General features: G+C 43.0%; 2 protein-coding genes across 2 annotated transcripts in view; both read left to right on the forward strand.

The window, feature by feature from the left end:
- The first annotated feature begins 7015 nt into the window (after nucleotides 1-7015).
- On the forward strand, nucleotides 7016-57232 carry VAT1L (vesicle amine transport 1 like). The gene is made up of 9 exons (XM_068161616.1): nucleotides 7016-7314; nucleotides 12027-12156; nucleotides 15729-15944; nucleotides 25787-25929; nucleotides 27967-28070; nucleotides 29291-29346; nucleotides 30996-31190; nucleotides 52577-52660; nucleotides 54225-57232. Exons 1-9 carry the CDS (start codon nucleotides 7085-7087, stop codon nucleotides 54321-54323), a joined length of 1257 nt encoding a protein of 418 aa, XP_068017717.1. The 5' UTR covers nucleotides 7016-7084; the 3' UTR covers nucleotides 54324-57232.
- Nucleotides 57233-69843: 12611 nt separating this feature from the next.
- The window catches only part of CLEC3A (C-type lectin domain family 3 member A), a 7033-nt gene continuing 5133 nt past the window's right edge, over nucleotides 69844-71743 (forward strand). Inside the window, exon 1 of the mRNA XM_068161601.1 lies at nucleotides 69844-69994. Coding sequence (XP_068017702.1) covers nucleotides 69880-69994 — 115 coding nt within the window. The 5' untranslated portion in view covers nucleotides 69844-69879. The remainder of the gene's footprint in view (nucleotides 69995-71743) is intronic.

Raw genomic sequence — 71743 nt, forward strand, 5'->3', positions numbered from 1 at the left:
AATCAGTGAAGCAAAGCTTTGGGTGCCAGCAAAGCAAAATAAGGAATGTATCCCAAAATTCCCAGGCAGGCAGATGTTTAGCTTCCAAGAAAGCAGGGCCTCAGTTGTAATCATGAATGTGTCCCTCCCCTCCTGCGTTTCCCCAGCTTTTATTGCTCAGCACTATGTCATATGATAAAGAATACTCCTTCCATCAGATGGGGTCAGCTGTCCCAGCTGTGCTCTCACCCCCAACTTCTTGGTCAGCCTACCTGCTGCTAAGCCAGCAGGAAAACAAAGGAGGCCTTGACGCGGTGCAAGCAGTGTTCAGCAATAGCTAAAACATTGCTGTGTTATCAGCACTGTTGTGGTCACAAATCCAAAACACAGCATCATATGAGCTGCTGTGAAGAAAGTGAACTCCATCCTGGCAAAGAAGAAAACAAGGATCTAAGCCTTGCCTGCAAACTCATCTGGTTTGATTCAGTGAAAATCCCTGTTTCTGCCAGCCCGGGTGAAATCCAACCTAGCAGCTTTGTAATGAACAGCTCCATTAGCATCTGAAGAGCGCTCAGGGTAAAACAATCTCCTAATAAGCTGGAGTTTATGGGGCTTGGGTTTGTTTGGTTGGGGGTGGGTGGGTAATTTTTGTCCAGAGAGAGAAGAGAATACAGCAGCACACTTGGTTGGCTTATTAAAACCAGTAAGTTAGAAAGCAGTAACTAGCTATGGAAGTGAGACCATTAATAGGCCATGATAAAACATAAAACACTCTGTAGAAAACACTATTAAGCTAAAAAGCTTCCTGTTCCTTTCTTCAAAAGGCCCATCACAGAGGGCACAACCACAGTGCTACCAAAAGCTGTATCACGGGTTTGGGGGGGGAAAGGCCATACTGTGCTGTGACAGAGCTCTCTCTTCTTCTTCTCTCTCTTCAAATTAATAGAATACCATCAAGTTTCAGTTCATGCTAGAAGCATCACTGCTTCCAGAGCAGCAACCTTTATGTCACATGCTCTCAAAATGCATCTTCAGAAATAAGCACAACAGAGCTTCTGTACAGACAGCAGGCAAAGATAGTGGACAGTATTTTATAGCATGGATTCAGATAGCCAAAAAAAGGCTCAGAAAGTAAATGCACAAATGAAGCTTTGTTAAAAGGGCTGACTTTGGTCTGTGTTTATTGATGACTCTCGTCACCATGATGCAAAGATTCCACAAGCTATTTCAGTTTTCCTAAATTGCATTATTTCTTGATCAACAACAATGTGATCCATGTATGTAATTTCTGTTGTACCCACCATTGGATTATCTGAACACAATTTCTGTGCAAGACAAATGGCCAAGTGCTGAAGGAATACAATAACTGAGCAGTCACCAAGACGAGTCGTATTGCCATACATTGGCCCTGCCAAATCCTGCGTGAAGGCTTTGATTTCTTTTCCTCTTTAATTTAAAACACAACGCATTTTCATTACTCCTGATGAATCAGAGGAGCTTTAAACTGTGTCTGTCTACTGAAGGAAAATGTACAGTTCTTTTTTCTGTGACTATAGAGAATTTTGTCATTGCTTCTGTGATTCATATATAGCTCCACCAGTAAGAGAAAGCCCTTAGCTAAGATAAAATAAAATAAACCAAACTAATTATCTCAGTGTGAATTAACCTCAGGAAATAGAGGTCTCCTTTGTTTCTAAAAAGCCCAAAAAATAAATCTAGCCTCTTATGCTCTTAGAGATTCCTTTGGAAAAGTCTGTCTTTGTTAATACATTCTACACAGGGATACTAAAACCATTTTCCTATTGATAAGGGTTGTTGTAGACTATAGGCTATAACCACAGTTGAAATAAGTATTCTGTTCATGCTCTCAAAGCCTCATGCAAAAGATGTATTTGCTGTCAAGCAATATGGATGCTTTAGAGCACACAAAGCTGCAGGGGGAAGATGTTGAATAAGATTAAAACTTAAGGGAGTCTTGAGGATTTGTTTTCCATCCCTGCACTGAACAGAATTTTGCAACAGTAGGCTGCGATGAAAATAATGGATTTGGAACTCAGTGCATTAAAAGGTGCCTTGTTTATGCATTCTAGCAGCCAGAATATACATCAATATCATTTTACTAATGCAATTGGTATCTATTTTTAAAACACATAATTTAGCTTAAAAGTAAATGATTTTTGTCTAAGACAAAATGTGATTTATGCCTCAGGTAAAATTGCTGAGATTCAAGAAATGCAATATTATCCAATTTAACTGAGGGCTTTGTTTTGCCATTTCTATGTCACTTCCTTTGAGCAAAGGGATTGGCCATTACTGGGGATCTTAAATGTTCCTGCTAAGAAGGGGAACTGGTAGAACAACATCAAATTCTTCTTGAATGCAAACCTCATTGCTCTTCCAAAAAACACCTGTGCATAAAAAAGTACATAGGAAGTATCTGAGATAGGATGGTCCTTTCTCACAAAGGTCCAAGGGTTGTTTGGTTTGTTGCTTTTCTCCCATCTCCACACAGAACCTAATCTAGCATTTAACTCATCTACCTTAGTTTTTGATTGACCTTCCATATGGTCTGTATTTCCAGTAACAACTTAGATTTCTTCAGCTATCTCACTCCAAAAGCATGCTGATAACCACAATTATTAGATTTATCCTGAGTGGCTGCTCCCCTCCATGATATTCAGTCATGAACCCTCAAAACAGTGTCTGTGAAGAAGACTGTTTTGTCCCTGATACAGTCACACATAGGTTCTTGAAAATAGAGGATTTGAATCAGGAAGAGCTGTGGAGTGTAACTGCCAGCATTTATCCACATGTATGCAAAGAACAGATGTCACCAGGCTGACCAGCAGCTAAAAATGGTGACCAAAAAACTCCTAATTGCTTTTTGCTCATGTTCTCACATTAAGATTGTCACTACTCAACTACACCAATCAAATCAAGTCTTCTCACCTTTACATGTCTAATCCACTGGCCACTGAAGTCCATGGAAAGCCACCATGAGAATGTTTTTATTGCAGGCTTAAGTGATATGGTCATCCTACAGCCCGTTTCTAGAGTGGTTAGACTGACAGCCAACTGTCAGAATAATTGCTGCTTTTACATCTTAGTGTAAGCTTCCACACTGCATCATCCAATATTCTTGAAGAAGTGCTTATCAATTAAATCAAAACAATGGAATCAGGATTTATGTCACGATATCTGCTACATGTTGCCTCAGTTGCCACAACTGGTGTGTGCAGGCACTGCTTCTGCCATAAGCAGAACATTTGGTTTCTACAAAATGGCCATCCTTAAATCTTTTTTTTCTTGATAGATCACTTCAGATAAGTAACTTTTGGCTCAGGACAAAGGAGGGGCAGAGATAGCTTCAAATCATTATGGATAGGGTCAGCCAGAAAACCCCCAAATCACCAATGCAGAACAGGACTACAGTAGCAGACAAACCAATGCAAAACAAACACAATCTAGAGGTCCAGACTCACTTCTTTGATGATTCAGATCACTGAAGTGATGTGAGCAAGCTGCCCCGTGGCCTCTGCGTTACTCTAGATGTCACTTAGATGACATATGCTATCTGCTCTGCTTTCCCCAGTCATTCTGCACTTTGCCATTCATTGGAGTTAGACCTGTAATTAGATGCCAGCTGAGTGAATCATTTGGAGTCAAACACGTTATTCTTTATTCAGCTGCTGCTCGCCTGGTCTTGCATTCAGATGGCCAGATCTAGAGTGACAGGACTTTGTATTCCCTACCACAGCACTGAATTACCCAAGTACAGGAAACAGGGAAGGGAATATTCACAGTGCTACCAGGGGAGCAAGGGAGGAAAAAAATCTTCCTGACCTTTAAACTGCCTAGATCCCTCCACAAGCTGTTACTCAGAATGGATAGCATCGCTTCAGTGCATCACATAGAACATTCTCGGTGGCATTAATGAGCTGGTTTTGAATCTTTGTCCAAAACATATCTTAAGGGCAATGTAAGAGATGTTTGTGGCATTCGACCTCACTTCTGATAAAACCTGTTTGAACTTCTTGAGATAAAGAAGCTACTGAAGCTTCCCTGTGGCTTGTGGTACTCCTCCCTTGTTCCCAACATGTATTTGTTTACTGCTTCACTTTTGACAGGCTTAGATGATAAATTCTCTAAAATGGGCTTTAAAAAATACTTTGTCTGCAAAACTTCTTACAGACTAGACAGGGAAAGCTCCAAAGTGGTACATACCAAGTACAAAGAAATATGAAAACTCCATCCATTCCTCCACTCCCTCACTTAGGTAATGTCAATGAAAATGTTTTACCCCATTACTCATGATAGCTAAGGCACTTCCAAGTGTTTTGCTTCCTCTAAGTACACTGAATACATAACTCAAGAGTCAATAAATGTATATTGTAAAATTTTGATTTAGATGAACTCAGACTGCAACACATTCATAGCCCAAAGAGATTCAGAGATTCATAGAAGGGTTTAGGTTGGAAAGGACCTTAAAGGTCATCTAGTTCCAACCCCCCTGCCATGGACAGGGACACCCTCCACTAGACGTACCTGAAGAAATCCTTATTCCCCTTTATGTCCCTAGACAAGTTTCATTCTCTCTGTACTTTTGCCTTCCTGACCCAATCCCTGTCTGCTTGGACAGCATCTTTGTAGTCCTCCCATGTGGCCCATTCCTATTTCCATTGCTTATAGACCCTTCTTTTTTTGCCCAGGTAACTCAAGGAGCACCTTGTTCATCCACACCAGTGTCCTTGCACTCTCACCTGCCTTCTCCATTCCTGGAATGCACTGCTCCTGGGCTTGGAGGAGATAGTATGGAATACTGACCAGCTTTCTTGGGCCCCTCTTCCCTCCAGGGCTTTATTGCATGACACTGTCAAGCAGATTCCTGAAGAGGATGAAGTCTGCTCCCTTGATATCCAGAATAGTGAGCTTGCTTTGCACTGTCTTTGATGCCTTGAGACGGTGGTGATGGTAGTGATGATGGTGGTAGGTGGCCAAGGTCAAGGGCATCCTGGCCTGCATCAAGAATAGTGTGGCCAGTAAGAGCAGGGAAGTCATTGTGCCCCTGTACTCAGCAGTGGTTAGGCCACACCTTGAGTCCAGTTCTGGGCCACTCAGTTTAAGAAGGACATTGAGACACTTGAACATGTCCAGAGAAGGGCAACAAGGCCGGGGAGAGGCCTCAAGCACAAGCCCTATGAGGAGAGACTGAGGGAGCTGGGGCTGTTCAGCCTGGAGAAGGGGAGGCTTAGGGGAGACCTTATTGATGTCTACAACTACCTGAAGGGTGGTTGTAGCCAGGAGGGGCTTGGTCTCTTCTCCCAGGCAACCAGCACCAGAACAAGAGGACACAGTCTCAAGCTCCACCAGGGGAAGTTTAGGCTTGAGGTGAGGAGAAAGTTCTTCACTGAGAGAGTTGTTAGGCGCTGAAATGGGCTGCCCAGGGAGGTGGTGGAGTCACCATCCCTGGAGGTGTTCAAGAGGGAATTGGATGTGGCACTTGAAGCCATGGTTTTAGTAGTCATGAGGTCTCGGGTGACAGGTTGGACTTGATGAAAGGTCTCTTCCAACCTTATTGATTCTATTCTATTCTATTCTATTCTATTCTATTCTATTCTATTCTATTCTATTCTATTCTATTCTATTCTATTCTACTATTCCATTCCATTCCATTCCATTCCATTCCATTCCATTCCATTCCATTCCATTCCATTCCATTCCATTCTATTCCTGTCTATTTCTATTCTATTCTATTCCTGTCTATTTCTATTCTATTCTCCCTAGCATGAGTCAGAAAGGTCCTGAAACTTCTTAAGAACTGTTGCCACAGGGGTGTTGATGGAAGAACTGTATCCACAAAGAGGTCTGCAGAATTGCTTGCTACACACAGAGCATGCTGCAATCAATGCTGAAACTCCTGAAAGTACATGCAGAATTTTAGGCATGTAAGAAGTGAGTTTATTCAGACTGAGGAGCATCTAATGAAGTCAAGAAACAAACTTTAAACATCCATGGAACCACAGCTAATGATGTCCCCAAATCCATGTTTGGCCGTCATAGGTGAGACTGCAGGTACCCATCCTTACTAGCACCCAGGTGTCTGATGCCTGAGCTTCCTTAGGGCCCCCAAACCAGGCCAGCACAGAAAGCTTCAGCTGGGGGATGTCTTGCATTGAAAGATGAGCTCCCTGCAAGAACCAGCAAACACCGGCATCGATGACTGGGAAGAGACCTCCTGTATAGAGGATTGGATGTGCATGACAGTGCTTTCAAACTTGGGTTTCTTGCATGTGTGTGTGTCCTTGTGAGGCACCTGCCTGCCTGCCTGTAACACTCCCCTGGTGCCAAGTGTTCACTTGGTTGGCCCTGAACATAGCTTCAGGGCAAAGAATAGGTGAGGAGTGGACGCACCTGGCTCCCCAGCAATGATCCAGACCTGGGCACTTTAAGTGGAGGCTGAAGGCATGATGCCCTTAGGTGCGGGGCACGGAGGAAATGGCGTCAGGCCACTGCTTAGCCTTCGAACTGGCCCCACCTTACACACTAAGCTCCTCGGGGGCTCTGGCTGGGCCCAGGCATAAGATGGAAGTGCCAGGCTTTGCCTCGCAGGGGTGTGGAAGCACTTCCAGCACCGGCCCGTAGGGCCGTGGTTACGGGCTCCTACCTGCGGCTCCCGGTGGGGGCTAAACTGGTGAGGACAGGACAGGACCCAGGCCTCCTCCGTCCCGTCAGGCCGTCAAACTGGGACAGGCGCGGTCCCACCGCGGCCTCCCAAGGGCATCGCCCGTCCCGCCCGGCCGCCAGGTGTGATTTTCGTCGCGGCCGAGGCTCCGGGCGCTCCCCTCACGACGCCGGCTGTTCTGTCCTCCCGCTCCGGCGGCCGAGCAAGGGCAGGGGACCTGCGCGGGAGGGGGCAGCGGGGGCAGCGGGGCCGCCTCCCGTCGCACCGCGGCGGCGGATGGCGCTGCGCAGCTAGTCGGTGCATTGCGGCGCCGGGCGGACCGAGCGCCGTGCCGCTCCGCGCCGCGCCCGCGGCCATTCCACACGGTGGCACCGCGCCTCGCACAGGAGCAGCCGGCGGGAGCCGTGCCGCCGCAGCCCCGCCATGGCCAAGGAGGGAGCGCAGCGAGCGGAGGAGACGGAGCAGATGATTGAGAAGGAGGGCGGCAAGGAAGCCGCTGAAGGCAGCGGCGCTGGCAGCCTGCGGGCTGGGGACACGAAGGAGATGAGGGCCGTGGTGCTGTCCGCCTTCGGGGGGCTCAACAAGCTCCGCGTGTCCAAGAAAGCGATGCCGGAGCCGCAGGAGGGGGAGCTGAAGATCCGCGTCAAAGCCTGGTCCAGTATCACCTCTCTCCCTCTCCTGCTTTCTGGGCCGGTCCAGGATTGCCCCGCGGGGTCGGGCGGGATGCGGCCACCCTTGGGCGGGCGCAGGGCCGGGAGGCTCCCCCATGCACACCCGCGTCTCCCCGTGCGGGGCTCTCCCCTGCGGCGGGGCTTTCCTGGCCTCGGAGGGAGCCGGCATGCGGTTCGAGCCCCGCAGCCTCCCCTGCCGCTGCCCGGGGCAGACGGGAGGCTGTTGGAGTAACTTCCCTCACTTGTAGCTTCCCCCTGCGGTGGGGAGCCCCGCTCCGAGCGGCCGCTTCCTGCGCCACAGCCGCCGGCTGTTCCCCGCGGCAGCAGCGGGAAACCCAGCCCTGGCTCAGGCTGAGCTCTGGGTCACTCGGTACCGGGCAGACGTGGAGCAGAGCCGGGGTTCACTGTGCTGTCAGCGGGGAAAAAAAACCAAACCAAAACCAAAAACCAACCTGTCATCGATTTTCACGGTAGAAATGGGGAGGGAAAACTGGGCAACTGCGTTGTGTTGTTTTCTTTTGAGAAATGTGGGTGCCAGCTTGTGTGTGTTGCTCAGCACCTGTCCTTTTCCCTCCCTGTACTTGGTGTTATTTTTCTCTGGGAATCGCTTACTTCAGTCATCACAATTTTTCTTGGGAGTTGGTGTGACAGCAGAGCTGGAGCCAGCGATGGCTTTGCAGTGCTCAGTTCCTGTGCCCAGCTGACAAGTGGCTGTCCATCTCTAGCATCCGGAAAGGAGCGTTCCTGGAAGGCTAATTCTTTTCACAGACAACTGGAGCAGATTGTTCTTCCTAGATAGCTGGTTCTCAGTGCACATGTTCTCTCAGGAAAACAGACTTATTTAAGTGACAGAGTAACACTAGGATCTTAACACGCAACTTGATGTGTACCAAAGACTAAATTAATTTCTCCTAGGCAGGAGTGAATCTGTTGTTGTCCTCTTCTATTATGTGAAAACAGACCTTCCAGAAGATAAATTCCAAGGTGAAGGCCAAGTTGTCTATTTTAGAAGTAACTTGCATTAGAAGTTAAAGAGGTATGGGGCAGTGAGCTTGTTTTGAATGGTGTATCTGCTGGATATGCCTCAGATCTTGGACAATCCTGGTAGGCTTGGTGTGTTCAGATACTGGGCTTTCCACCCTGTGCTTAATGGAGATCATAAGGTTAGTGACCTGTGTATTTGCCCCTCCCCCAAGATACTGCCCATGAAAAATGTCAATACCCACCAGTCTGAATGAGGAGTAATAAAGGAAAGGCTGAGATATTTTTTCCCATTCTCATTTATTTACTGATTTTTTTCCTCTCTACTATCCACAAGAGGAAATGCAAGAAATTCCCTGCTAGGTGAAATAGAAGAAACACTGGTAGCATAGTGGCTGCTGGGTAGTTCATTTTGCTATGAAGCAGGGCTGTCAGTCCATTTGAGAAGAGGCTCTGTTGTTTCCTGACTGATTTTTTTTTCCCAACCATTGAGTTAACAAAAGTTAACATGCAAAACTGAAAATGTTGTGAGCATGTGGACAGGATCTTTTAAATGCCTGAGGGCTTCACGGCACTCTTCAGTACCTGTACGAATTCCACTTTCCTTAAAGCAGTAAATATGTATCATAAAGAACAAAGAGAGAGAACACTTGGCTGATACATAGAAATATTCAGCTCTGGTACAGTTACTGTTTCTTTCCAGGGTTGCATTATCACTAGTGAGCTGTGTGAGTTGCATGATTGCTGGTGTGACATCTGTAGACCTGCTCAACTGCTGGGTAGTTACCGCAGGTTGCACAACACCCTGTGTGTTTTGGAAGCTTCCCTTCATGCCAGAGGAGCCTGTGGGCTGTGGAGCATCTCTGCTTGTCATTCCTGGCTGTAAATGGCTGTGGGGCTGAGATGTGATCAGGTCACCTAACTGTGCTTCCAAACAAGGCAAAATCAATTTGCCAATCTTCTTGACCCAAGTCTGCAAACACAGAGGATTGAGCAGGATGATGATGGACTTGTGGTCTGCTCTGGGGGAAGAATGTCTGTTGGCTTTGCCCGGTGCAGTGTGCAAGTGTTGATGTTGATGAACATACCGAAGATGGGCTGCTCTGCAGAGATGTGTTGATAACAAATGGTGGGTTTTGTTGAATCAGTTCTGCAGATGACCACCATTACAGATGATTATTTTTTTCATCAACTGGTGGAGAAAAGTCATTTTTATTTTAAGAAGAAGGTGTGCATGCAGGATGAATAGTATCTGTCAGTGAAAAATGCAAGTTCTATGTGGTCTCCATGTTCACTGGGGAATTAAACCAGTGGAATCAGATGTATGCACCAGTTAAATCACATGTATACATTTCGTAGTACAGGACTATAAATAGAGGAGGTGATGGAGGAGATCTTGCTATTAGCACAAAGCCAGATGAATAATTCTTTTGAAGGTCTGGAATATCAATGATCCAATTGAAAATGTGTCAGCTGAGATGAGTCATGTGTTAGCCTCATTCAGTGACTAAGAAATGGAACAGCCATCGATGTCCAAGCTGAGTCACAGCTTCTACATGTTTCCTGAAGTGACTGCTGATTGATAATGATGGAGCAGTTGAAATGGCTGTATTTGCGTTGCAGTTGGTAGTCTGCAGAATGCATATTGTTGGGAAGATTAGACAAGGAGCTGAAACAAACCAGAGCAGTATTTCAGATAGGGGGTGTGAAGAAGGAATGGTGTCCTGTAATTACCTCCCTTTATTTTACTTCTCTCTCTTAAAATTATTCTTGCACTACCATACATGTGCGTCACGAGGAGCAGGGCAGAAGTGACCCTTCTGACTCTGTGACTGTGAGATAACAGCACTTGGAAAAACTGCTAGCAAATAAAAGACATCCTAAGTGCAGCAGAGCAATGGAGAGTGTATCAGTTTTGTTCCTGAAGACAGTCTTCTTCATAAACCATGAGTGTTTCTGGATAAAAAGTATGAGATCTGATAGTTTTAAACCTTCCCACCATTTTTGTTTAAAGATTGCCAGGCAGTTTGCTGGCCAGGGGTAAGAGGAAAAGATGTATTTGTGTCATCTCTGAGGTTAATGCACACACAAAATGGTTGCCACCACGTATATTGTGGGCCTTTTGGTTATGTGATGGGGTTTTGGGGATATTTTGGGGGTTTATTCCCCAAATGATGACTACCTTGCAGGCATTTTGTTACTTGGCAGTTCTCATTCATTATCAACATTGCAGTGGCAATATAGGAGCTGTTTTTTAGCCACTGGATAAGAAGTGGCCTTTCCAAAATCCTTTCAAAGCTCCCAGTTTAATTGTGCCAAGCCCCTCCTAACCTTCTGTATGGTTAATGTTCTGAGCTTTGTGTGTGAGCATGTTGTGGGGCTTTTGTATTTGCCTTTCTCTTGAGTTTCTCAAGCTAGATTGTCAGAGTCATGCTTCTCCAAAACTAATCTGCAATCTTGCTTTTACAGAGCTAAAAGTTGTGGGCTCAGGTGGCTTTGAAACCCTCCACCCCAATTACAAATGTGTACATTTAGTGGAATTTCTTCCCCCCCGCCACCCAGTGACCTACATCTCATGAATGCTGTCTTGTCTTCATGCTTATGCTGTGTGCCTACCCTGTCTTTTTTTTCATTGGGTCTGTTTAATCTGTTTGTATCTTGATTAGCATCTTGACTAAAGCTGCATCCTATAAATACTTGTGTGCATCAGTGTTCTTATGTATACAAGCAGTTGCTGGTGTCGTATGCATGAGTAGGACTGGCTGTGTGCATAGCTTCATGGAGCTGGGGGAGTTAGTGTGCAGCAGTTTTGGCTTACAATAAATACAGAGCTGTGTTTTGGAACAATGGATTAATACTGAAGTGTATTTTAGCTAGTGGGAAGGTTTAGAAGCTTTAACTATGCATGGCATTTGTGCCAGTAATCAGTGTATGCACACAGTAGATAAACAGTACCGTTTGTTTGGGGTTTATTTGTGGCTGCCTAGAAAACCACAAACTTAATAAAATGGCATAGCATATAAAAGAAAAAATAAAGATGCCCCAAGATTTTTACCAAACTGAGTGTATAGGGGAAGACCTGTGCTTTTTTCTGAGCAGCAGCCCTGAGGGCTCCCAAGACCTAAAGAAGCTTTTCAAAACTGTCCAAAAGTGGTCCAGGAGGAACAGTTTTAAAACAACAGCGTGTCTGATGCTTAATAAGGTCAGAAGTTTGGACTTTTGCCTGGGATGGGGTGAACACAAGATTCATTCCTGGAGTCGTATCAGAGGTTAAAACAGTTCCATCAGGTTGCTCTTGGCTCAAAACATCTCTAATGTGTGAGCTTTGGGACTTTCTTCTGCAGTTGAACTGGGGCTTACTTGCCAGTTGGAAATGCATTTGTAGAAGTCTTAAGGTTACAACTGAATTTCTAACTCCCCTTTGTGAGTCTCCACATGTGATTCCTAAACAGTCTTGGAAGCTCTGGGGCTAATGACAGATGTGGTTGTCTCGCATGTGTACTCTTCTACCCAAGGCCTGTACAGTACAGTGTAAAGTCATTCTGCTCCTTGCATGAAGAATGTGAACGCCTGCTGGGTGCCTCTTATGCTGTGGAGACCAGCTTTTAAATGCTGCCCTGAAGCTTTCCCATCACTCAGGTCAAGTTTTCCTCTGGTCTGTGGTAATAGTCTTGACTTTATGTTCTTTTAAATTCTTTTCCTGTATTTTACAGTGGTTTGAACTTTATTGATTTGATGGTGCGACAGGGGAACATTGACAACCCTCCTAAGACGCCACTTGTTCCTGGGTTTGAATGCTCTGGAATTGTAGAAGCTCTTGGAGATAGCGTGAAAGGATTTGAGGTAATATTCTCTTTATTTTCAGAGCAAGAGTAAGTAATTACCATTTCACTGACTATATTGTTGTTAATTCCTTGTGGTGCACCAGAGACAGCTGCCTTCACCACCCTGATGAAATGATTAGGGTCATTTTTCTCAAGCATGAGAACGACCTCTTGAATTGGTTTCTAAAGCCACCATTGTTATCACCTTCAAATATTTCCTGAAATGTCACTTGTACCATGTACATACCCCGATGGCTAAATAGGAACTGGGAGTCAAGACTGATGTCTTCTAAGAAAGTACAAGAAACTGAGGTAACTTATTAAGTTCCTTTTCTTGGCCATGTTTGCTTTCAGAATAGAATAGAATAGACCAGGTTGGAAGAGACCTTCAAGATCATCATTACTCTGTTCCTCAACAGAGCCCATGTACTACTGATTCTAGTTCCAACTTCTGATCTTGAGTTAATGAGACCCCCCATATACAGTAAGCATTGTTTCTTGCAACTGTACATTCATGAAGTGTGGATAAAATTGGGATCCTGACTGTGGGTATTTGACCTACTCTCATCACTGAGGAAGAGAATCTGTTTCACCTCACAGAACAGCAATAAATGACAAATAGCTAATACATGCATAATAAAGCTTTTATAACTAATATAGGTAATAAAGCTTTCATAATAAAGTTTTCATAACCAGTTATGTACTCTTCAGTATCTTATGTTAGATATAAACAGCATTCTGTCCTACCTTCTATTCCATTATTGATGTTAAACATCTTTAATCCCTCCAGCCTTGCACTTTATTCCCTAAGTAGTTAAAAGAAAAGAAAATAAAACCTGAGTTACTGCATATCAATCCCACCTTAGTTATTTGCTGAGTAGCTATGTCACCAAGCAATTGCATTTTCTGAATCCTTATTGTATCTTGATCTTAAGAGGACAATTAATACAGTTTTTATTTAAAGGTAACATTTTTGCTCTTCTAACAGAGCTGTAAAGATTTCTTAGTTGAGTGAAGAAAATGACTGATTTAGTTTATAGCAGGGTCTTAATGATGAGCTCTTCGTAGGACATTTCTCTACCTTCCCCTACCCTGCCCCATCTCTACCTTGAGACAAGTCATAATCTTCCAATGTTTTTGTGTGATAGGCAATAACTGAACAGTAACTTTGCTGCTTCAGTTCTGCCCCATTGTCTGTGCTTTATAGTTACTCTCCACATTGAAGAACATCCTGTGAAAGGAGTGTAGGGAGTCTCTGCTCTAGATCAGCATTCTCAATTTTAAAGTTCTTGCTATTTTTGAAGGGCATCATGAGGCTGCAGCAGATGGTGCTTGTTTGAATAACATTGCACCTGACTGAATACACTGGGCCTCTTTTAAACTTGTATCTTTGTTTTGACTATAGCAAGTCTTTGTACTCTGGTGTAACCCCTTGCAAGTGAAACAAGCCCTGGGATTTTAGGTCTTTTTGCACATGATCTGCATAACCATGGCAATGTTTGAGTGATGAAGAAGGGCTGACCCTCAGAATAGCTGCTGTTGCACAGGTATGGGCCCATCAACAGGAGAATGTACCGTGAGGAAGGTGCAAGAGCATTCTGCTGCTTTCTTTATAGATTCCTTGCACAAAAGAGGAGCCTGCTTGTTGTCTCTGACACATGCTGTTACCACTGTCCACAGGAATGGCAAGGATTGCACCCTACATCTTCTGGCCTTCTTTCCATTTATAGGTCTCTTCAAGTTTAAGTCAGATGAAAGTTGTGGGCACTTCATGGTCTGGGAAAATGTGTCTTACTGGCCCTAACTACCTGAGATAATGCCAGAATTTATTGCCTTGCTGGGGTTGCATTATCACCTGAGCATCAAATGGCAGTCCATTTTGACAGCAATGTGTGAGAACATTTACATTGAAAGAAAGATTTTCTTGTGGAATAATGATATAATTTCTTCTATTTCTTCTCCCATTACAACAAAAAGATGATTCCTACTGAGCATTAAAGCATGGAGCCTGCTCTCTAGTTGTGGGGATGATTCTCAGGAGCTAAGGCCTAAGCTCTGTCTTGTCTTGTGGTGAAATATGGTATTTATTATTGCTAAGAAATCCCTTGGGAATCTCTGAGGGGGACTTCTCTGCATTCTTTTGGGGAATGATTTGTGTTTGGTCACAGGGATGTAAGACACAGGACTAATAAATCCAAACAGACTTTAGAGTTTCGATGATTCTCTAACAGCAAAAGGGACCCACAGAGTGGTTACGACTGAGGCATTGCTAGTTTGAATGCTTTTCAAAAGGAGGAGGCATTTCGATGATATTGAAATGACAGTTTTGTTTCAGCATTCTCATTCTAAGAGACAAACCCTTCAGAACTGTCACCAGCACCTTATCTTTCAGCAAACCTGCAATATCCCAAAGGCAAAGTGATGACAGGTGCTTGGGAGACCAAAATGTGCTCGTGCTATAAACATTTGCCCGACGGTAAAAGTGTTGTGCTTTACTCCACTGCTGTGGAATATAGTTTAAACAGTCCATGAACCTGTAGTGTGTTTAAAATATTCATGGCTGGTAGTAGAATGTAAGATCAAGAATGTGAGGCAGGTGAGCAAAGAGATTTTAGAGGGACAGCTGCTGTTGGTTTTGGTTGAAAGACAAAGTCCTGAAGTTTGATGCTGTTCCTGCCTGATTGCTTATATTGTGGCTCCACTGAAGAGCACCTTTCATGGTTAAGGATGCTCTTGTGTTGGTGTATTACAGAATAGCAAAGAGGTCTAAGACAAGGAAAAAGATGCATAGGGGCTGCTTCTGACAAGCCATTACCTAGAGTTTGTAACAGCTGTGCCTGTGAATGTTTTGGTATAGGCTGGCCAAGTGTTTGCTCACTGCTGCTCTCCCTAGTAGCCCCATCAGGGCAGTTTCTACTCCTAGGCCGTGTTGCTTTCCAAACGTGGTGGTAACCCTGCAGAGGCCTCAGGGCTCCAGTTACCTTGCTATACTTGCCCATCAGTGGGGAGACACTGTCTCCATTTTCAAACCCTGAAGCTGCAATGGAGATCATTATACAAATGTATCAGTTTAAGATGCCTGGACCTCTGAAAGGTTCCTAGAAGCAATTGAGTGTCTCAAATACTAACAATAAAATCTTTATTTCCATGTATGGAGTACCCCTTCACTACTATATGGATTCCAAATAAATTGAGTAGAGAAATGTTGCATTCAAAAAGAACATTTCATTGGTCCTTTCTGGGTCTTAATAAGAATGCTATTTTTGCTTACAGGCTTGTTTGTTATTTAAGAGTGCTACTAGCAAAAGTTGATCTCTGTTGGTGGTGATGGAAGACTGCTCCATCCCAGAAGCAGCCTACCAAAAAAGAAATGGCTTTAACTGTGGATATTTGTATTACATTCAACTTTTTAAATAAATACAAATTCAAAATGATAAAAGCCCAAAGCCAAACACCCTAGCTACTATTTTGCCAAAGATGTGGAGCATCATTATCTTCACAGCTTGAACAGGAGAGCTGCAGGTCTTACAAGCTGCTCTCTTGTCTTGGTTGCAGCCATATCCTGAGCATTGTTCTCTTCCATGTTTGCAGATTGGAGACAGAGTCATGGCTTTTGTAAACTACAATGCATGGGCTGAAGTAGTCTGCACCCCAGTGGAATTTGTCTACAAGATCCCAGATGACATGAGTTTCTCTGAAGCTGCTGCATTTCCCATGAACTTTGTAACTGCCTACATGATGCTTTTTGAAGTTGCTAACCTCAGAGAAGGCATGTCTGTGTTGGTTCACTCGGCAGGAGGTGGGGTGGTAAGTTGGAACTTCTCTTACTTTCCTGTCACCATGTAACTGAAGCTGTCTGATGCATCTCGATTTCTGAACTGGGCCAGACCCTGCAGGTTGCTTTGGTATCAGACTTCCCTATGTGAAGGATTGTGATGGGAGGGACTGAATCTGTTTTCCCATCTAAAGGCTGTGAATGGTTGTCAGGAGCTTTTGGTGAACTAAAAATGTTCTGAGAGTAATCTCTACACAAACCCCTCTCCCAAATCCTTTAACTGGTTGTCAGAGATTAAGGAGCACAAGTGCTGTCCCAAATGTTGCATCCTGAACTTAAACACTTTGTACTACTCTTATGTGAAAGAAGGCTGTAATGAAAAGAATAAACAAATAAACTCCCTGCACAAAGTGTTTGTAGGTGACCATAACTCTCCATGCAGTAAACAGCCTTCTTGCAGTGCTCCTGCAAACACCACGTGTGAGGGTGTGTGATGCTTTCTTTTTCTGTTGTTGTTGGAGAGGGATTGAAAGTACTGAAAAAACCAACCTTCAGGAAAAGACAGAAAAGCTGAAGTTCAGTCAGTGATGGCTGCTGTCTGCCATAGCTTTGGTCATTAGTAATGAAGCGTTATGTTGTGAGGGCAAAACAGCATCAGGCTGAATTCTGAGGCATGCCAGGGCACATAATGAAACAAGGCAGCATTTTGTGTTACCAGTTCCTTGAACTACCTTTTAGGGAAATCTCTCTTCTTTGGAAAATGGTAAGATAGTGTCAGGGGAGTTTGCTTACATTTGAAATTGTGTAGCTCTTTTCCATAAGGCAGATTTTACAACCCAAGAACAGGTCTCAGCTTTCAGACTGGGGTACCTCTTCCGCTAAATGAATATTCTGTTGTCTCCTGAAGTCCTGAAGGTGGGCAGCCCCAGACACCTTATCCCTACTTCTGTGTCCTTAGACTTTCCTTTAGGTTCTCATATAAAAGAAGGCTGTAATCAAAGGAATAAATTCATGAGTTCCCTTTACAAAGTATTTTTATCTAACAATAATCCTACTTGCAGTAAATGGTCCTCTTGGAATCCTTCTGTAAATGAATGGAATTTATAATCGTATTATGCTTTGGCACAGTGCAACCTGCAGCCTTATGGCAGACTTTTTTGTTCTTTAATATTAAACCTTTTCATGTGGAATTCAGGACTGTTACAGCAATGTCAGGCCACAGGTTCAGGAGAACTTTGAAGTCCTGGCTTTAGCTGCAAGGCCTTTTGCCCAGCTGACACTGTGTAAGCTGAGGATACAGAATTGGCAAAGGCCCCCAAAGCAGTCCCTGCCCATACACATGCATCTAGACAGAATGGACTTCATGTAAAGACAGGGTGTCCTTGCTATAAATGTCTTTAATTCTTTCTAACCTCACTTGCCTCTATTATTTCTTCCTTCTCTTCCTGAAGCACTGTGAATGCTCTGCCAACTCTAACATAGTCTTCTTCATTAGTGCCCAGCCTCTGTGCCTCTATGCTGGGCTGTGCCTGTAAGGAGCTGCTGGCATCCTCTCTTTTACTACAGATGCTCAATGAGCAGCTTTTGACTGGTCCTCTGCTGCGGCTGTTTGTGGACCTTCTGGAGAAAGTAGATCCATCATCTGCTAGGTAGTTAAATAATACAGAGTTTTGAAGGGAAAGACCAGAGATGTTGGTGGGAAGAATGAGTAAGTTGGCCAGTAGCTGATAAAAGTCTGTGTATGATCTGGGAGGGATGGTGCACAAGAGGGAGTCAGGGCTGGCCAGCAAGACAGGGTGCTGATGACTGTCACAGGAAGGAGTGCCTCATGCAGCCTATTGATCCTTGTAAAGGAAGGGCAGGTGTAACTAAGACTGGAAAAGAAAGGTTTTTGCTGTAGGTTGATAGGTCTTAGAGGTCAAATCCCACTCTGGAGATGCATGGAAATTTTTCAGGTCTGTTAAGGAGACAGCAAGATTTCAGAGGTGTCTGTGTAACTCTTTAAACCACTCTAATAACCTGTCAGTCCTTTGAAATGTTAACAGCCTCAATGAATCAAATCATTCTCACAAAGTTCTTAGTTGATAAATCAGAAAGCTGGCACTAAAAGTGCTATGGGAAAAGGCATTTCTTGTGTTCTTGCTTTAATAGATAGAAAGTCCATTCCCACTTCCAGCAAGTGGGAAACGTGTCATTTGCTCCGAAATGTCATAGAAATTCCAGAAAGCTTTAATGAGACAATAGGCTCCCTGTGGGACTAGGAGTTTGTAATTGTTTCTTTCTCATTATGCAAGATCATTATTTTAGCTGCTTCAGACAATTTATGAAAAAGCACTTGTTGCTTCAAAACTGTTTGTGAGGTTCTTTGTTCTGGCTCCCAGTCCCCTTTTGAAGGATCCTGCAGCTTCCCCAATAAATAGAGAATTTTCCCTCACTCAAGGACCTTTATGTATTGCCTCAGCTTGTTTTGGCCTTGTTTTGTTTATAGATATTTTTGTTAGTGAGGTAACTATAGCATTTGTCTTCCCATCTGTGCCTAGGATATGATTAGTGTGTGATAGCCTTCTGAGGCCCCCTTAAACTTCTGGAAATAAGTAAACTAACTTATCTGAAGCCATTTGGATCTTACAAAAGCTAAAATTAAGCTGTCTTTCATGCAGGAGCATTGGTTGCTATCCTGAAGCTGTGATCTGACCTTCCCTTTCAGGCTCAGCAGCAGAGGAAGTGCAAGCAGAACATGTTACAGATGCAGCTCTGCTGTTTGAATTTGAAGGGTAAATCTGTCTTGGCACCAGATTTAGGTCATCCTGGCAGGATTGGTTACTGCTTGGCAGGAGCCCTCTTTTTTTAGTGTGTCTCCCCTGCATAAATTGCAACTATTTGAGGATGTGTTCCAAACTGAATCACTGAAGTGGTGATATTTTATCTGACAATGAACTGGCACTGCGTAGTAGATCTGGCCACCCGCTACCACGGGCAGCAGATAGAAACCCCTTCAACCCCTTGCAGAACGACCTGTATGCTTATCCCTCCAGACTCTCTGTCTTCCATGGTGAGAAATCTTTCTCAATGTCCAGACTTTATTTGTAGCTAGTTAATAGATCTTTGTTCTTCTTCTAGTGTTGTTAAAATTAGCTATTTTTCACTCTTGGGGCACTTTTCACATGTTTTTGGTAGGATGTGTCTGTGTTTATGGCTAGAGCGAGCTCAGAATCAAGTCTCTCCTCCACCTGTACTTTTCATGCTGAAAGCAGGTTTATTTGGTCATACCCCTGTTCTTTGTCATGTGAAGTGTCTGTTTCCTTGGTCATCCTACAGACAGTGGTGCAGCCAGATGCATAGACTCTGAGCTGATTGGCAGCAAAGCAGCAGCTAGCTAGTGTGAAAGCCACAGCCTTTTGAAACAGGCCTTACAGCATCCCTGATCATTTTAAACATTGCATGGGTGGACTGAATTTAGCTCTGTCTGCACCTAGCAGGTAGGAGCACATTAAATTCACTCATGTTTGAGTCAGTCCTTCTTTTTTTGATGATCCTGGGCAGCATAGTGTACAATGGCATGAATGTTTCCCACTTTGCTATAATCTTTCCCTGCTCCCTCTCAGGACTGTGTTTGCTGTTTTCATATTAGCAGTTTCTAGCCCTTCTGCATTTGATGAAGTGCTTTCTTCTTATTTCATCTCCAGCAGTCAAGAAAGGGAATAAATCATCTCTTACAGAGCTCTGTGTAACCAAGTTTAGGCTGCTTTAAGTACCCAAGTTATCTCACTTAAAGCCAGACAGGGCATCTCAAAGCTGAGCTGTCCTGTGCTGTGGAATGCTTCTAAAGCAATGGAGGTGCTCCCTCAGCAGCTCAGGAGAGTCCCAGTGCCATGCCTGAGTCTATTTCCAGACGCTGCCTCAGAGCATAATCTGTTAATCAAACACAAAAGCCTGGCGAGCCATACACAAAAAGCAATTTCCCTGACCAAAGCAGGCTCCAGTCTCTGAAGGCCTTTCTGCCTCCCAAGCCCTGCACAGTCCCCAGAGGACATGTCCTTTCCCTGAATCCCCTGCTGAGTCATGCCACAGGCAGGCAGTTCTTAACTCTTCCTTGGCTGCTCTACCTTTTTTTGGATAGCTTATATCCTCTGGGCAATGATCTGAGGTATGTTGTAGCTCCATTGAACTGGAAAGGATTTTACCAGATGGGGGTTCAGCTCTGAATTTTAGATTCACCTGAAGCTGCACAGTTTTGCAAAGGGGAAGGAAAAAACACACCCTGCTAGTTGTTGTAGGAAATAAGAGATTTTTTTTTGAGGGTAACAGATACCATTACTTCCTGGTGACTCTGTCTTCTCCTACCCCTACTCCAAAATTTATCTGTAGTGCACTGAGTGCAGCAGATGCTGCCTTACGCTTGTTGAAGAATCACACTTCAGTTTGTCCGCTCTGTGATGTTCACCTTACTGCTTGGTTTCCAATTTCCTCTGCTGTAATTGGGGAAAAAACCAAACCCAAACACCTCCAGGAGATGGAATGTTGTGCATCTTACTTCTAACAGCAAGGAAAAGCTTTCCTTGCTGCCAGCAGTACAGTAGATGTCTTCTTTTACAGATTCCTTACTATGTTTGTGTACTTTGTACCATCTTCAGGTACATGGCAACAAAGCATTTTGGAAATGTGGATTCTCCTCACATTTGGTTCCAGACAGAAGATTAAAGCTGAATGGTTTGGGTTTTTGTAAAATGCTGTAGCACCTTTGGACTGTGAAAATATGGCCTAGAAATTGCATTTTCAGTGATGCTGTTGAATGTTCAGGTAGAGTTTTGCAGGGTGGTGTCTTCCAGATGGTTTGTTCTCTCCTGCTTTGCAGCTGACCTCAATTTACATAACAGCAAAAGAAGATGCCTCCTTTGAAGTATACTGATCTTTAACTGCTCTCTTTGAGTGCACAGCTTACACATCAAGCTTAGGGTCTGGCTTGTGCCATTAGGTCAGACCCTTTTGGAAATCCACTACCTTCTACCTCTTAATCATGTTTTGTCCAGTGTTAACTTAGCATTAATAAGCTGCTGAGATTAGTAAGTTTTCTATGCATACTTTCTACATTGACTTTTTAATGTCAGTGACATTTTTGTGCTTTGAAATTGTTTAAATCCACAGAATAATCTATTTCACTTTTACTTCTTAGAAATCTACTTTTCTGTTCTTTTATGTGATTATCTCCCTATGGGAAGTTTCCATCCTGCAGGTTTTAAGTTGGGATTTAAAGGAGTGTAAAGAAATCTGAGGCTTTTGACTGGATCTCAAACTGCTCTAAGGATGTCCATTTATAAGAAATTCTATAATCATCATATGTGTAAATTAGGTTCAACATACTGGGTTTATAAATGGACAGGCTGCCTTGAAAAGGAATATATCAAACAGACTTTGAAGCTGGAGAGACACAAGGCTCCCATGCCAAATGCAGCGTTAGAAGACACGCTTCATTTCCAGAGAATGCTTTATTCTCAGAGTCAGAGTGGCTAGAGAGCAGCCAGGCAGAGAGGGACCTGGGGGTACTTGTTGACAGTAAGCTGAACATGAGCCAGCAGTGTGCCCAGGCAGCCAAGAGGGCCAATGGCATCCTGGCCTGCATTAAGAACAGTGTGGCCAGCAGGAGCAGGGAGGTCATTCTGCCCCTGTACACTGCACTGGTTAGGCCACACCTCGAGTCCTGTGTCCAGTTCTGGGCCCCTCAGTTTAGGAAGGATGTTGACTTGCTGGAGTGAGTCCAGAGAAGGGCAACGAAGTTAGTGAGGGGCTTGGAACACAGCCCAGTGAGGAGAGACTGAGGGAGCTGGGGTTGCTTAGCCTGGAGAGGAGGAGACTCAGGGGTGACCTTATTGCTCTCTACAACTACCTGAAGGGGGGTTGTAAACAGGCAGAGGTTGGTCTCTTCTCCCAGGCAGCCAGCACCAGAACAAGAGGACACAGTCTCAGGCTGCGCCAGGGGAAGTTCAGGCTGGAGGTCAGGAGGAAGTTTTACACAGAGAGAGTGATTGCCCATTGGAATGGACTGCCTGGGGAGGTGGTGGAGTCGCCGTCACTGGAGGTGTTCAGGAGGAGACTTGACAGGGTGCTTGGTTACATGGGTTAGTTGATTGGGTGGTGTTGGGTGATAGGTTGGACGTGATGATCTTGAAGGTCTCTTCCAACCTGGTTTATTCTATTCTATTCTATTCTATTCCAAGTTAGTAATTTCTTTAAGGACTCACTCTGAGGAGTTCTGCATGATAAGTAGCATGTAAAAGACATATATTGTAAAGGACATTCATTCCATTCTAAGGAAACATTTTGCAACTGTGTCTATCTTTTCAGTGTAGCAATTGACCATTTTATGCAGGCTGCTAAATCCTGTTGAAGGTGAAATTAATTGTCCAGGTGAGAATTATTTTTTGCCACTTAGTAATTTCCCCATGGGAAGCAGAATCTAGCCAGCAGCTATATGTGGGAATTTGCATCATATGTCAACAATTAGGTGTATGAAGAGTTTTGTTTTCTGTTTTCAGATCATGCCTATCTAATTAGGCACCATCTTGGAAGGCTTTGTTGTTCATAGGCTGTTTCTGAAAATGTGCTGCATGCTTCCATATCCATGTGGTCTCCATGGTGAAGGCTGGTAGGAGAGACGATGTGGTTTTGTCTGGGCGGGGAGAAAGCCCTCCTCTGGCTGCCACAAAGCAGTTTTTAGGAATGGCTTTGGAATGTAGAAGACAGGACAGGGCTCCTATGCCCCTGTGATCAAAGGCTGCTTCCTGGTGTGAGTGTGCAGGGGGACAGGAGCTGAATGCCTCACCTGTTCCTCCATGGTCCTAGGAGGAGGATGTTCTTCCTTCCAGCTGCACAACCCTCTGTGCTACTTCATTTGTGAACCATGAACATTCTGAACCCCAGAGCCTCACATACTTTCTATTCAAATGTATAGAGACCTCTAAACACTAGCTGCTAATCCAGAGGTAGCTAGACGATTTAAGGGATTAGAAAAGAGACCTCAGAGTGACTTGCATAGCCATAGTGCTGTTCAGTAGCTTAGTCAAATTCCACAGAAATTAGTGAAGTGGTGGAGTTCAGAGGTTGAGTTCAATTCTCCTGTTTTGGAGGGGAAACCTGCAGAAGTCCAATATCAGCCTTTATTCCTGGATTTTTGAGATACAAACACTGAGGGCTCTTTGCACAAAAATAAGTTTGAGTCAACGTCAGATCAAGATCTTCAGCAAGCTGTAGAAGAAAGGAATTGCTTCCAAATGCTTCAGTGATATTGTTCAGCCAATTATAAAAGTGCTGGTCATGTGAATCAGTTTTAAGGCTTTAAGTATCTGCAGAAAGCTGCAAAGCATTCTGATCTGGGATTTGAGATGGGCTTATCTCTGCTGGGGGAGGGAGGGGAGTACTAAGGAGTTTGAGTCAGGAGGAAAATAGGTTATGCACATCCTGGGGTGTTCTGTGCATTTCTCCTGTTCATCTGACTGTCAGTTCCTTATATGTTAATCACCTTCTGCAGGATAAAAATCATCATGTTTTCTATTCTAATATTTGACCTTTTAAACATTCAGAGGTTTTGATTCAGGATATACTCATTATCCCTCCTCTTCCAAAGTTAGACTGAAAATGCAGAGAACTAATTAGAGACTAGATCAATAATGTCAGAGTGTCGCTCAGCTAGCACACATCTTAAAGGACTGACTTGTCTGCACTGTGGGTGATGGTTTTCTGGGAGGCTCAGCAAGTGAGAAAAGAGGATTGCTAGTGACAATGGCTATGAAAGTGAGAGAGAGAAACTCCAGATATTTTTTGTTCTTATAATTTTATTACAATATTTTTGGAGAGTAAAACCTGAGCTCCAGAATGAGTAAGTAGTAGGGAAGTGAAGCTTAAGAAGAAGGAAATGTTTTGTGCTCCTGGAAGACATTACCTCTTGTGAGATGAGGACCTCCAGGAATGGATGTTCCTGTGATTTCTAGGAGATTAGGGATTCCAGCCTGGGGAAATGGTGGATGATATTAAAAATAAAAGGTTGTTTGTCTTTTGAATTGAGTTCCCATGCTACGAATCAGAGTTCATACCTGGGTCCTGCTGGAAGTTTCTCTGAGCTCTTGAGCAGGTTGTTCAATTTGCTGTGCTATTCTGTTTCTCATCTGTATGAATGAGAATGCAACTCTTCTCCTGCTTTTTTCTCTCTGTCTGTTGGTACCTGTCCAAAGGGTCCTATACCCCATGCCTTGCTGTGTAGCTGTTATCTGACTAATCCAGTAGGAAACCAACCTGAAACTCCTGGATGCCACCGTATTTAAAGAACAATAGTGTCCTCTCTTGCCATGTTCCACTCAGAGGATTGTCACTAACAATTATGTTCAGCATTACATGGGAGCATGCCAAGACCTCCAGGGTATGCAGGGCTATCTAATTATTCTACTGTAAATAAAACCCAAGCACTGGTTAGTGGTATTCAGAGACAATCAAGTTTCTGGTTGGAAAGAGCAGAAATGTGTTTATCCCTGGATGATTTTACTGCTCGTGCATAGGGCTTACAAATGGCAATCTTTTGGCTGTGAACATAACCGGTCTGCTGAATTCCATCAGATGTTGTTTTTAGAATGACAGTGCCATTTCTTGCTTCTGGGCATGTCTGTGTAACCGTGGCAGATCCAGTGGCATAATGTGGGTACAAAAGGCAGGAGGTGGCTACCAAAAATCTTGTCTTCCATTTGTTAGTATGTTAAGAGTAACCCAAAACCTAGGGTTGTAAAAAGATGACCTGTTAGGGTGTTTATTGAAGTCTGGCTGGCTCAGCATGTATGCAATGCTTCCCTTCTTCTCTCAGCCTCATGAAATTAGAGTTTGAAACTCAGGAAGTTGAAGCCTTCTGGGGCCCAAAGCTGGAAAGTTGAAGTACAGGCATTTGAATACACAAGTTCTCCAGCACTCCGAGTCCTACATAAACACTGCCATAGCATCTGATTGGCTTCACTGGATTCCTGCCCAGGTGCAGCATGGATATACTAGGAAAACTTTTCATATATGTCCTCTAGGCCATTTTAGCCCCTTTGCTGTTGATCAGTTTTGAGGTTGAGGACTGGCCTAAGCAAACCTGCTAGGGTGAGTTAAAGGTTATTCCTGCATTTTGAATAATCAGATTTGCTTTGCTGTGCAGCATCTTTCACACCAAATTTCTGCCTCTGATTGAAACCATAAGAAAGTGTGACTTCTTAGGAATGGTAGACTACCAGCTGTCCTGGGACTGACTACACTAGACCTTCTGGATTAGGACTGCAAAACTGTGAAGCATAAAAGTTGTATCTGAGCACCAGAGCAGCCAAGCACTTACATGATCTGTCAGAAATCCTGTTCTGGCAGCAGGTGCTGCAGGGTCTTCCCCTTGAGCAGACAGGAATCGTGTGTGGAAGCACTCACTGATCCAGGGTATGAAGTGCAAAGAAGACTGCTGACACTACCCAAGGAACTCTGGGGAAGATACACATAGGACACAAGCAGCAAATGAGAAATGTTTCTCTAGCACTCTGAGTAAACATGTTTGGAGATCCTTGTAAATTGATGCCATTTCCCTTCAATTGCATTGCCTCTGTTAAAAGATGAAGAAGAACTCCTTTCCAGTACATTTTTGGGTACATTAAATTACTTCTATCCCTGCAGTTGCTTTGTGTTCAGAACACACTTTTGATTTGTGTGTATTTGTCCTGTGGCTGAACTGCATTGCACTGTCAAGAATTAGTTTGGGAAGCCCTTGCACATGTTTGGTCTTGGATTTTGCTGTGTCATGAGTGAATTGGCAGCTGCAGAGTCCATCAACCAATTTCCATGCCAGTGAACTAACATAATAATGTGTTTGCAGGGTCAAGCTGTTGCTCAGCTCTGTTCAACTATTCCCAATGTTACTGTTTTTGGAACAGCTTCATCTTTCAAACATGAAGCAATCAAAGATTCGGTAACTCACCTGTTTGACAGAAATGCAGACTATGTCCAAGAAGTAAAGAGGTAATCTTTTCTTTTCCTGAGTATAATATCTGCCAAAATGCTATGAAAGACACCAGGCTGATCGTGTTTATGTGAAGAAATTGTGTTTGTGAGTTTGGGAGCTGCAATTTATTCCAGATACTCCATCTGTCCACTATATTGGACATGATAGCAAGAATCTTCTTTTTTCTTTGCAAGTGCCATTAGCTTTGCTGGTCCATGTTCATACTTGAAGGTCTGTTGTGAGCAAAGTAACCTAAGGGAAAAGAATGAAGGCCTTAACAGAAGGATACACTTTGCTGTTACCTGCACGTGATGTAGCTCACGGTAATCCACTTCTGTGGATCTGTAAGTTATCCAGGTTTTGGAATTCTCTAGTGTGTTTCTGTCTGTCTGGGTTTTTATCCTCTGCCAAGGATTGATGTCAGAGCACATGATGCCTGTTTTAACACCAGATCCTTAGATTTTGTTTGTTTGCATTCAGATTAGAATCATCCTGCTGCTGTTTGAAGTCATGGCGTGTGTTCCGATTTACATGCTGTCAAATCCTTTGTTTTCCAGTCTGTTTATAGATATTGAGGTTAGCACAGGTAATAAGAAAAATCTTGGGAAAAAAATGTCTTTTTAATTTTACAGCTGACAGGCTTCCTGTCAAACCTACAAATGCCTCAGAGTGACGTGCAAAGTCTCAGCAGGTCTCAGTAGGAAGGTCGCTAGCTCTGAAAGAGGGCCTGAGCTGTTAGCAACCCAGACTGGCTTTGGAGGAGAATGCAAGGTGCCTTGCTACTGTTTCCAGAGCACTCCTGAGGACTTAAGAGAACATTTGAAATGGTCCATCACAAAGGATGTTTTATAGCAAAGGAAACTTTTTCTGTATGGGAATTGTCACCAAAAATAGGACTTGTCCAGCAGATGATAACCCCTGCTGTTTTCTTACAGCTCAGAAGAATTGCAGCACATTTCTTCAGCCTTTTGATAGCCTTTTTCTTGGGCAAGTATACATCCCAAAGTGTTCTGCTGCTCCTGGAAAATTGCTGTAGTGAGATGAGGATTGAATTCTAGTAATTCCCACTATATAAACATTGATTCAGCGAGAAACAACACTTGAAAACATTAATCAGAGTTCAGCACCAACCTTAATACCTCACTCTTGGCAGGGGTGTCTGGTCTGAGTGGGTATGTGATGTGGGAGCAGATACAACACAAATTAGTGCTTGGAAAAAGAAAAGGAAAAAGGGAATAAATACTTCTAATAACTTTATGATTGCAGGTAACAGTGCCTGCTTTTGCCCTTTATCAGGACAGCTCTTTTGGGGATAGCTCCTTGACACCACCCCCCTAACTGTGAAAAAACCCTTAAGTACTGAAAGCAGAAGGATACCTGGTCAAGAAAGGGAGGACTTCTGCTCTAAGTCTGTTAAAATCCTGCCAATTTCACATGCTTCTTCACCTGGCAATTTCACAGGCTTCTTCACCTGGCAATAGGCCAATGAGGCAGAAAACCAGTGGGTATAACAAATGTAGATGCAACAAACTAGTTTGTGCTTCTTTCCTGGTGTAAAGGTGCGTAGGATTGGCACAACTGATTACTGGCACCCTGTAGAACATGTCAGTACTCTCTGGTGCTGCTCAGGTGTAGATATTTTCATTTTGCATTGAAAAAAGAAAAAAAAGAAAAAGAAAAAGTGGTAATTCTAGGAATGCTATAGAGACATTGGGGAGAATGGTGTAGAGAAGAGGTGTCATCAGGGCACAAAGTCTCCCAGAAAAACCACCCACCCCAGAACAAATGAAAAAGCCCAAAAACCCCAAACCAAAACCAACCCAGGGGTTACAGAAGTGTGGAAATGTTCCTAGGGGATGAGGAAGCAATTCAACCATGGAAGCCACTGAAAGCTGTTTGATTGCAAAGTGAAAGTTCATCCAGTGGCCTGTCTTAGAGTCCTTTCTCAAGTACCTGGAAAATGGCAGTGCTACTCTGCCAATCAGCCTGTATTGTGCTGGCTGACCAGTCCTATGGATTTGATTGCAAAGTGAGATTTCTTTCTTGCTTTTTAGGATCTCAACAGATGGAGTAGATATTGTTTTGGACTGTCTTTGTGGAGAAAATACTGGGAAAGGCCTCAGTCTCCTCAAACCACTTGGTACTTACATTTTATATGGTAAGTGGAAAAGTCCAGTTATGTATTTCAAAACCAAAGCTTTGCAAAGCTTGAAATCTCCTAAATCACACATGCTACTCCTCCCAGAACTGGAGGCCACCATATTGTACTTTCTCCATTTGACCATTTCCAGTCAAAGATTTTAGTGAAGCTGAATGTGGAGTAAATTATTGAGAAATAATAGGCAATGCAAAGAAACTCTGTAACAAAATTAATTTAAGTCCAGCAGTGAAACTGGGCAGATGTTCAGATTGATCAGTATTGTTGGGTCCTGCAGGAGAAGTGCTCAAGAGACATGTGGACTTGGCACTTCAGGACGTGGTTTAGTGGCCACGGTGGTGTTAGGTTGATGGTTGGACCCAGTGATCTTAGAAGTCTTTTCCAGCCAAAACAATTCTATGATTCTAATCCTAAGAGAAAGTTTGGATCTCTCCCTCTACACACCAGACAGTGTGGCCAAGGAAACTGTAATAGAGTTCTTGTGGAAGTGAATCTTGGAGGAAGAATGCTACTATTTTTATTTGATGTGACTTGAGGAATTCAAGCCCAGGCTTCTGCTCACAAATTGCCTGTACGTGGGCTGCTCCAAATACCAAATAAACATGTCTGCCCTGCACTTCTGCCAGCTTCTGAGTGGGACAGCTGATTGATTCCTAAAGTCTTGAAATTGGGAGTAGATCTGTGTCACAGTGGAAGGTACAGTGGCATCATGGATAAGCATAGCTGCTTCCTTGAGCTTGTGCAAGCCAGCCTGGTTCCTGTTTGTAATGAAGCCCCTGTCAGTGAGTCATCACTCTGTTTGTTACCTGATTGAGGTGTAGTTTCACACATGTAGTGGCCAGATCCATTTATCCTTACAGAGGAGGGACACCTGTGTGGTGACTGCTACTAAATAGCAGTATGTCAGAGACAACTGTCATTTTACTGCAGAGATGGAGAGCTCTAGGGAGTTGTGGTGTCAAGACACTGCAGGCACTTGACTTGTTGCTGATTTTGGAGGATTTGATAGATTGCTTTTGGTATCAGAATTCCTATGAACTTGTAGGGCTCAGTCCCTTGGCCTCTTTGTTATTGTTTGCCAAAGTATAAGGATGTCTACTAATCCCTTTTAAACCTGGGGAAGCTAGGTATTTTTCTGAAATATGAATCCTGGAAGTGATTTTACATGCCTGCTGGTCAGCATGTAATAAGCTGTGCCTGAACGTGCTCATCTTTTACAGGTTCGTCTAACATGGTTACTGGAGAGACAAAAAGCTTCTTCAGTTTTGCAAAATCAGTAAGTGTCCCAGTGCTGTCATTCTGCTCTTTCCTCTAACCAGGCTTTTCTGCAACAGGTTCATCTTTACCATTCCAGCTTTCCCCTACTAAGTTGTTCCTTCTGATGTTGCTAAAGAGAGCATTTTTCTGACTGCAGTGTTGTCTGACATATTTTGTTCTGATATGACAGCTCGACAGGAATGAGATCTGTGTGCAGTGCATGTTTCAATTGGTAGCTATCAGACATAGATCTCTTGTACAGCCAAGTTTAAAGTTAGACTGCATTATTTGTTTACTTATGACAGAATATTTTATCCATGGGTATGGAAAACTGTACCCTGTAGGTTACTCATCTGAAATCAGTCAGGCAGTGAATAAAGGAGGTATTAAAGGAGAGAGATCTGAACTTGTGTCCAGCCATTCCCAGCTTTTCAGAAGTTAGTTCCATACAGAATGGTGGTTTTCATTTCTCCATATTCATCTCAAGTGATGTCAAAGATGATGATATTCCATTTGTTTCCTAAGTGATGATGTTAACAAATTCAAAATTCAAGTGTTACATTTTTTTCCCTCAGCTTACTACAACCAAAATCTGCTCAGAAATCCTAGGGAGTGCAAAGGGGGCAAACATATCAAATCACCTGCCACGAGAACCAGGAGTGAAAGTGATTCCTTCAGACACGAAGAACAGAGGGAGAAGTCTTGACTGAAGATCTGTCATACAATCTCTCTGCTAGGAAATCATTTAGAGCTTCCAGTAACAACCACTTCCCAGGAGAAATTAGCTTCGAATTTCGGTGTAGTTGAAAGGAAAATAAATCAAAGACAGTAGCAAGAAGCTGTTCTTTGACTCCTACGCTTTCCTGCTGGCTGTAGTGGCACAATCTCTGTTACTGTCTTGTGTCTGTGACCTAAAACAAGAGAATCTTTACTTGCAGCCTTTGTACTGTTAATATAAACATATCCAGACACATGTCATTCGTAGGGTAGGTTGGCCTAATGAAACCAGTTTCAACTGCCCTGTTTTTCAGGCAGGACTGGTAGTTATTGACTGAATAAGCACTACATAGCATTTTGCATGAATGTATAACTGTTTATGTAGTTATACTGCAAAATGAACTCATCAAAATTGTGTGAAAACTTGAATTAAATTGACCCATTCAAATAAAACTTGCTAGCAAGTGGGTTCTCAGTCTCAAGGATGCTCTTGGGCTAAATAAGATAAAATAATTTCATTAGATGTTAGGAGGCTTGCTCAAATATCACAGACATAATAATGGGTGTAAAGGAAATGGAAGCTGATAAGCAGTGCATGGTTTCCTTGGTTGTGAGAGAAGAAGCTTGCATGGTTCTCTTGAGATAAGAAGGAGAGCAGAAGTACAAAGGGAGGTCCAAATTCCTTACTTCTAGAGCCATGTTCTAACCCCAAATCTGTTCACCATTTCTTCTCACACCCTCATCTCACACAGCACATGTCTGTGTTTTATTTCCACATCAGTCACCTGTGTCACTTTTGCCTCTTCCTTGGATAAAATCCTTACTGCTTCTCCTGTTGCTTCAGCTTGGCGGGATGAGTCGTGGGTCACCCCAGCCCAGACAGTTTGTGAAGCTTCCTGGACATTTCTTACAAAATGTTTTTCTAACCCTCTGTTGTTCATTGTTTTCCAGTGGTGGCAGGTTGAGAAAGTAAATCCTATCAAGCTGTACGAGGAGAACAAAGTCATTGCTGGATTTTCCCTGTTGAATCTACTTTTCAAACAGAATCGAAGTGGCCTGGTCAAGGGTGTGATGGACAAACTCCTTAATCTCTATAACAGTAAGAAGATCAAGCCTGTGGTTGATTCCTTATGGGCTTTGGAAGAGGTGAGAGCAAAATCAAAAGATTTTTCCTGGTTTTGAAATGTCTGAAATCTCTGCACTTTGGGATGTAAAAATGGATTTGAATTTGCTTTCAGGCTAGTCACAGATTGATTCTGGTTTGCCTTGAGAGCCCCTGCTACTCAGAAACTACACAATTCAAGTTACCCACACGTCTCTCATGAAAATACTTTGGGAGTTTCAAATGCTCTGTGCAAAGTTCCTGAAAATACTGCTGATAAATGTGGTTTTCAGTCTTAGAAATTCGTGTCTGTTCCCTAAGTGCATGAAATGTGACTAACAAGTGCAGTGTGAAGTGCAGGCATTATAATTGAAAACAACTTCAAAACTATTCTGAGGAAAAGATCTAAAATAGAAGCTTTAGTTTCAGGGCTGTATTTTTGCAAGCAAACCTTGGAAGCTTGCAGGTTTTCAGGATGTTACTGAAACTGTATCACAGGCTGTCAAATCAGAAATCACTTTTACCAGAAGTTACATTTGTGGAATGTGGAGGTTTGGGTTCTGGTTTTTTTTACCTTCTAATTGTTCAGCTATCCATAAAGTCATGTGAAGAAACTAATCTGGTCAGCCTGGGCAATTCTAAGCCCCTTGACCCAAAGACTGTTTCTGAGACCTTTATACTTAAGATGCTGATACATGAACACAAGTGTTTGGGAGGTGTGAGCAGATATTAACATAGAAAGAAACAGGGATTATGGTAGCACCTCCAGATGAATGTTTGTGCTGTGTCCAGTTCTGGAGCCCCTATTACAAGAGGGATGTGGAGGTGCTGGAGCGTGTCCAGAGAAGGGCCACAAGGATGATCAGAGGGCTGGAGCACCTCTCCTATGAGGACAGACTGAAGGAGTTGGGGCTGTTCAGTCTGCAGAAGAGAAGGCTCCGAGGTGACCTAATTGTGGCCTTCCACTATCTGAAGGGGGCCTACAGGAAGGCTGGGGAAGGACTGCTCAGGATCTCAGGTAGTGATAGAACTAGGGGGAATGGAATGAAGCTGGAGGTGGGGAGATTCAGGCTGGATGTGAGGAGGAGGTTCTTCACCATGAGAGTGGTGAAACCCTGGAATGGGTTGTCCAGGGAGGTGGTCGAGGCCCCGTCCGTGGGGGTGTTTAAGAGCAGGCTGGATGAGGCTCTGGCCAGCCTGATCTAGTGTGGGGTGTCCCTGCCTATGGCAGGGGGGTTGGAACTAGATGATCCTTGTGGTCCCTTCCAACCCTGAATGATACTATGATACTATGATGTTTGTGAAGTTCACTGAGCCTGACATCTCCATTCAGATGCATGATCTGCAGGAGCTTTGCTTATTGTGCTTGTATTCTTGTATGTTTGCTATTCAAAAGGTCTGATCAGATTAGCTAATATCACTCTGCATCCATGAGGAAACAGATTCTAATGCCTTAGGTAACACTGGATTTTATTAAGATTCTGAATGCCATGTGGGCAGGGTGTTGAGCCCAGCATGTTGTTCAGTTCATTCAGCTGGCATTGTAGCACCATGTTTGTCCTGAACACAGGTAAGAGGTCTGGAGTTGGATGGTGGGGCATCCTATGACAGCTCTTGGAGCAGCATGTGTTGCATTATTCACTGGGGCTTGTGCATGCCTGCACCAGGTTATATCTCAGGGTGTGTCCTGCTTTAGATCGTGCTGTGTGGGAGCCATATGTCTCTTCTTGCTTCCTGGAGAGAGGGTTCCAACTAGAATGATCATTAAGGTCCCTTCCAACTCAAACCATTGAGAAACCTGTGATTCTATCACATCTGGCCCAGTGTACCCAAATGTGCCACTTTATGTGGTACAGCAGATGGAAATGATCCAGCACAGTATGAGCTCCATGTGTTGCTCTTTGGTAGAAAGGAGAGGAATGACAACTTTCCTAGGAATCTTTTCCTGTTTCTCTAAAGTGTATACCTGAGGCCACACTGCCACTGACAGCAACCCAGTGACACCTCAGGTTTTACTAGCCAGTGGCATGGGAGTGGCTAATTTTCACCATTGAACTCCTGGAGGGAAATGAGATGATGTGTTAAAGAGCAGCTGGTTCAGACAAGGCAAAATTCTCTGCTATTGTCTGAGAGAGAAAGTGACACAATCTCCAGGTAGGCATTCTGCAGTCTCTGTGTTCAGGCAAACATGTACTTCCCATGGATTGGTGAGCAAGAAAAGGGGAATTAAAATAAGTAGCAATAGCTTACAAAGCTTTGGAGGAGGACATAACATGAAAAATTACACAGAGCAGGCAGATCCTGATAGTCAACATGATGGGGATTTGTTGGGAGACTTCTGTTTGATAACATTTTGTCTAAAATTTGGCAGTAACACTCACCATCCCCACCGGTAGATTGTGAAATGTGTAAATACATCTGTTAAGTAGCACTAGAAAACTACAGCTCATTTATCATGCCTGCTTGCTTCCATGAGCTGTCTGGCAATTTACAAAGGAAATGTCTGGCTGGCATCTTCAGGCCTATAGCAGGGCTAGAGGTGTCCTTAATCAATTGCAAAGTGTCACTGAATGCTGCTCATTCAGGGCATTAGCATTTGGAGGATCTTTTATTTTGGATCTAAAAATAACTTGGGGCTGACTCTCAAGTTTATGGAATGCACAGAAAAATATGTCATAGCTCTGGACTGCATGGAACCAAACTGAGGAAAGGTTGATGGTGTGCATTTTTGGTCTGTTTTGGGAGGTTTCTTTTTTTTAACTCCATAGCTCTCATATCTCCCCACTTCAGAGTTTGACATTTGATTGCTCTTCATTTCCTGTTGAGTAAGCCTGATTTTCTCCAAATGCCCACTTTCATTTGTTCACTCTTAGTGGTCTTCATTAGAGATTAAACCAATATGGCCAATTTTTACCCTTGATGTTTCCAGAGGAAATTTCCTGACCCATAAGAGCACTGAGAATAAATATGTTTAACTAGAGGGGGGCAGAAAGGTAGATCCCTGCACAGCGTTTCAAAATGAATGGTGGAATACTTTTCCATGGAAGAGTATCACCCTCTGCAGAGGCTCCCTGGAGAATCTGTTTGTCCTCTGACTAGTAACTGCCATGAAGATGAACTTGAATCCAGGAACTGACATTCAAAATGAAAATATTTTGAGAAAAAAATTGCAGATTAGCCTTAACCTTGGGTCACCTTCCCAGGCCTTTCCTTTAGAAGAAGCTCTTCTCACATGTTGCAGTTCTCCTACTTGCTGTTCTCAGCAGTGGCTCTCAATGTTACCAGCATGCAAAGGAGAGCAGTCCAAACTGCTAGCCAGTGGCAAGAAATGGACAAAGGAACACTTCTCATACAGAATTGATAGCATGTTTGGTGGGGGGGCAAAGCCATCACAGTATGTCTGGTTTTATCACTGCTCTGGGGCTTCAAAGCATTCAGGTATTGCAGGCCTGGTTTTGTTACCTTTTCCACTGAACTCATCCTCATGTAAATGACCATCTCAGCTCCTGTCTTCAGATATGAGGAATATCAGTGTTATCTGGGGCTGAGGATGGGAAGTCTTAAACCCATGCTAACAAAATAATTACAGTGAACACCCTAAAGCAGAGACTTTAATTTCATCAAAAGCTATTCATAGCTTTCACTGATCTTAGCTTTAGGACAAAAAGGCTTTCATGTATCCACAGTAAGACAGAGAGAAAATGGACCTAATAGTTACTTTTAACGTAGTAAGAAGGCAATCTAATAATAGCAGATCAGGCTGGTAGCTTGTTCTAAATGCCATCTTGTATCTTCCTTTTTGTGATAAAATAGTCAGGGCAGGTGCAGGGGTTTTGTCTTTTTTTGCTTGATGAAAACAGAACCTTCATCTGAACAAACTACACCGTTCCTGAAGTCAAGTGACTTCTGTAGCATTTAGAACTTGTATTTGTTCTTCAAGGTATGAAAAGTGATCTAGAATTAATTTATAACCAAGATGAGTAATAACCCACCTTGAAATATAGAGAAGAATAATTCTTTTCATAAGCATAAACCATTTCAGTGTGCAGTGTTAGATTGTCGAAAGAGGGAAATGTAACTCAGTCTGTGAAAGCTCTCAGAGCAGGTAGGTGCCTCCTTTGCAGTGGCTGCCCCCCTAGCACCATAGTGCAGAGTCTGCTTCTTTTGATGCTGTGAATATTTCTATGGCAGTACTTAATTTGCAGTTGTTCATGAACTGCTTTCCTGATTTACAGGCATTCGCTCCCCATGTATACTGTCCTGTGATACTGCCTTGGAACTCTTTGTCCTTCCTGTGTGTGAGGTTCTGTTCCCTTTGGCTGTATAAAATAAACACCTCTAGTTCAAAGTAAATGTGAATGTTTTCTCTGCACATCACTGATGTTTCTTTGTATACAAACAAGTCTAACACAAGTTTAATGTGGAAATCAGAAGAATGCAAAAAATGCAAGGAGCTATCTCTTACTGATATAGCAGGTTTCCAAAGAGAGACGTGGAGAAAGCAGAGTGAGAAGCAAAGCCTGAATAATTCAGGGTAGCTCCTATCTGCTCTCACAATCAAATTACACACTGCTAAAGGCCAAAACACTTCTCAGATTTTGGGAAGAGTAAAGAGAAAGCTATCCCACTTGAATTTTACCTCACTGACATTAAATGTACTGAACACAACTTCTAAATAAATGAAAATTGAGCTATGAGTGAGGTGATTTTCAATAAAGATTTTGCAAAGACTTTCCCCAGATGCTTATCTGACAGAAATATTAATGTTCCAGAGAATGTTGATGCTATATGCTTAGAGGAATAAACCATACTTTGAAACTACTGGAGAGTAATTAGGTATTGCATTGCCCTCTAAGACATTGCATATACCTAATTATGGGATCCTCTCTGCTCTTATTAAGTTGCTAATAAATTGCTAGATAATGTCATTTACATTTCTTCCCCATTTAACACTGCTTAACAGGACTTCATTTTATGTGGTAATTCATTCCACCCTTCTTACTTGTATCAGCAAGTAATAGCATAGCCCAGAAGTCTTTTTGGCTTCATACACTGTTGATGGCAACATAATGTGATTATGACTTTATTAAAAGAATGAGAGAGAAAGAAGCGAGACAAGACTGAGACACAGGCCTTGTGGTTCTAAAATAAGGCATTAGACACATGACATTAGCTGTGATTACCACAAAATCAGGCTGGGTAAATGAGATGTTTTTAGGAAACTCAGCCATCACTTGTTAGGTCTGTTAAGTGTGTAAGCAGAAGTCAATTATTTTCAATTGCTATATATTATTCATAAACACTGCATAAAATTCAAGCTACATGAATGGAATTTAATTAAACAAGTAATTTATTCCAGCTCTGTGCTCTCTTCTCTTTTCTTTACAGCTTCTGAAATTTAGTTTGTTTTGTCTGGCCTACCAGCTGAATACTTGTTTAAACAATTTTGCCATCCAGAGTCTTCAGAATGTTCCTTTGTGCATGCTGAGAATATTCATGCTATAATACTCACTTAATAGGTAAATAACAAAAGAGATGGTGGATAAGTTCACCTGCCTGATGCCATGCAGCATGGTAGTGGAAGGATCATGGATTAGCCTAAAAACCTCTGTGTCTCTGCATCTCTGTGATTCAGTGTGTTTGTTGGGGTTCTAACCTCAGAATGCTGTGTGCTACCAGACCTCAGGAAGCTGTTTCAGTTCAGGGCAGTGGCATCTCAGTGGGTTGGAATGAAGTAGCAGACAGGGAAATGAATTTTGGCAATATTTATGATGAACATGGATTCTGTGTTCAGATACTGTTACAAAGGTTAGAAGCTGACTAGTGTGAGACTAAACCTCCCTCAATTAACATAAACAGCCCTCAGCTACAGCACTTTTCTAATCTACTTAGTAAGCACTCTGCTAAGAATTAATTAGTTATGGAGATGCACAGGCAGAAAATACTTTTCTGGAAGGCATGAGACCCTGGAAGTGCAGTGGTGAGTCATGACACATGTTTCTGGGTCAGACTGTGTGCCACAGAGATAATAGCTTTCTGTAACTGCAGGCCAGAGGAGAACATCAGTAGACTGGGTCGCTGATGGGTAATGTCAGGGCAGGGGGAGATAGGCAGGAAAATAATTTGGGAAGCATTGATAGATTCAGACTGATAGATTCCCCAAGAAGGTGTGCACTGTTAAGGATAAAACTAGTTACATGCTTCTAGTTAATCAAATTAGCAGCAGGAGATAGAAGAGAAACTGCTTTGCCATTTATTAGAAAAAAATAAGAAGGAAGAAGCTGCTGCTGAATTACTGTGAAGAAGCAGGAGTTTGCAGGGGTAGTCTGCCTACTGAAATATGTTAGCTGGCTTTTAAGTGACACATTATCACACATTCCATAGGTATTGAACTGATGGGGTGATACTATACCTGTGCAAGAAAATGACCAGAGACAGAGTTAGGGAAAGCAGAGGGGATGGATCTCAGACATCTAGGACACCTCGAAAAACACTGCTGCATAACTCCAGGAGACAGATTGCTGTTATGTTCATCATGAACGTTTGACACGTTCTACACTTCCATTTTACTGTTTGTGTCGTAGAATTTTAGCTGTTCTCAGGAGTCAGGAAACTGGGATTTTGTAAAGTCATTTCCCTGTTGAAAAACAACTGTTAGACTCTTCATGAATGTTAGGGAGCAAAAGCTGCTTGCTTTTGTGCCCTTGATTGAGATACACATCAATCCATTCTGTTGTATTTCTGCATCAATGCAGGGAAACTTCTGCTTGTCTTCTCCTAGTCTTGCACACAGGTTGATTAAATACAGGCTAAGACATTCCACCCACTAGCAGAAATAACTGGAAATGGATTCCAACAGAAAGTTTGCCTTAAAGAGTTGGTAGTACCATGAACTGGAAGGTTTGGAACAGTCAGAGTTTTCTGTCACTTAGAGAAATAGATACTGGATGTCATCAGTGGTAAATGCTAGCTGGATAGCAGGTACAAAAGGGAAAAGATTAGAAACTGAAGTTTTCAAAGGCACATCTAGATGCCATTTCATTCCTGTGCCATTTCATTCCTGTGCTGTGCACTATTAGTGTGTGTAGTTTCAGCCACAGAGCCTGTGAATGGAACCTGTGTCAAAAAATTCCACTCACGCTTCTTTGTTAATTAGTTGACTGGTTTGGAAAGAAAGCTCTTGGTTGTTGAGGCTGAACTGGCAGGGACTGCTAATGTGAGGAATCCAGCTTCTCTCCCAGGGTGTCATGAAAGGAAAATCTGAGGTTTCTGTTAACAGTTCCTGGTGATTGTTTCTATTCTTTCAGAAACCTGTTTTGGTCTCAATTCAAGTTGTCAGCAGAAGGAGGTTTAGTTGTTAGTAGACACAGAACTATAGTAACTGAGGCCTTTTAATTAATTGGGCTTTTCTGGGTCTAGAAATGCCTTTCTAAAGTGAGCAAGCTATACCTGCTCCTGGGATCTGCTTATCAGTGTACCTGTGTAAAGACTGCCAGAGAAAAAGTGAATGACTAGTTCCATCAGCAAAAACCAGCTTTGCCTCTCAGCAGCTAATTGTGTTGATGACTGATAGACTTTCTGGAACTCGGGAGCAGTAGCACAAAGCTCACCTCCTGGGTTGTTATTTTCTTTTTGCTTTTCTAATTGTTTTCATACTACCAGTCTGGTTAGGTTTTGAGATGGTCTTTATTGCACAGATGACAGAAGTGTTGTGTTCCATTTCATACAACTTTGCCCACAGCCCATAAAAAGCACTCACTGCTGTTATATCTGGGGAACTTGTAGACAAGGTAATTTTGTAGTTTTGTGTGAATAATCTGCTGCACATTAACCAGATTATCCATTGCTGGTATTGACTGTAATGAGGAAGGACAGCTGAATATTAAACTTGATGAGTCCACCTATTCCAGTGTTTGAGTCCCGCCTTACATACCTTGAGTTTCAGTGCCCGATCATCACAGTGTGGAGCAATTCATTACTACAGACAGGAAGAGAATGAGCATCCCAGTCAGTGGAATCATCTTCCAGAGAGGGTTATCAAACATTGGAATGGTCTGCCCAGGGCAGTGGTGGAGTCACCATCCCTGGAAGTGTTTAAGCAGCATATGGACCTGGCGCTTAGGGACATGATTTAGTGTTGAGCCTTCAGTGCTGGGTCAAGGGTTGGACTGGATAATCTTTGAGGTCTCTTCCAACCAGATTTATTCTGTGATTCTGTATCCTATGCAGGATGCTGCCCTTTAGTTTAAAAGAAGCTTCCAGTAAAATTTGAAGAGTTCCTACATTAGCCTAGAGCTAGCAAAACGTGTATTCAAGTTCTGGCCTATTTTGCTGCAGTACTGTAGCTAATACACATGCCATTTACCTTTTGTGTGTGTCTGTGTGCATCTCCACATGTAAGTTTGATTGAATTGGATTAGAAACTGTCTCAGCTGAATCAGTGATGTTCTGTCCCTTGAAGAGCACTGCTTTAGCTCCCTGCTACCAATTATGCAGCAATTTGATTTCAGTCGATGTGGTGTGATGCCAGCCTGAATGAGTATTCACACATGAGCATTAAACCTCTTGTAAACTAAATCAATTTTTGTAGCAATCACATTGTACAATGCTTATGTGAAGTTAAGATCTTTAATATAGGCTTAGAATGAGACATTTTTTAACAGTGCCAGGAGAAAGATTAAGTAATAAAGCAAATAGGACTGCAAAATAAATTGTAAAGCTGTCAGCCAGTGAACAGGATACATTCCAATACTTTTCGTCTTACCTAGAGGAGGGATTTCAATCTTACCCTGAACTGATGGAGCTGAAACATAGGACAAGCATGAATCACACTCTCCAATATTACAGCTGCATTACAGTTTAATATATCAGTGGGTTTGGGGTTATTTAATTTTACTGAAGCTATGGAGTGGCACCCAGTGGTAAGATCTGACTTAAGAGAGCGTTTTCAATAATCAAAACCACAAGGGTGGCTCGTGAATAATTAGATTTGGAATCCTCAAGGTACTACTTTCTGAAACAAAAAAAATAAATGGGACAAGAAATGGAAGGAGAAATATTTTCTCATTTGGATCTTTAGAGACCTTTGGGATTTACCTTGATGAGTTTCAGGAATTTACATAATTGGTTTACTGATGAAGGATGGATTTTATTGGAGACAATCCATTGCTATAAAGGAACATGGAGATTTGGTTTTTCTCTTTTTGAAGATGGTATTAAATGTGCATTTGTAATCTGATCCCAGTAGATGGATTTGTACATGAAGCTGCTCAGACATTGGAGTCAAGGCTTTTAAATGATTGTATCTTTGCTGTCTGGAAGGCCAAATGTTTACTGTGTTTTGTAACCAGTAAGTTTAGTTGCCATGGTTTGGATTAGTGGCTCTGGAATAGACCACGGTTTCTTCTCTGTAGTAGTGACAAAGGAAGACTTAAAGTCCCTTGAAATGAGCAGCCAAATGGTACAGGAAGGTCTTCATTTTTAATCACTGATTTTAAGATCCCATATTGTGAAATAAATAGCTCAAAACAGAGTTCAAGGAAGGGCTGAGGAGTAGGTGGTAGAACATATTGGGGAGTAAAGATATGTGACTCACTTGAAGCATTTAGAAAATGGAAAGCTGCAGTGGCAGAAGTTGTGTTGGTCAAAGGTTTTGTGCCCAACTTCCAAAAACATAAACTGCTACTTGCAAAATGTAGGGGAAGAGGTAGGATCTTATCACAGGGTTCAAGCAGAAGAAAGCAAGGCACAGTCAGCAGCCCCTACTACTGTAAGGCCGTGGCAGGAAGGTTTTAAGGAGGCAAAAAGAAAGTTGGTCATACAGGTTATAGTGCCTTAAGTCTGGATGTAAAAGCATTGGTGATAAATACTGGGAAAAAACAGTGGGGCTGGAAAGCTAAGGAGAAGTCCCTGATAGGAAGACTGTAGAAAGGAGGTTTTGGTGAAGATCCAGCTACTGAATGATGTTTCTGGTGGATTACAGAACTGAGACAAGCCTGAAAGATAAATGAGGTGGGAGTGACACAGGGCATCAGCATGGAGTGCTCATGAAATAATGCAAGATAAAAAATGACCTTCCTTTGGGAAAGTTTGCTGTAGTTTTACAGTTTCCCAAAACAAAGTAAATCCTCTCCAGTGAGGTACAAACAAAGAAACATCTTCTTGATATAAAAGAAATTGGTTTGTTTCCACTAAACAGAAATTAGAATAAAGAGGTACTGATAAAAGCTTGGGAAAGAGCAAGAAATTAGCCACGTGTGGGGTATTGGCTTTGTCACATCCAGAAGGTACTTGGAAGGGCTTTAATGTAAAAAAAAAAAAGTAACTGGGGTTTTGACCATAGTAGCAGAAAAACAACAGCACAAATTAGCTTTAACACTGCCATTAATGAAAAGTCTGCCATGCCTAGAACCTTGGGAAACTGGGCCCCCATAGCGCCAAGTGTTCCTCAAATGAAGCAGGGGCCCTGCAAAAGGAGCCTGGTCTTTGGTGTTCCACTGGTATTCTGCTGTAACCCCATACACATAGACAAACATGGTACAATTGCCACTGATTCTTGCTAAGTGCTCAAGATGGTCAAATATTGAAGAATCATCCAATATTTTGCAAGCTGGTTCCACCCCTCCCCCCTCCTCCCCGCCAGCACCTCACATAACAATGTTTGTGCTCATTTATCCAGGGGCAGAGTTAAGGCATGGATTGACTTGGAACACTTGGAGTTAGTTAGCTCAGAATATGGTGTCAAAGAAAAGATTCTTCTGTCTTTAAATAGTGTCCTGCTAGTGTCTAGACTGTCTGTGTGAAAATCTGTGCTTCTGGAAGTATTTCAGACTTGGGAGTTCTCATATGGCTGTGAAACAACATGGTTCCAGAAGGGATGGCTGATCTTTCACTCGTGTGTCAAGCAGGGTCTCTGTTTGCCAGATGCCCACAGAGGAGTAACCAGGCCTTTGCTGCTGCAAGGCTGTGCAAAGGAGATCGACAACATTCAGTTTCTTCAGTCTAGGCATTGTAATTAGAAAGACAACAACACAACCAACACCCCCCTGCCCAACACAGTATGCTTGTAATTAAGTCTGCATGTTCTGGGGGTGGAAGAGGGGAAGAGTTCAGTGACATTCTAACTATGAGGGCAGGGTTATGTGAAAGAGAACAGATGAGACATACTTGTGGCTTGGGGCAGCTCTCCTCCAAACTGTTTTTCCAAGAGATCACAAGGCAGCATTGCTGAGGCAAGAGTTTTGGAAGTGATGTCATGGAGCTTGAGAGTCAATAACAACACAAGGTCTTCTTTTTTTTATTAATTGTGTGGATGAATGTAATAAATTTTATTTCCTGCCCTAAGTTGTTACAACAGATTGTAATGGAACACCAAGCTGAACATTAGATGGGAATTCAGTTTAGGCAGGAGACTGCTGCATCTTAACCAAAGGGCCCGTTTCTGTTGCCTGCACCTGCCAAATCTCCTTTGCAGCCAAAGGAATTCCCCTCAGTGCAGTGCTGCAGGCCAAACCAGACTCACTGGAGTGGAATCTGCTCTTTTGAATACCTCAAGTTCAGAAGTGTCTGGGGCTTCCCTGCCTGCACAGTTGGCTGCAGCTAACTGTAAAATGCTTTAATGCTCAGAATGGAGAAAGGTAGCATAAAGGTGCTGTGTTCTGAGCTCCTCTGCATGTGGCTTTGATGTACTTAAAGCTGTCTTCCTAATATAAATTGGGACCATGCTGTTGTAATTTCTACCAGCAATCCCAAAGACAGCAGCTGGGAGTTAGTGGCTCACTGGCATACAGTGCCAGCCAGAGGTGTGATGTAGGAGGGATCTCTCTTTGGTCAGGGGATTGGAGGAAGTTTTTATCACAAGAGTTCTGTATCCTTTCCACACAACACTGCTCATCTTCAGGCTGGTCAGCCTCAGCCTAGGGTTGGTATGGCTGTCTTGTGCTGTTAACTAGCCGCACTGCTGCAGAAGCTTTGGGTCTAGGGGTTCTGACTTTATTGCTGCTTGAGTGTGTTCCAGGGATTCCTTCACCAAAGGAAGAAATCAGAAACAACCCTTGACTTTGAAAGTAATGTAATGTCTTCCCATAGCCATGCAGAAACAATTCCCTTTTTCTTCTTTAGCTTATGCTAATAACAAGTGATAATGAGAAAACCTGTGCAGTGCTAGTGGAAATCAAAAATAGCTTTCCTTCTCACTCTCTGCAGGCTTCCCTAAGGTAATGCACAGTCTTAGAGGTGGTTTTTCTATAGCACATTACTTGCAACCAAAATGTTAGTCTGCTGCCATCCAAGTGTTGAATAACCCCTGAGCTATCCTGTCTTGCTCCAATCTCTGCCTGATGGATCAAATTTCAAGGTCCTTTCTCCTCTTTTACAGTGTGGGAAAGCTCCCACCACACTGATAATCTAGGCACTGCTGTTCAGTACTTCTAAATATTTAATCTGCTGTTGGTCCTGACTTTTTTGTGCTTTATCCCTGTTGAGTCCGCAAGTAAAGGCTGGGAAGGTTTGGCTCAGTTTTTCTGTAATTACAAGGCTTTAAATCTCTTTTTCTTTGAATGTTACTGAGGCAAAACAAATACTCATTGACGTCAGCAGGAGGTTATAGGAATAAGGAAAGAGATAAAGCAGCACAGTTCTGCAGCTGCAGCTCTCCATCTGAAAGATCTATAACTTAATAGATGTCTTCAGTAGCTGAGGGAAGACTCAGAGTCAGAACTTGCCTGTAGCGTCAGTTTTTATTCCTTTGACATTTTTCTCATCTTGGGTCTGGTTCTAGTGGATGCCATGGCAACATCCAGTGAGGCTAAGAGGTATTCCAGAGAAAAGGTCTCTTCTCACTGACAAGCGGCAGAAGGGAATAGAGGCCGGAGCTGCTGCTTGCAGTTGTGAATAGCAATGGAGGAATGAAAGGGATTTCGGGAGTACTTTCTGTGTGCATGTATGCAGGTGTGTGGTTAGCCCCAGCTGACAGTGAAGCACCACACAGCTTCCTCAGTCCCAACTCCTCTAATGGGATGGGGGAGAGAATTAGGGAGGGGGGCGGGGGGAAGCTGAACTCACAGCTTGAGATAAAGACAGGATAAGACAGGAATGGAAGGGGAAATAAAATATACAAAACAAAAGATGCACAACACACCATTGCTCACCACCCACTGACTGAGGCCCATCCCACCACCAAGCCATGACCTTCCAAGCCAACTCCCCCAGTTTATATACTGAGCATGAAGTCATAAGGTACGGAGTTTGGCCAGTTTGAGTCAGCTGTCCTGGCTGCAACCCCTCCCAATTCGTTGTGCATCCCCAGCCTTGTTGGCAGGGCAGCATGAGAAGCTGAAGAGTCCTTGACTCCGTACAAACAATGCTTATTCATCACTAGGACTTCAGTATGTTCTCAGTGATGTTCTCACCTTAGATCCAAATCACAGCACTGTACCAGCTACTAGGAAGAAAGTTAACTTTATTCCAGCCAAAACTAAGACAGCAGGCAAAACCATTGGTGCAAAACCTCAGCGTAACACAGCAAAGAAACAGACTCCATGAGCCAAGCTGTTTTCCTACTCCTCTGTCTAACATACTCCAATCAGCTCAAAAATCAACGCTCTCAATACTTCATTTAACACTTTAGCAGTTTATTTTTGATTGTAGCTGTGTTTTCCACATGCACTTCTCTTTTATTTCACTAGGTCTTTATCAAAATTCAGCCTCAGAGAGCCTGAGTTTGCTGTGTCTTCTTGTACATGCTCAGTGCTTCAATGATGCATGTTAAGAGCTGTCTATTCACCATGGGCAGGAATAAAGCCTACTCAAAATCCTGTCAATATTATGCTGCTTTATCTGTCTGCAAGATACTGCATACCCTTAGCCTCCAGGAGAACAAAGGGAGTTTGAGAGGTCTCTTTAGAATTAATGGTGTAGGTAAGAGGAGAGAACCCAGGCCAATTACAGATGTGGGGTTACCAGCCTCCCAGGTCCCTTGAAACACATAATTGGAGGATTTTGTCACAGCATTTAAGTCAATTCAATACTAGAGGCATTTCTCTGCTAGCTAGTCTGCTACACAGAGCAAGGAGAATACTTGTATCATGAATGCAGATCAGTCCCAGGGAAGTGTATTGTGCTCAACACAGGTTCCTACATTGCTCCCAAGGGAAACAAGCCCTACCAGTAAAGGGGTGGTTTTGTCCAAATAAGTGTCTGTGGTAGGGGAATTATCAGTGAACACACCCAGGCAAACAGCTTTTCTGCAAAACCTTGCACATGAGACTTAGCCTGAGAAGGGGAAGTATTGCAAACTCATTAAAAAACCCACCACCAACCTTTAAAGGCAGTCAGCATGCTTCCCAATGAAATATTACTCCACTCAATCATGCTGCATACATATGAGATGCATTCCAAGGCTGGCAAGGGGGAAATTTGCCAGCATAGCAACAGGGCTAATTTTGACAGATGTCACTTCTGAAGGTGGAAGGACACAGCCATTAGTGCAAAGGAGCCCAGTGACTGCTCACAGGGTGTGTGTCATAGGAGACACAGGACACACTGTGTCCTGTCCCTTCTTGTAGCCCAAGCCATGTTAAGAGGGCTGTGGCAAGTGGTTCTACAAGGGACATTTGCTCTATGCTTCCCGTGCTCTAATGCCCTCCAAAAGCTGCATGGAGCAGTGTACCAGTGCGCTTCCCCTGCAGCTGCCAGCAAGCTAAGAAACAGTTATCCTCTGATAACTGAGTTTGCTCCCTTCCACAGACCAAAGCCCACCAGACATAATCCAGAAAACAGACTGTGTGATTTCTCTTTGTCTGGAGTGCTGTGTTCAGTTTTAAAAGCCACATGTGCCAATGACACAAAAACCTACCCCTCTTCTCCTTCTCTGAGAAGAGCATCTGGAATTATAATGCAGCTCACAATTCATATTAAAGCATAGCTTGGTAACAGACCACAGCAGTGAGTCTGGTAATAAAAATCATGTTGCCATATAGCACTAAATGAAAGCTTCAATAATAAAGCTTTGCTTATGTGGTATCTCAGCAAGAGCAGACTGCAGTGCCCATCTTTTTCTTCATTACTGCATACAAATGATGTGTAAATAAATATTATTGATATTAGTGTGTGTAACTCTAATGGAGATAGCTCTGGGCTTATTGAGATGGTGTCTGCTATAAACAACAGAACAGAAACAGCCCTGGCATGAAAAACAGGCGAGTTTTTAATTCAGATTGTTCTTTCATAAATCTGAACAAGATTTGGATCATTACCTGTGACACTTGGGTTGCCAAAGTAACCTTGACTCGCCAGCTGATGTTTGCATACCGCATGACACGATCACCATGGAGATCCTGTCCATGTGATTTTGCAGACATGATGCAGTTGCAGGCTTCTCAGACGCACAACAGTGAGCAAAGAGAGGAATTAATCATTGGTGAGGAAGGCTCTTGCAGACAGCTCTTCTCTATGTCAGTGAAGGCTTGCATGGAAGTAATGCAAAGCTGAACTTACTGTTTTAGCTGCATATAAAGAAATAGGGCAAGGGTCATAGGAGAAAGCTCTCTCAACTTCCATAAGGAACATACTGAGTTCTCCTAATGGAAAGTTCATGTTCTGCCAAGATTGGAGGAGTGGTCACAAAGTGCTGACCTGTGTGAAAACCATATTTGAAGGATAATAGTCATACACAGGATGTATGTTGGAGTAATTTAAGCCTACTGAGTACTACTGGTATTCCTTTATCAACTGAGGCTCCTGTCCTTTCCCAATACCTGCTCTTCTCATTCACATGCAACCTGGTGATGTCATGGAAGTTACACCAGTGGAACAGGGAGTGAAATTTGCCTCTATACACAGAATATGCCAAATTGTCCTCAAAAAGGAGCTGTCATGATGTGAACTGCTCATTCCAACACACACAACCTCATAATAGCACTAAGAAGTAGATTCATTCATAGATTCATAAAATGGTTTAGGTTGGAAGGGACCTTAAAGATCATCTAGTTTCAACCCCCCTGCAATAGAGCAGTTTGCTCAAGGCCTCACACATAATGGCCTTTATGGTGGGGGCACCAGAACTATGCACAGTACTTAGGGCAGGGTCACAGGAGAGCAGAGCAGAGGTGCAGAATCATTTCTCTCGTACTGCTGGTCACACTTCTTTTGATGCAGCAGAGGATATGGTTGCCTACTGGGCTGCATGTGCCCATTGGCCATTAGAATGGGCTGCCAGGGAGGTGGTGGAGTCACCATCACTGGAGGTGTTTAGGAAGTGACTGGATGGGGTGCTCAGTGCCATGGTTTAGTTGATTAGATGGTGTTGGGTGATAGGTTGCACTTGATCTCAAAGGTCTCTTCCAACCTGGTCTGGTCTGGTCTGGTCTGGTCTGGTCTGGTCTGGTCTATTCTATTCTATTCTATTCTATTCTATTCTATTCTATTCTATTCTATTCTATTCTATTCTATTCTATTCTATTCCTGGCTCACTCTGAGCTTTTCATCAACTGACACCCCCAAGTCCTTCTCCTTGAGACCGCTCTCGAGCCACTCCCCACCCAGCCTATATTTGTACTTGAGATTGCCCCAGCCCAAGGGTGGGACCTGGCACTTGTCCTCATTCAACGTCATGAGGCTGGCTTGGGCCCACCTCTTAAGCCTGTCCAAGTCCCTTTGGGTGGCATCCCTTCCCTCCAGCAAGTCAACCAGACCACACAGCTTGGTGTCATCCACAAACTTGGTGAGGGTGCCTCAACGCCACTGACCAGTCACTGACAAAGGTGTTAAACAGCACTGCTCCCAGTACTGACCCCTGAGGGATGCCACTTGTCACTGGTCTCCATTTGGACATTGAGCCATTGACCACAACTCTCTGAGTACAGCCAGCCAGCCAATTCCTAGTAAGAGAACCTCAGGATGAAGATGTTCTGCTGTTGAAAAATGCTTTGTTTCACCTCTTTTACTTGTGTATGAAACTGGCTGTAGAGCGACAGATGGTTAAAAGATGCTGTTACTATTTCTGTGTGCCACAGCTGTGATTAGGAGGATTGGCTATGATCAAGTGGAGGTTCTGCTGACATGATATATGTATCTGTAAGAAGACACAGACACTGCTTCCAAAACTGGCCAAAAGCATCCCATGGTATGAGCCAGTGAGGGAAGGTACAGGACTATGGCAGCTACTTCTCAAATATTCAGCTGCTTTCAGCTTCCCATATACACATCTGAAGAGACTTAAGAAGAATTTGAGGGGTTGCAATGACTTTGCTCTTTTGGGGATTACTGCCTTGCCATGCTGGAAGGCTTGGATGTTTTCAGGGTGTAAAGTCATGTAAACAGAGGACAAAAGGTGATTCTTTGAAATGATGTGTGAGGATAAAGAGCAATATCGAACCTAAAGGTGAGGAACTAACGAGAGGGAAAAACTACAGTTGTAGATCATAGAGTAAATTGATGCCCTGTTCCACTGTGCCCATCTGGAGGTGAAGGACATGTGCTAATCACCTTTTTGACAGCATGTGATGATACAGCATTAGAACAGTTGGTGAGTTTGACACATTACACTGAGGTAATTGAAATTATTTCACTTCTGGCCTGTGTTAAGTTTGTAACCTTGGCATGAGATTCTTTAGCCTTTCATACTAAGCCTTTATTTACCAAAAGGGAATGAAGGATTCCTTTATTGTAAGCAGAAGTCCTTTTATACACCTCAGGAAACCCACTGTCAGCAGAGAAGCCTGAGAAAATAAAGTACACAGTCCTCTGCCACTATCCAATAAAGTTGCCTTAGTTTACAGTGAGGGGGTAAAGTTGTCTGTGGAAATGGAACTGTAATCCATAGATGGCAGCTTGTGCAACAGACTGCATTTGACCTTGTAGAGGTAAAAGAATGTCCCCTCTCTGTGGCACCAGTGTCTTTCAATTCCCTTTTGATTTTCTGAAGTAAATGTACAGCTTTACTTAAAAACCACACAATTAATGATAGTACTGAGCTGAACAGCTTCATGTAGGATGATGAAAGCTTTATGTTTTGACATTTCCACTAGGAAGCTTCTCCATGGCATGTTGCCTTCATTGTTTCTCTCTATTAAACATCCATATTACTAACGTGGGCCTAAAGCCCCCAATGTGTTATATTGGCAAAGTGAGGAGCTTAGTGTTCCAGCTCTGCAGCCTCTCTTATGTTACTCCTGAGATTGATTCCTTATAAGAGCCAAATACAGAAATGGATCATTATGTTTAAAATAATATTCAAGGGCTTGAAAATAGCATCCATTTCTTAGGTGGGCTGCATTTATCTCTCACACTGTGAAATGGTGCAACAGATAATTAGCAGTACATTTTCCATTGAACTTGTCCTATATTTATAAAGCAATAGAGTGCTTTTGCCATATTCTATCAACAAAATGAGATTCCAGAGGCAACTGAATGTCAGCAAGCATTTATGAATACCTCAGTAGAGATTACTGTTGGCTCTTGATTTCAAATGCAGAAGAGCCTACAAATTAGTTTGAAGTAAAATGGGTAAATAAGTGGAAGCTTGACTATAACAATACAAAGCTGGAGCACAGTTGTTGCAGGCATGTGTTATTTATAAAGGGTCAGACTTGTATCCAGTACAGTTTTCAGGCTTCTTCTGTAGTGGGCATCCAAGGTTGACTTGTCTCACTTCAGTTGCAGGCTGTGGCAGATTTTAGGATCAGTGCCATGACTGCCAGGACAGCAGAGATGAAGACCTGAAATGAATGACTTAAGATGAAAAACCAGACATCTGTGCCATGTCCACACATTTTGTGAACGTCTCCAGAGAGGGTGACTCCACCACCTCCCTGGGCAGCCTGTTCCAGTCTCTGACCACGCTTTCAGGAAAGAAATTTTTCTAAATACCCAATCTAAACCTCCCCCAGCTCAATTTCAGGCTGTTTCCTCTATCACTTGATATTAGGGAGAAGAGACCAGCCCCCCCTCACTGCAACCTCCTTCAGGTAGCTGTAGAGAGGAATGAGGTCTCCCCTCAGCCTCCTCTTCTCCAGACTAAACAGCCCCAGCTCCTTCAGCTGCTCCCCATGAGACTTGTTCTCTAGACCCTTCACCAGCTTTGTTGCCTTCCCCTGGACACCTCCAGCACATGCAGACATAGCCCACTCTGTGATGGGCAGGTTATGCACAGCACTTTCATATAGTCTGCATAGAATAACTTAAGTCTTAACCATACTTGCATAGCAAAGAAGCTTTTTAGTGCTCTCTGCCTGCTATAGTATGAGAAGGGAATGATTTTTATATGCAGGCATCTTGGGAAACAAGTAATTGCAGTCTTGGTTGAATAAGTGGACTGTTAGCAGCTGTAAACATAGAAATTACTCCTTTATAAAATAGCTCATGGTCTCATAACTCAGAGGTGGCAAGTGGCATTGCACTAGCACAGAACTTGACTAACTGGGTAGGTAAGTTGCAAATAACACTAAAATATACAAATGTTGTGTCAGCTCTTCAAACTTTGTGTCAATTTTTTTATGTATTTGATAGCTCCATCTGGATTCCATAGCCACTATTATTGTGAGAAGTTTTATTGTTCCCTTTGCCTCTGCCTGCTGTTTGCATTTGCAAGCTACTTATGAGTGTCCTGGAAATAATTCCTGAACCTTTCTCTAGAGTCTTAAATTTGATAGTGTGCATGTAAAAAATGCAGGGAAAGCACATTTTCTCCCATTTGCCTTGCTAAAGAGGACATGGTACAAATGAAAATGAATGCTGCATCCCCTGCTGTCCACGTGATGCTCTGCTCATAAATTTCAGTGGACATGCAAGTGTGCTTGCTGAGTTCTCCAGTTCTGCCACATGTCTTTTGGTTATTTATGCTGTGCTGTCCTCATAGCAGAAGTGCTCCAGCCCTTGGATCATCCTTGTGATAGTTTGTTATTGCTAGGTGTTCTTGTTAGCTGTTGTTATTAGGATTATTATTAAGATTGTTAGGTATTGTTTATGCAGTAAGATAACCTCATAAAAGTCATTGTGATTTTGTGGACTGCATTTAGAGGTCAGCCTTTTCTCCAGTGGGTTCATAGCAGTGTGTTTTCCCAGGTTAATCCATAATTGTGGGCCAAGGTGTGTATTGCAGGGCATTTTTTCTTTTGTTTAACAGGGTTTTGGTGTTGGTTTTTTTTAAGTCTGGTATTTACAAATGAAGGGAACCACTTAGCCAAGAGCAGGCTGTGATACCGAGTTACTGAGTTCACTGCAGTCAGCTTTTGAAATAAGGCAGGCAGATGGTAAAGACATTTTGTGCCCAGCATCCATTGCATTTAATTGAAAGCTGAAAGCTGTGTTTGCTTAGTATCTTTAAAAATCTCACACCTCCTTATGTATTAGGCAGTCAGTAATTATCTTAGGTACCTGAACCCCAGGTCAGGCTTTTAAATGTAGTGTGGGAGCCACCTGTTCCCAAGTCAGCATATTGGTTAAAACTTCTGTGCCATTATTCCTAAAATATTCAATCCAACTATGTCACAGATGGCAGATGCTATGAACATTAAACTCTTTCTTGCCTCAACATGTCCTGTTATGTGGGCAAAAATCAGTGTGATGAGGATAGGAAATAGCCTTTATGTGCACATTTTGTGTGCCTGAAGTTTCCCACCACGAAAGCAAGGAAACTCCTGACGTCTTCCACTTTGCAGTGGTTTAGTAGCAGGCAGTGTGAACGCTCAGTGCAACACACACACAATTTCCATTCATCAACACTGGGCTCTCATGAGTTCTGAAACTTCATAGATCAGATTAAGCTCCTCTCCAGTGCACTAGTAAGAAGAGGTTTTTGTTCCTTTCTCACTTGTGCTAATTGCAGCCAGCTATTAACTGTCTACTCTTAGTGGTATCTGCGTGACACAACATAGTTAAATTAATTAGAGAGAAAAAAGAAGGAAAGAAACACTTGTTTCTGCAGTGAGAACCACAGTGTTGCAGTAATCACAGGCAGTGCCTGGGTACAGCGTTCCCTCTGTACGAATGTAAAAGAAATTAACTGCAAAATATCACCAGTCAGTTAGAAAAACATCTCATACTTCTGGTGAAGACTTTGGGCTTATGATAAATACTCTGCAGAGAGAAAATCTAACAACCAGCCTGTAAGGATTAACTCCCTGAGCCTGTATTTTTCTCTGCACCTCAGCTAACCATTACTTTTGAGCTGCATTGACATTTTGTCTGTAGCACATTATTCAGAGACTGTCATCAAGACTCACATCTCGTTGTGGCAAACCCAATGCAACAATCAGGCCTCACAAACTGTCAAAAGTGTTTACCTATTAATTTTGTTTCAAGCAGCTATTTGAATGACTTTGAACATAGCATGGGCAATCAACACATGCCTTAAATATATTGCTGGGTTTGGAAGGAGGTAATTCTCTTAGAGTGTGCCTGAAAATTACCAATAAATTGTTCTCTCTTACAGGTGAAGGAGGCCATGCAGAGAATCCATGACCGAGGAAATATAGGGAAACTAATTCTGGATGTGGAGAAAGCGCCCACTCCTCTGGTGAGTGTCAAGCACTACATACCTGCTGGACAGTCACATGAGTTAAAGCATGCTAGAGATTTTGTTGATATTCTTTAAATATGGTTTTCTTCTACATCTCTAGCACCTCATTATGACCAACAATCATAAATGATATATGTAACCCAGAGTGAAATATAATTGTAATTCCTAGAGTCCCAGCAGTTACTTTTCTGCGCTGAATGGCTGGCTGCCTCTCCAAAAATGTGTCTGCAAGTCTTAGCTTGGGGTGGAACTGCCACATCTATTTCTGTCCCTGTGCTGGAAAGCAAGCAGGCATGTCACATAATACAAAATCCCACTATTAATAAGAATTAGTGGATGGAACAGAAAATGACACAGTCAGAATTACTTGAGGGTACAAACACAGAAGTGCTTTCTGATTCCCTTACAAAAGTTGGACTGTACCTTTGTTAGGAATTTCTTTTTAATTTGAATATCTAAACACTTCTAGAAATGTTCTGAAGGAAGAACCCACAACAACAACAGAACATTAATACATTTCTTCCATCTATTAGCTTGATAGTGTATATTCACAGTAGCCATTGGTTAGAGGTGACAATAAATTCGCTACACTTCCATGAAAGGGTCTTAAATGAAGGAGAACTTCTGAGCATTGCTTTCCTCCAGTAAAATCAGGTTGTGTTTGAGAGTTTTACTCTTATTTCAAGCAGAGGCTAGTAACCAAACAGGGACCATAACAATGTCACTGCATTTCTCTCTAAAAAGTAAATGGGTCCCTCATTTACTTGGGTTTGAAATTGTTACAAGCTAATACAAGAATCATCTTGTGTCCTAAGAGAGGTCATGTTGGTGTATAAGAGAACTAATCTATACTGTTAAACGTGGCCACCTTGTCCAGTTAACCACTCTTGTGCTTCCAGAGACAGGTCTGTCAAGGATCAGGGCTGGGCAGGCCACTAAATGAGTGACAGATGCTCTCTATTAACCCCTCTCCCTTCCCAAAGGGAAAACCAAAGGGAATAAGGAAGAGACGTTACCTGTTTCAGGAAGAGCAGGTACAGAAAGCTGTGAATCAGAGCTCACACTTCTGGGACAGCAGATACAGAAAGCTGTGAACCAGAGCTCACAGTTCTGGAGGAACAGATACAAAAAGCTGTAGACCAAGGCTCATGTTTCTGGGAGAGCAGATACAGAAAGCTGTAAACCAAAGCCCACAGTTCTGGAGGAGCAGATACAGAAAGTTGTAAACCAGAGCTTACACACATTCTGTGCTTCCTACACAGTTGCATTTCCTTGCTGAGTGCCTTAATATCAGCTTGCTACAAGTGCACAGATGCAATTGTCCTACAGAGCTGCTTTCTGTGAGGTAATTCAGCTCTTATCCATGATGGAATAGCTTACAATTTTAGCTGGAAGTGGTGTAGTGCCAGAGCAGCTTTGCACAGGCAGAGTGCTGATTTTCATGTTACAACCACATTGTCTTTCATTTTTCAAGTTTCTTTGTCAAATGAATCAAACTGAAATAAGAATGACTGAAACAATGTGAAAGATGCTCTGATGCCCTTCATCTTTCATGCCACAGATGGCCAATGACAGCACAGAGACCAGTGAGGCTGGGGAAGAGGAAGAAGACCATGAAGGGGACAATGAGAATAAAGAGCGCATGCCATTCATCCAGTAACAGCCAGGAGTGGTGGCAGCAGAAAGAGTGATGCCGTAGAAGGGAACAAGACTGGGAAATCTATCCTGTGCATCAGTGAACAAATGCTGTAGTACAGTGTGTGTTGTATTTGTCTGCAGTCAGCTGAGCTATGAGCTGTTGATCATTGTTGTTTTGAACTCAAGTGCCATCCTCATCCAGTGCAGTATTATGACATTCCTGTGTAGTGCCCAATTTCCCTGTAGGAGTCCCATGGATTTTTCAGTTCTGGTTTAAAAGCCTCATTAAGTTACTGTGTAATTTTAGATGGGCATCTTCCTCATGCAATTCCAGCATTTTGCATACAGTTACTTGTCAGGGGTTGGGCTTTTTCTTTGCAAGCTGGAAATAGTAACACAAAAATTTCCCCACTTGCTGTCTGGAAGACTCTAGTGACTGGAAGGAGGATTTTAAGTTTGTAGATTTGCAGTGTTAAAATAGTTTTCCCTTTATGAACCACAGATGAAAGTTGCAAAAAAGGAGAGTATTCATTTCCCTCAGTCATGCTTTAGCATTTTATAGGCAACCCTATCTCCATTTTCAAAAATACCTTGTTTAAAATTGTGGAATCTGAATTGTTGAAGAAATCATTAATTGAGAGACTTTGATTAGTGTTGTATAACCACATTAGTCATCAGCACCAGTACTGAAACACCATTCAGAGTGCCAACTACCATGCTTTGCTGTTGAGCTGAGCTGTCACCCTGTGGGTTACAGGCAAAGAAATCTGTCAGTGAGCTGCTCTGTTTAGACCCAGAACTCTAATTGCCTGTAGCAATTAACATTGTTATCAACAGATCAGCATTTTCTGCCAAGGACACATTGACTCATCTGTGTCCAAAATCCAAACCAATGTTAAATTTCCTATTTAAATTGTATTGGTAAGGATCAGTCATCAGTATGAGGAAAGAAATTTGTTGCTGGAGTTTACTGCTCTAAAATCTCTAATGTGCTGATCAACTGTCAAAAAGGGAGCTGAACTCCTGTAGAGCTTAACCCTGCTAAGAATGAGTTTTAGGCCTTAATCCCATCAGAAATTATGAGTGGGGATAACTCTGTCTAGGTGAGGAGTTCTGTCAAAAGCTCTGCTCCATATGTACAGTTATGTTTGTATTCAAAGACCAGTTCGTCTTATCTACCTCCCACTAGTGGAAACTATACCTAACTATGACAGAAGCAAAGGTTTTCTCCATGTCTTTTACCTATCCAAGCAGCAGCTACTCAGGTCCACAAATGTCTTGTTAAAACAATCATTTTAAAACAACTGCAATGCCCTCCAGTAGAAATGCTAAAGGAGTGTCAGAGGCTGTCTACAATGCCATGTAGCCTTGAAGGAATGCATTTTTTTTCCAAAGGGAATATTTCCCCAGCCATGGCTAGTTGTTCACCTAAATCTACACGTATCCTGTGGTGATAGCAGTTAAAAGCTACCAGAGGGAAGTGGAGAGGGAGGGTTTCTCAGGCTTTTCTCAGTGCAAAAGGACTTGTAGGCCTGGATGACTTTGATGTGTGGTTTGAGAAGATTCTCTCTTATTTTTCCTGTTTGTTTCATCTTGCTGCCTGAGTATTAACATCCATCTCTTTCCACTGTACTCATGAAATTGCTCTTCCAGTATCAGATAATTGTTCTTTCTGATGGAGTTTCCAGTGAGTTAAATTCAGAAAAAATGAGAAGAAACAACTGGGGAGAAAAATGCCAAAAGAGCTTTTGAAATACGAATGGAACCAGAACTTCAGTTTTCTCTACCTGTTGCTACAGAACTTCACTATGGTTGAGTTTCTTTTCCAGCCAGACTTGTCTGTACTTCCAGTGCCATATCAGGCCCAAACAGGGATCTTTATCCACAGAAACATTATGAATTCAGTGAGAGTTTACCATGTACTGGGCTTGCCAATTGGGCTTTTAAGAAAGGCCATTAAGTTCTCATGACTCATAAGCTGACAACGGTAGGAAACATGCCCAATTTTGTTTTGCAGTTAGTGTAATGATGTTGTCCTGCAACAAACCTTAACATAACTAGGAATTTTGATTTGACGCCAAAGTGAGCAATATTGCTGGTGATCTTTGAGCTGGCAGTAAAGTGGCATTCTCAAGGCCTTAAATTAGTAGGGCAAGCAGAATAGCAAATCCGTTCTTCTGTTCTAATAATTGCGGTGTGGTTGGCTCTGCAGTGAAATTACCCTTCCGGACAGAGATGGGTGATCTTGGTCATGGCCACAGACACCACAGGGACAACAATCAAATGAAATAATTTTGGCTAGTTCTTTCTGGTTTTGTTAGCAAGGCAAAAATACTGTCCATGCTAATTCACAGCAATTTTAGGGCCATTTTCTGATCAGCAGAATATCAGGTAATTGCAGGGAGGAGTACTTCTGGATCAACCTACGTGCAACACGGATGAGTGTTACCATCAGCAGCCTAAACTCTACTCTGTGTTTTACTGGTATTAATGGAATTTTTTTGGCTACTTGTTCTGGAAGCAGGATTTGTGCTAACAGAATATGGCCCACAAGCCCTAAGTACCTTTTAGGATACCACAAACAGTAGTATTGCATCATCTAAAGTGGTAGAGGGCGTGCTATACAAAATGACAATGCTGAGACTTGCTACTGACCAGGTCTTACTGTAGTAGAAATGAAGGTTTGTGCTTACTACTGACAGTGTTGTTTAAACAACTCTAAAACAATTGGATAGTTTCTTCAAGTGAAACAAATTATTACTCAATTTGCCTTAAAGGAACTGTGAAAGCTTCTCTTTAACTTAAGCCTGATTGAAGTGAACTGAAACACTGTTTAATTGTATTTGTTGCTTTAGAGCTTTTGTTATATTGTGCCTACAAAGCAAATTATGTTTACATAAAAATATAAATAAAATATTGAGTATAGCATTATCCTTGGCTTACATGTTTTATTCCAGCATTATGGCCACCTTACCCAGCTGACTTGGAACTACTTAAGAGGAAAATTTGAGGTCTTGGTTTCCATTGTGGTCACTGAGGGATATATATCTCCAGACAGATATAAAGCATTGAATGTTACAGTTTAAGAAACCCAAGGCATTTTATAAGCAGCACTCAGGAAGTGTTCAGGGAAGCGTATTTTGATACAGACAGAAACTAGTCTCTAGAATTTTAGCACTTGGATTGCACTTGGACTGACACACCAGACATCCTCAGAGGACAGTTCATTTCAGAAGGAGGATCCCAAACAGCTACCATCAAATTAGCTAAGAGAAAGGAGGACATGACTTAGGCCTGCAAGGAGGCTTCTACCCTTTCTTTCAAAGAACTGCTTATGGTTACTAAACCTTGCAGGTCGTCTCAAGCCTGTGCTTCAGTGCATAACTTTAAAGGCCTCCCTGCATGAAAGGAAGAAAGAGTTCCATAAACTTCAGTTTAATAGCCAAACAAAGAGGAAATGTTACCTCTGATTCATCCTAGTCGTGCAGGACATGCTCTATAGCCCATAATGTCCCTGGAAAATCTCACTTCAGTAGTTACTGCATTTGCTTTATAGTCTAAAAGCTCATAGGAACACTAGCTGATTGTGAAGAGGAGCTGAGAAAAATTTCTGCTCTCTGTTTTTAAGTCTTCAAAAGCAAACAATGATCAGTGCATCCCTAATCACAGGGTCAGGATAAGACTGAAAGCAAACAGCTATAGCCTTTTGCAATCTCTCTGTGATTATTAATAAAGCTCTGCCTTTTACCAGCGTTCCCACTAGGCCATCTCTACCTTACTGTCATACAATTGAACACACAGAGGCTGCTGCCAGGCAGGCAGGGATGCAGCAGGCTGCCTCTGTGTGGCATATGGCCAGATAAAATGCAAAAATATTCTAGGATTATGAGTATCCTTGGGCCTCACATCATCCTTCATTTTGTGCTTCCCCTTTCATCTTCTGTAAGCTTAGTGATTAATACCAGTTAGGTTTTGTCAGAAAAGATTCTTCTAGTATGGCCACAATTGCCAGCACAAGACACACTTAAAACCTCTAGCTCCTAGAGAACCATGCAGGAGTTCCTGCCTGTGGCAGCAGCTCAGTTTTTGGTGTGAGCTCGTGGTTCCTTTCACTGCAGAAAGAGCCAAAGCAATCAACACACTGTAACTGCTATCTGCATCCAGGCACCTTTCCCAGGTAATTTGTAACATCCAGGCAAACATCCCAATGTTCTCCTTGGAGAGAAGAGGTTACAGTATAAATGCAAATGTAGCTTTATCTCCTCAGTCTGAGCTGCTGTGCTGACTGATTGTGCTTAGTTGATCTTTAGCCATTTCTTTCATGTTTACCTGGCCCATCTCTGTCAGCCACCTCTGCAGTGAGCTCTGAGCACTGCCTCCATCGGTGTGGGGCACCTCCCCACCAGGATGCTTTGCAGAGAGTGGGAAGTGGTGCGGGAACAGCACAGATGATGAAGATGATGAATGTATGAAGATAAAGGAATCCTGTATGTCTCTGCCCAAGTGAGTAGAATTTGCAGCATGTTACCTGTTATTTATTTGCATGCTGGAAAGGGAGGTCATGGGCTGGTTTGTTACAGGTGTAGGGTTTAGGTACTGCCCAGGCTATTGGATCCCTGTGTGGCAGCCTCTGAGGCTTCCTGGCTTTTACCACATCACTGTAAATCCAGCTCACTGCAAGGAAAGTGTTCAGTACTCAAGAGTTCTGTTTAGCTCCCATCTCTCTGTACAAAGCCATGCATGTTGAGCAGGCAGCAGAAGTGCCTAGCAGCACACATCTGGGAGGTAAACAGAGCAGCTGCACCATTGCTTCCTACCCCAGCCAGCTAGGCCTGTTCAAAGCCCACAGAGGGCAGGTGTGTAAAGGGGTGTCACTGTATAGAGGGGTACCTGGCACTGACACTGCTGCTGCTGAAGATCAGGATACTCCTCAGAGCTACTTTAAGAGCCCCTCCATCTCTTACCAGGTTTGACAAGGAGCTCCCAACCCTTCTTGTCAGGGGTTCTAGATCCTCTGCTCTCTGGTAGCATTTCAGGAACATTAATTTTTCACCTCCTGAAGAATCCTGGGCCATGCCCACTTCCATCCCTCACAAAGAGTGACAGACAAACTCCTAGCAGACTTAACAGAGGTAGGTCAGCTCTTCATACATGGGAACCTTTTTTCTGATACATGGAAATTCTGCTTTTGGGGCAAGATAGGAAAAAAAGACCAGGGACAAGCACTAACAACCTTCATAGTGATTGGCCTGTTGAAAACTCCCAACACCTGCCATCATGCAAGACCAGTTCTGATTTAGAAGGAAATAGTCTTCACAGTGGTTGGTGAAAGCTTTTAAAATGACTGAAATAAAACTCTTTAGACACCGCTAGACAAAGCTGCAGACTGGGCAGCCAGGGATTAAATGGGTGGGCTGAGGTGACACTGGAAATTGTTAGCTTAGGAATAGCAGTTGCTAGCTATGAAAAAAGGGAAGAGACTTGTGGTTTGGATGGATGGGGTTTTTTTAATTGCTCAGTGACCATGCCAAGATCCTACAATTAGCCCAAAACAACCTGGGGGAATAGTGAAGGAAAAACTGCTGTGCTGTCAAGGCTGAGGGGCTGGGGATTAGGAAGTGAGCACTTCTCTAGGGGGAGGTTTCCTCTTAGAGCTACAGCTGTGAAGTGCTTGTGCCACCCATGCCCACAGCTCCTGCAAGCTGTCATGCCTGCCAGGCACAGGGATCTGCAGGTCTCAGGTCCAAGACCTGGCTGCCATCAATCATTTTCTTGATACCTGCAGCCCTGCTGGAAGCAGCCCTTCATCCACGACTGCCAGAACTGGAAATGTGCTATGTTCTGCCAGACCAGCTGAGTCCCTGCCAGACATCATTTTCCTGATAAGCCACAGGTTCCAGTACAAATAATTTTGTGCTCTTCTGCTGGGTAATCTTTGTAAATTCATTTCCTACACAGAGAGATGTGTTTCACTATATAGTACAGCAGTAATGATGCAGCATCTTAGCTGCCCTAGAAGAACAGTGAGATGGCAGATATGCTAGATGCATTATTTATGATAAGGGTTTCTGAAATGTCCTTGGGCTAGCTGGGTGACAAGCTAGTAGCCAAACAGTATCTGCAAAAGCTGCTGGGGCAAGTCAGCTGCATGGTGACTGGGGTGTCTTGTGGTGGTACAGTGACCATATGGTCTGGAGGGCATACCAGATCTTCCAGAGGCTTCTAGGAGAAAACATTTCTTTTGTTGCTAACACAGAAAAGAGATGATGGCATCTGAGATGGTTTTCTTTTCTAAGTCACTTTGCTTTGGCAGATTATTTCTCTGTTTCTCAGTTGCTGTTTTTTTCTTTCTAGTGTCTGCATATTTATATTAGGAATATTTTCCTAATTAAAAAAAACCAAACCAAGTCTCCTGTTACTGCCAAGTATCTCCTTGGTCATATAAAAGCATCCTCTTCAGTTTCTGGATCATTTCTGTAGTAGACAGGGAAAATTAAATTGACTTTTCCAATGCCATAATGCTGTCATTTGGTTGAAGGACTTATGGTTCTCTGGCTTTGAATTCTCCACTAACTGAAGGAATCCTAATTAACTGAACAGCTGAGCTGGAAGTATTGCCTCCATGGCTGAAAGCTGTGTCTGAAATCATACCTGCTCCAAGGCAAAGGAGATGCACAGAACCTTATGTTGAACGCAATCATCTTAGACCCTGTCAGAAATAATTTGAGATACAGCAGCCTACATTTTCCTTGCTTTCTTATCCAGTAGGACAGCTAAGAGCCTGAACCAACACTGAATGTGACCATTATAAGCATTTCCAACTATTTTCTTGGTCATCCACTGAGTAATTGCCTGTGGTAGGGCATCACAGAGAAAGGAGCAACCCAGCAGCCCAGCCTAGCCTTTTCAAGAAGCTGTGCCTGGATTCAGAGGAGACTGCAGATCCAGTCCTTCTGGCTCATCCTCACCCCATGGGTGGGACTGGTATTGCTCTGTCTGAGGATCACATGGGAAATGGTGTTGCATAGTGGGCTGTAAAAATAAGTGCCATAATGAAGCCTGATTGCCCAGTGCTGTTGGAGCTACCCCTCAGTGGTGTGTTTCTGCAGGCTGTCACTACAGAGGCAGTACTCAGAGACTCAGCACAGACACAGGACAGGAGATTGTCTTTAAGGTGCCACTTGGGTGATTGATCTGCCGCCACTCACCTAAATGGATTGGATGCAGGACACTTGCTGTAACCAGTTCTCACAGTTCAGCTATGAAGTGCCAGTCTCATTTCAATATTGGCTTTCTGGCAGCACATTCCCTGGCACTGTAGGTTAATTGAATGAAGCATACATTATGTGATTCATAGAAGAGTTTTGATCTGTGTTGTGTTCAACATGTCAGCAATGTATAAAGTTATTACAGAGTGTTCTGTTTGCTGAGCATCAAGCAAAACAGGATAATAAAAGGATAATTGTTGCAAGCTTCCTTCCTTATGCCCATTAAGATGGTAAACTGAACTCAAACTGGAATCTCACAGGGTTTTACCACTGGTTTTGATAGAGACAGCAACAAGCTGATTGGTGCTCTAAATGAACCTAATCATAGCTGCAGGATTAAAAATTCAGGGAATAATATTTATTTCCATGTTGTAACTTATTAGGTGGGGAAACCCATACAGGATTCTTTTGTTAATCTCTACTCAGTTCCCCACAATGACATACACTGCACACACTGCCAAACAAGTTGCTTTCTGAGGATGCAGCATTGGTTTGTACTGGTTTTATGGAGCGGCTGGAGCAAGCACATGAAGCACAAGATGGAAAATCCTTGCAGAGAGTACACAGCTGCTCCTCTGCATTTGCAGCTGTGCTGCTTCTGATGCCCCAGCCCCCCTGCTCTGCCAGAGGCTGCACGCAAAGGCCAGCCAAACTCCTGCATCAAGTGCCAGGTTGTATAAGAAGCTTGGTCCCCTGCTGGGTAACACTGGTGTAAGGCCACACAAAGTGGATTTACCCTGAGTATTAGGCAGACAGGGGAATGCCTGTTTATATCTCTTTTACTTTGATAAGCAATACAAAATCAGAGCTCTCCTAATCATTTCTAGGGCACTTAAGACATCTGCTGGAACTGAAAATAAACTGCAGTAAGAATGTATAGGACAGAATGAATAATGAAATAATGACAAATTCTGCTAAGTTTGTTTACCCAGTGTCTAAATCACTTGGCAAACAGCTGAATGCTTTCCATTTGAAAGGGTTATTTGAAAATCCTTGGCTAAACAACCTGTTTATTCCTGCTGCTCAAGCTGCCACTGAGGAATCAAATTTCAGTTTCAAAAAACTCCAAGTCTGAAGAGTCTTTGAACTCCTTTCTTCCCTGATGTGTAAGGTCATGAAACATACACGCAAAATATGTGCCACCATGTCCTGGGAATAAAGCACAGGCCAGGTTTCAGACTTTGGATGGATGCAAGCACCAGCTGGCTTTGCTGTTTGATACAGGGGATCATACAAATCTCTTTTCCTCTTTACCTACAAATCTTTGCTACAAACTTCTTGCTCATAAATTGTGTTGTGGCTCCAAGTCCTCTTTAAAGAACCTCCCAGGGTCTATGGCCCTGCCACTTGCACATCCCCAGCTGTTTAATCCCTGGCTTGTGGGGTTACGGCAAAGGAAGAGGATACTGTACTGGGCTGAAAACCCGTGGGAGGTGGACAGTGACCCAGGAGAGGGAGACACCTAGCCCAAGCAGTACACAGAGAGATACACACCCCCCTTTCCATGTTCTCGCACTGATTCAGGTTATTTTCACATTTTTTTCACTCTCAACATCCATGTGAGCCTCTCCCAGTATGTCAGGTGTGCTTTGCACTTTCATCACAGGGTCAGGGACTCACATGGTAGTAGGGCTTGTTGCAGTATTTATCTCTGTCCCAACAGCCCCTTCCCCAGGCCCCAGCAAGCCAGGGCCACTTCCCATTTCTCACTACTTGTGTTTGTCTGCAAGACAAGCAGACATCTCCCAAGCATTTACATTTAGGTTGCTTCCCAACCCTGGGGCCTGGTGCATCAGATGATTATGCCTGTGCATGAGGGTAGTGCTGCTTCTAAGACATAGTAAAGCAGGGTCAGCTGTTTGCAGATCCTATGACAGCCTTTGACTGTGGAGCTGTGGTTTAGCTTCTTACCCCATGCCAGACTGGCAGTCCCCAGTTGAAGCATCCTCTTGTCCGTGGGCAGCCACATCGATTGGGTGGGAGCAGCAGCACTGGGAGCACCTCTGCATTAGAGCCACGGTGCAGGAGTTAGGGACCTCAAGGGTCATATAGCTGTATATGAGGTGGGAACTTGAGTTTCTGGGTTAGCAAAGCAGAAGGACTTAGCTCTTGAGCAGAACTTTCAAGTCCTCAGTGGAGTGCAGCCACCAAAGGGAGACATGATCACATCCCTGAGCAGGTCTGATTTTCCATCTGGTGTAGGAAAGTCCTACAAACATCTACACAAGCCAAAAAATAATCTTCCCTCTGGCCAGCCCTCCTGGCAGTAAGCAAAGCTGCCCAGTGGTAACCTGCTCTGAACCTGTGAATGTGCAATTCAGCCTGGCTGGAGAGCTTCACAGCACCTAAATCGAGGCTCTGCCGAAAGCATTTTGTCTGGCACATATAAGGACAAGCAGAACCTATTAAGATCCTGTTAATGTGAAGCTGGAAAACCTCATATTAGGGAGACTGAGATGTTAAAAAATGAAATATTTAAAGGGACAAATTAAATACTCAGGATGTTTCAGATCATTTCCAGGAAGGAAAAAAGGCAGCAGACATTACAGGAGGAAAATTAGCACAACAGGTAATTTGTGTTTACAAAAAAGAAAGAGACATTCTTACACACATCCCAAGGGCTAAACTAGATGGGCTGCTGCCAGTAATTCCCAACATGGAAACTTTGCCAAGTCCACAGGAGCAGCATTTTAAAAGACCCCATTCAACTCCTCTATTTGCACCTGGACGCTAAAGAAATGGCTTTACATTTTCTCCTGGATTCCCTTATCTTTAGAGACGACACAGAGCCAGTAAAAAGTCTCTCTTTGGAGGGGAACTGTAGTTTGCTTCCTTTGAACATTTCATGCAGCCATCACAACATTTTTCCCTAACTAAAGAAATGTTTTTTTGAGGCCCTTCCTTCATAATGGAATAGGCAACGACAGTCAGCAAAACGCTCAGCACCTACTTATCTGTGCAACTAACGGCCTGAAGGAGAAAGGATTTAGCAACTGTGTCATTCCTTTCAGATGTCTGAGCTCTGGAAGAAGACAGCTATACGAATGCAGAGCAGCACTGGCTAGGTAACCAAGAAAAGAGTGCAGTAGCTGTGCTAATATTGCTTCATGAGACTGGATGAATCCCTCCTGATTTTGGTCAGTGGTGGTTTCTCAGCTTTACAGCCTACAATCTCTATTCGCTGCTATTACATGAGAAAGAAGGGAATACAGGTCAGATAGTTTGTTCACAGAGATAAGATAACAATATTTGCCTTAAATATGTGTGACAGCTGCAAGACAAACATTTCAGCTGCTCCTTGCAAATTGTTTACTCTCCTAGCTGCTGAGGCCTGGCTGTGAGATGTTGTCGTGATGGAGACCACAAACAAGAGATACAAAAAGCACTTGTTCCGGAAGCTCTAAAGACTGCCCTGCTTCACCTTTGCAGTACATATTCATTGTTTAGACCTCAGGTCTATTAATTTCTGGAAGCTTTCATTTACAGTATGAGAAGTGAAAAGCACCACACCTGTAGGTAATAACAGAACTGGATCTGAAAAATACCCCCTTGAGAAGCCTGCTTATATATCAGCCCCATTATCAGTGCCACAGTGCCAGGGTAAGGCATGGGTCTGGGACAGCAGCACCACATATCTCACTCAGCGACCTTCAGCGCAGGTCACTGGTGGGCAGCCTGCTTTTGCAATAAACCCAGAACTTCCTTTAATTCTAACAGACAGAACAGATCATTTGTAACCAGAAAATCCCTTGCAAAAAGTAAATTAGCATGACAGGAAAACACTTGAACGGATGGCAAAAGCCCAGCACATCCTCAATAAGTTTCACAGAAGCTCACATTCCATAGGTTAGCCCTTCCCTTTTCTAAACACACAGTTCATTTGCACAGATTTTCCCAAAATAACTTTGGGGTTGGGATGCCAGCCACCATCCTGCCTCAAACCTGGTTGGACTGAGATCAAATCCCTAAGGAAGCCTTTGCAAGACTTTTCAAGGCCAAGGAAACCAACCATACAGTAATTTTCCAAGGATGACATGATCTCTGACTAGCAGAATTTGCAAAATGTCTTACATTTAATTGAAAAAAAACCAATAATAATAAAATCAAGCAGTGGATCCCATGTACCACCCACAACAGTTATAAAAACTGATTCATGAGAGGTGAGGAATCTCTCACTAACCTCTCTGTTATCTGCTTGTGTTGGCTATACTGGCCCAAACTTGAAATTCCTTAGCTGGGCAACAGGTTTCATCAGTTTCCATTTCCCCTTAATATTCTGAGAAGAAGGGGCAAATAGTTACCCCCACACAAGCTTTTTTCCCCCCAAATCTTATGCTGAGCTGAATTTTCCACAACAGAAATGCTGCTGAGAAAGAGTTTGCTATGATTTCAGTAGCAGATGCAGCCCATCTATTCCCATCTATCTGGTTAAACATGCCACAACAGAATTAGCTCAGAAGCACAGAGGGGAGTGCAGACCTCAGTAAAACATCATCAGGCTACTAGCAATATATGAGCAGTTCACTTTTCCACAGATTTAAGCATGAATTTTCTTTAGAGATAGCTTTAACACACAGTAGGCTTTTTTTCTTTTGTAGCTCTGCCACCTCAGAAGATAAGTAAAGGATGTGATCTCCTTACAGAGGATCTTACTCCACACAACAGGAAATGGCTTCTGCAGCCAGATGCATTTCAGGATCTCAGCCCAGCATCCAGCCCTCACCTCACACCAAATTCTCAGAGTCTGTACCCAATTGCATGTTCTTTCCACCATCCCAGTGATGGCTGAGAATGCAGAGGAAAAAACAACTGTATGAAGATTTTTTTCTGAGCTGGTTTAGAGTAGCATATAAAAGCAGATCTGTCTCCAAGGGGAATAGACTTTTTGCTTTAAAAAGCCTCTGTGGAGAAACTGAAATAAACCTTTTTCCAAAGGGTGTTTATGCTCTGAATGGTTCAGTTGTCTGAAAGCAAATGGAAAGAGGTGGGGAGAGAGGAGCCATAAAACCAGGTGTCTGCATAGCACAGCAGCTCTGGCCTTTGCAAGATGGTTCCTATCAAACAAAGCACTTCAGGAGTGCTCTGAAGTGAGCCAAGCACTTCAAGAGAAACTACAATTTTGCCTGTCCACAGATGTTCTCTTATAGTGATGTAAATTCAAAAGCACAACCCCATCCAAGTCTGGGTGCAGCTATCATAGTATGAGACTATTTATCCTTGCATAGCACAGTCTGATATGAATAAAGGAATAATTTGTCCCAGGAAAAATGACAGCTATACCTAGGTGTACAGGGCTGTACTAGCACTCTCTGGGCTGCACTATGTAACTATGCTAGTAAAAGAAAAGTATAATTCTAAATGACATCGTGATGGTGGTTTCAAGACCATCCCCAGAGCAGGTGCTCACTTCATAGAGGCTCAAAGCCTCCTATGTGTTGCTCCTATGCCTTCTCAGCAACACACTCTGATCTTTCATCTGACTCTCCTCCCCACATACTGGATACAAGAAGTTAAATTTGCTTCTCCAGTTATTATGGATTAGTAATAAGAGTAAAACCTATTTCTCAGGCACTCTAGACAAACAACCCTCTATGCCCTTTTGGTCTCTCTCAGCAGCTGCAAGAACAGATTTGTGATTCAGTTTTTAGGAGTGAAGTCCAGCTGAGCAGACTGATAAAATGCTCAGAGAGATGACTGAATGATAGGGATGAAGCTTTCAGAACAGAGTTTCAGTCTGTTCTTAAAAGGACATAACATGGCATACTCCAAAAAGCATGGGTTTTACTCAGGCTTTTGGCCAAGAACTCTCAGAATACCAAATCTGTTTTCTTTAGACCCCCATTTCTAGTGAGTTGTGTGCTTGTTGTTAGAGTATAAATCTTTTTCTGTCAGACTCGCTTCACAGAAGGAAAAGAAAGCCTGTGTTAGAAAACTCAAGTTCCTAGGAGCAGGAACAAATGCATTCTGGTACTGAGAATTTACACACAGAATAAAGTGCTTGCTGACCCTAGTTACTGCTCCTGCCTCTCTCTGAGCCTGTGGGACAGCTAAACTCCACGTGAAACAGCTCCAGGGGTTTACAGGTCCTTTACTGAGGCGACCCAAAATTAGCACTAGTTTAACATGTCAATCTACAAGCTGCAGTGGTTCAGGATCAACTTCATGTGCCATTTCACAACCTCTGAGCAGGGACCAAGTGAAAAACTAACTGGAGACAGTTATTGATTCAGCTGTCTGCTCATAATTAACTTGTATTGATGCCTCAGTATTGCTGAAATAAAATATGGATCAACCTTAAACCTAGGGTTAGTTCTAAATGACAGACTAAATCTCAAACTAGACCCTTGCAAAGCTCCTTGTTTTGCTCTGACAGCTCACATCTCAGTTTCTGGTGTGCTAGCTGGAATGATGGCCTTTTCCACATTTAACTGTAGCAGCTGTATGAATCATTTGCTAGACAGTCCTGGATGGGGGGCACCCTGTAACAACCATCCCTGGTGTGCTCTGGTCCATAACAGCACTGAGAACTTGGCACAGCTGATACAGAGTTTTCCCCACACAATGTAATCTACTCCAGTATTTTGAAGCAGGACCACTGAAACTGTATCTCATTCGGATGTATTTATGAAAAGTTTGTTTACTAATGATTAATAGATGCTTAGCGGTTACAGATTATGAGAATAAAGCTGGAAGACCTAATAGCAGCCTTCCAGCACCTGAAGAGGGTCTGCAAGAAGGCTGCAGAGAGACTGTTTCCAAAGGCCTGTAGTGATAGGACAAGAGACACTGTTTTGAAATTAGAGGAGATTTAGATTGGGTGTTAGAAACAAATTCTTTACCATGAGGGTGGTAGAACACTGGAACAGGTTGCCCAGGGAAGTACCTGAGGCCCCATCCCTGGAGACAGTCAAGGTCAGGCTCAACAAGGCTCTGAGCAACCTGATCTAGTGGAGGATGTCTCTGCTCACTACAGGGCTGTTGGACCAGATGACCTTTGGAGATCCCTTCTAACCCAAACCATACTATGATTGTATGACATAGGTGTGGTTTACACTGTAAGTACTGAAGGGCTTTTAGACTGTACAGGGAGGTTGGAAGAATCCACTGTGCATTCCATAGCACAACAGCATGTCCCTAAATCTCGACTTTCATTTAATAATGTCTCTTGCTGTCACAATTCTGAAAATATCTGACAGTGTAAGCAGCAGGTAAGCAAGGCAGAGATGACACAGAGAAGTCCAGTGCATTAACTGCACCCTTCAGCACCCCATCACCCAGTGATGGCTTCAGTGTAAACACTTTAAACAAACTCTATTACTGGGGTGGGGGGAAAGAGTGATGGATGAGCACATTGTGATGATTTAATTTGTCCACCAAAACCAGTGAGAATTTGTACTACTTATAGCAAACCCATTTAAAAGGCAGCCCAGCAAAACTCAGAGCCAAAGGCAAATGAAAGAAGATCCAAATGCAGAGAGCTCTCCAGAGTCCAGAGAGACACTGTCCTGCCTCAAGCATCTTGCGCTTCACCAAGAGCAGCATCTCTTCCTCTGGCCATACAACCAGCACTTGGGAACCTTCAGAAGAGTACTCTGGCTTTCATTCCCCTAACTAGACCCTGCTGGTAGCACATAATCTTCTTAATCAGAATATCTATAAAGTATTTAACTCTTTGTAAATTAATAAATGCACTCCTCATGTGGTGTGACCTTAGCATGTGTGTATGTGTGTGTGTGTGTGTCTGTGTGTGTGTCTGTCTGTCTGTCTCTGTGTGTGTGTGTGTAGGTGCAAAGTGAGTAAATTATTTTTTTGCTTTGGTGTGAATAAGATCCTGATTAGAATAAGATCATGACTTAGCCAGTTTGGCACAGAGCTCTGCTGGGTGAGCTTATGAAAAGTGTAGGACTCTTCTGGCTACCTTGAGGCTGGCATTGCACAAGGTGCTTTTGAGCATCCATCTGCTTTTCCACACATTTTGATTTCAAAATTAAAGTGGGAGATATGGCCCTCACTAGTGGCAATCAGTGCACTGTTCCATGCTGGTACAGTCTCTTTAAAGCAACCTGTCCCAGCTGAAATGAGAAGGGAAATAGACATTTCAGATGAGATGTGAGAACAAGAAGGTGCCTTATGCTCCAGCCAGCTTAAGCGTTAAACACATTTCGTAAGCCAGGAGCACAGCCAAGCCATCACCACACTTCTATAAAACTGACCTCAGTCAGTCCCCACTGAGATGTCTCTATGTGACTTGCTCTCAGAGCTGCTAAAGAGAAGCTCTGGAAGCTTCTCGTTGAGTTCTTTCAAAGAGACATGGCACAAACTGGACTTAGGATTTTTCTACTCATAAGCATCTTACTGCTGGACCAGACCTTCGGCCAGGCTTCCAAATTCAAAACCAGGAAACACAGCAAACGTAGAGTGAAAGGTACTGGGTTTGAACTGGAGGAGGGATAGAAGCTTATGGTCTTTGCAGCTTTGCTATGTGCTTAAATGGCATTGCATGAACCAAGGATTAACATTATACAAATTCTTCTTAACATAGGAGAGTTGAGTCCACATTATACCTGTCTTTAAAAAATGTTTTATGTGAGTTAGCAAATCTAAAAGTAAGGTGGCGGACTGAGCCCTGCAAGTACAGCAGTGTAACAGTTGTAAATATATTGCTCTGTTCTGCCTGTTCTTCTCTGTCAAGGTTAATTTGGACTCAGAGGTACTGCTGAGGGGACTCTGGCCAATCATTCTTATTTATACAGTCATATTGACTAGCATCAGAAGAAAGAAAATTCACATGCATATGGTGGACTAGAAGAGAATAGTGTTCAATCTCCAAGGATTATTGCTCAGATTTTTGTGCCATTTCCTAATTTTAACAGAATGTCTGTCTAATACCCCTGGAATATTACTTTACCTGTGTGACAAGTACTATGAAATGGCAAGTCAAACTAATGAAAAAGAATTAGCAGGAAAGAGATAAGGGCAAATTCCCAGAGCAAAGCTTACAGAGCAAATAAAAGCCCGATGAATGCTGTTTGGAAAGGTCTGTGTATTTAATTTAAAGACTTATTTCTAATAAAAGAGGGTATGATGGAGGTTACACTAATGGCAAATATTTAAACTCCTAGTCAATAAAACCCCACAGCTTTGATAAAGCCATTGTGCAGCATGATTACACTGCCCTGAAGTGATACAGTTATATAAACTTCCCTCCTTCCTTCTCCTTTTGAATCTCTCTGGTTTTTAGCTTGGTGTCATAAGGACAGGCTGCTTAGGCATTTGTTTTGCCAGCACATTTGGCTGTCAAAACTCCCACTACTTTTAAACTTGAAACAACTTGGCAGAAGAATAGAGCTCCTGAGGATAAGTTTCCCAACATTTTACAGAATTCAGAAAGAGGGTGTGAAAAACAAACAAACAAAAACATCTGCATTACTGTGCCTCCATGATGAAAAGGTTGCACCAGGAGCTCTGTTTGTTCTGCTTTTTGCCTCTTTTGAAGTAGACAGAGCACACGGACAGGCTACTGTGAACTGGGAATCACAAGAAAGAACATGGATTGATGAACTGGGAGTTAAGCCTCGGGGAAGAAGGCAATCAAAGGACATCTGGGGTTATCCCCACAGGCAATAGGCAATATGGAGAGGAGCTTTCTGGGGTGCAGCTGGAGGATTAGGTGATGTAACACAGATCTGTATGAAGAGTGGTTTTGTTAGTTCTGTTATGCCTGAAAGAGCTTATTTATTCCTCATGTTCATCACTGTGGCTTCTAGAGGGTCTGCTTGCTGCAATTGAATTGTCATCTTGTGCAATGGAAACATGTTGTCTGGTGGCGGTGGAATATTGAAATGATTAAGAAAAAAAGAATGAAAAAGAAGAGGAAGATGCAAGCTAGCTGCTTTTCTTCTCCTAACATCTTCTTGCTGCTTTTGTAAATGCCACAAAATGGCAATTCAGCCTAAATTTGTGTTACTTGAGTCACTAGGCCATCTCTGTATTGATGGAGAGAGGAAGGCTCCTCCTGGGGAGGCAGAACTGCAGCACAGCGAGTTCATCTTCATGCATTTGGTTGGTTTATATGAGCTGTTCCTCACAGTATTAAAACAACTTTTGTGGGAAACTTTCATGTTCCCAGGAATAACATTTCCTTGGCTAAACACAACTGGTGCTCTGCTGTTAT

This window comes from Melanerpes formicivorus, unplaced genomic scaffold, assembly GCF_026170545.1.
Source record: "Melanerpes formicivorus ecotype bairdi unplaced genomic scaffold, bMelFor1.0.p_v2 SCAF_59, whole genome shotgun sequence".
Classification (NCBI taxonomy): Eukaryota; Metazoa; Chordata; class Aves; order Piciformes; family Picidae; genus Melanerpes; species Melanerpes formicivorus.

Coding starts and splice junctions, on each gene's coding strand:
- VAT1L (XM_068161616.1), top strand. CDS start 7,085: ATGGCCAAGGAGGGAGCGCAGCGAGCGGAGGAGACGGAGCAGATGATT. Junction 28,071..29,290: donor TGGTACTTACATTTTATATG/GTAAGTGGAAAA, acceptor CATCTTTTACAG/GTTCGTCTAACATGGTTACT. Junction 52,661..54,224: donor AGAAAGCGCCCACTCCTCTG/GTGAGTGTCAAG, acceptor TTCATGCCACAG/ATGGCCAATGACAGCACAGA.